The sequence below is a fragment of the Helianthus annuus genome, chromosome 17 (genome assembly GCF_002127325.2).
Source record: "Helianthus annuus cultivar XRQ/B chromosome 17, HanXRQr2.0-SUNRISE, whole genome shotgun sequence".
Taxonomy (NCBI): domain Eukaryota; kingdom Viridiplantae; phylum Streptophyta; class Magnoliopsida; order Asterales; family Asteraceae; genus Helianthus; species Helianthus annuus.
In genome coordinates this window covers 1,170,443-1,237,605 of record NC_035449.2, presented here as the reverse complement: position 1 = coordinate 1,237,605, position 67,163 = coordinate 1,170,443, and the positions used below count along the sequence as shown (strand labels likewise).

The 67,163-nt window shown below is 39.0% G+C and overlaps 6 protein-coding genes and 1 long non-coding RNA gene across 12 annotated transcripts; 3 read left to right on the top strand and 4 right to left on the bottom strand.

Annotated features, from left to right (window-relative positions):
- Positions 1–11,715: 11,715 nt before the first annotated feature.
- LOC110921994 (probable E3 ubiquitin-protein ligase RHB1A) lies at positions 11,716–14,600 on the top strand. 2 transcript variants are annotated; one of them, XM_022166330.2, is made up of 6 exons: positions 11,716–11,866; positions 12,400–12,505; positions 12,592–12,781; positions 12,863–12,985; positions 13,085–13,194; positions 14,109–14,600. In XM_022166330.2, exons 2-6 carry the CDS (start codon positions 12,461–12,463, stop codon positions 14,139–14,141), a joined length of 501 nt encoding a protein of 166 aa, XP_022022022.1. In that variant the 5' UTR covers positions 11,716–11,866; positions 12,400–12,460; the 3' UTR covers positions 14,142–14,600. The 2 variants fall into 2 exon arrangements, with proteins under 2 accessions (XP_022022022.1, XP_022022020.1); XM_022166328.2 differs by having other exon boundaries at positions 12,592–12,985.
- Positions 14,601–25,324: 10,724 nt separating this feature from the next.
- Positions 25,325–28,429, top strand: LOC110923079 (AT-rich interactive domain-containing protein 2). The gene is made up of 4 exons (XM_022167260.2): positions 25,325–25,351; positions 25,646–25,674; positions 26,040–26,903; positions 27,362–28,429. Exons 3-4 carry the CDS (start codon positions 26,142–26,144, stop codon positions 28,211–28,213), a joined length of 1,614 nt encoding a protein of 537 aa, XP_022022952.1. The 5' UTR covers positions 25,325–25,351; positions 25,646–25,674; positions 26,040–26,141; the 3' UTR covers positions 28,214–28,429.
- A 986-nt stretch (positions 28,430–29,415) lies between these two features.
- LOC110923081 (formimidoyltransferase-cyclodeaminase) lies at positions 29,416–31,556 on the bottom strand. The gene is made up of 2 exons (XM_022167263.2): positions 30,665–31,556; positions 29,416–30,042 (listed from the first exon to the last, which is right to left on the bottom strand). Exons 1-2 carry the CDS (start codon positions 31,038–31,040, stop codon positions 29,534–29,536), a joined length of 885 nt encoding a protein of 294 aa, XP_022022955.1. The 5' UTR covers positions 31,041–31,556; the 3' UTR covers positions 29,416–29,533.
- A 3,731-nt stretch (positions 31,557–35,287) lies between these two features.
- Positions 35,288–37,678, top strand: LOC110923083. 2 transcript variants are annotated; one of them, XR_002583711.2, is made up of 4 exons: positions 35,288–35,799; positions 36,051–36,226; positions 37,053–37,219; positions 37,327–37,678. It is a non-coding gene; the product is annotated as an uncharacterized LOC110923083 (long non-coding RNA). The 2 variants fall into 2 exon arrangements; XR_002583710.2 differs by having other exon boundaries at positions 35,288–35,837; positions 37,327–37,676.
- A 347-nt stretch (positions 37,679–38,025) lies between these two features.
- On the bottom strand, positions 38,026–40,061 carry LOC110923080 (formimidoyltransferase-cyclodeaminase). Of its 2 annotated transcripts, none has more exons than XM_035986593.1 (2): positions 39,508–40,061; positions 38,026–38,770 (listed from the first exon to the last, which is right to left on the bottom strand). In XM_035986593.1, the coding sequence occupies exons 1-2, from the start codon at positions 40,010–40,012 to the stop codon at positions 38,136–38,138; spliced, it is 1,140 nt and encodes a 379-aa protein (XP_035842486.1). In that variant the 5' UTR covers positions 40,013–40,061; the 3' UTR covers positions 38,026–38,135. The 2 variants fall into 2 exon arrangements, with proteins under 2 accessions (XP_035842486.1, XP_022022953.1); XM_022167261.2 differs by having other exon boundaries at positions 38,026–38,647; positions 39,508–40,050.
- A 5,387-nt stretch (positions 40,062–45,448) lies between these two features.
- Positions 45,449–48,001, bottom strand: LOC110925008 (formimidoyltransferase-cyclodeaminase-like). The gene is made up of 2 exons (XM_022168982.2): positions 47,566–48,001; positions 45,449–46,073 (listed from the first exon to the last, which is right to left on the bottom strand). Exons 1-2 carry the CDS (start codon positions 47,939–47,941, stop codon positions 45,565–45,567), a joined length of 885 nt encoding a protein of 294 aa, XP_022024674.1. The 5' UTR covers positions 47,942–48,001; the 3' UTR covers positions 45,449–45,564.
- A 2,953-nt stretch (positions 48,002–50,954) lies between these two features.
- On the bottom strand, positions 50,955–54,340 carry LOC110922915 (formimidoyltransferase-cyclodeaminase). 3 transcript variants are annotated; one of them, XM_035986592.1, is made up of 3 exons: positions 54,190–54,340; positions 52,437–52,818; positions 50,955–51,699 (listed from the first exon to the last, which is right to left on the bottom strand). In XM_035986592.1, the coding sequence occupies exons 1-3, from the start codon at positions 54,286–54,288 to the stop codon at positions 51,065–51,067; spliced, it is 1,116 nt and encodes a 371-aa protein (XP_035842485.1). In that variant the 5' UTR covers positions 54,289–54,340; the 3' UTR covers positions 50,955–51,064. The 3 variants fall into 3 exon arrangements, with proteins under 3 accessions (XP_035842485.1, XP_035842484.1, XP_022022798.1); XM_035986591.1 differs by lacking the exon at positions 54,190–54,340 and having other exon boundaries at positions 52,437–52,990; XM_022167106.2 differs by lacking the exon at positions 54,190–54,340 and having other exon boundaries at positions 50,955–51,576; positions 52,437–52,979.
- Positions 54,341–67,163: the final 12,823 nt, after the last annotated feature.

Here is a 67,163-nt window from a genome sequence, read left to right as displayed (position 1 = left end):
TCTTTGGTTTAACGTTTTTATGTTTCGTTCTAAATTTTGCGAGTTAACACGACGCAACGTATATGTGTGGGTGAACGTTTTTACATCGTCTATTTTTTCCCGTTTGAAAGGTTCAAAATAACATGCACGTCCTAAATCGACTTAGTTATAACTAAAGAATCCCCGCCGCATTGCGGCGGGTCGTAATTCTAGTTATTATATAATTTTTAATATATTAGATAATATTATCTCATATAAAATTTTGATAAATGGAACTAAATAACTTATATTATATTATAATGAAATTTATAATTATAAATATATGTATAGATAAATCAATAAATTCAAAAATAAGCGAGCTAAACCAGAATCGAACTCGAACTTAAAACATTAATTACGAATCGAGTTTGAGCTTTAAATTAGATCTTGAAACAAGTCGAGATTGAGATCGAGCTCTTATAAGTTAACGAGTCGAGTTTGAGCTTTAAATTAGATCCCGAAACAAGCCGAGATTGAGATCAACCTCCTATAAGTTAACAAGCCGAGCTTGAGACTAGGCCGGCTTGGATTATGCTCTGCTCGTTTACCAGGGCCGTCTCGGAAAATCACAAAAAAAAAAGCACTGTGCGAGATAAAAAATTTGGGCCCCATTCGTTAATCCATTATTTTTGTTTATTGATTTGGGCCAAGTCATACACTAAAATAATTGGGCTTCTGAATTTGATTGGCAAAAACAGTTGGGCTTTAACGTTTTTGATTCATAAATCTAGACCCATCTAGAGTCGTGTTTATTAATTTGGGCCAAGTCATATTATCAAACTGTTTGCCAAAGGTCTTGTGAATCGTTGTGCGTCTATTGAATTCAATTCAAGAGTCCTTGATTCTTTATTGTAGTTGATCTTTAGGTAACCATGCATAGTCAGGGTCGTCTCTAAGAATGCGGAGTCCCTTAAGGACCCTGTACGAGTAGGAAAAATTAGCCCATGTATTTTCAAGTAATTACGTGTTAATCTCAATAACAAATATTAAGAATTTACTTAAACAAACATTTTGATATAAATAAAACAATTCTTGTAATAATAAGATACATTAGTTTTAACAATAATAATGCACTCAACAACAAGAAGATGCTGAGCTCAATTGTTGTCGATGGCTTGCTAGTGCTCCTAGTTCATATTGATCGGTGATGAGGATATGTCCTTAGTCGGACCGAATCATCCTAAAGGCATAGAGCCGAGCCATAATGCACAAAGTCAGACCGATCCCAAGCCACCAAAGGAACGAACGAGTATGGTGGCATGCCCTAACAAACTGGGCCCCACAGGCATAACCGCCATGACAATGACTGGTCCGACCCTAACTAACTGCCCACGTCAGCACACCCAAAGACTATAAATACTTTACTCAAACCTCCAAAAAACGGTAACTGCTACTTTCTCACTCTAAATTCTCCTCTTTCTCCCTGACCTATTTCCTCCTCACAAATACTTATTCTCACGCCCGAGCTTGGTCACAGAGAGGCCCCCCTCCCTGTGACGAGGCTAACGGTGTGTTGTTTCTTTGTGGTCTTGCAGGTTTATTGCATGATCATCTGAAGCTCTACTCAAACCAAGTCGTATCAACTGGTTCTTGAGTCTTCAGTGGCGCCATCCCCTCGAATTCACGTAATTCATTTCCGTGTTCTCGTTTTTTAGAAGTCGTGGCAGAATTAACGACAGCAGTCTCCACCAGTACTTTCCCATCTTACAATGATCTATGGGAAGGAAACGCTAACTCCACAATTGCCCCAGCAGCAGTTGTCGCCTCAGCAGCCTCGATAGGCTCTGCGTCAGTTCCTCCAGCTGCAAATCCTGTAGGAGGAAGTTCTGTCACCATGCTGTCTGTTACTGCCCCAGTTGTCACGCCGTTACCTAGTTTCGACAACGCTTTTCTTTTGAGGAACGCCGATCTGTTGCATCAGTTACAGCAGCAGCAACAGCGAGATGAGATGTTGCAAAGTCTCCGAACGAACTTGTTTACCAATGCCTACTCAGGAGGAAACCCTGTCTCCATCGGACCTTTCATTTCCGGATCTCTGGTAAGTTCTATGATCTCTACTCCTATACCACACGTTACACAATTTTCCTCGGTAACAAGTGCTCCGATGAATAACGGTCTAAACGACCTGTTTCTCCAGGGATCTTTGGGTTTAAACCCCCAAGACCAAGAGTTACTCATGCCATACCATCCCACGTCTATGACTTCACAATCAAAGTTTACGTTACGGATTGTCAATGCCCCACTCCCAGCTAAGCTAAAGATGCCTCCCACATTAAAATTTTACGATGGTACGTCTGATCCGGACGACCACATGTTCGCGTTTGCCGGAGCGGCTAAGGTCGAGCAGTGGCCAATGCCGGCTTGGTGTCTTATGTTCGCCCAAACTCTCACCGGATCGGCTAGAGTTTGGTTTGATGGGTTGCCAGAGGGGTCGATCGATCACTTTGAGGATTTCCGACGTATATTCTTGCAAAACTTTTGTCAGCAGCGTCGCTGCAAAAAAGATATTACTGAGGTACACCATATAAAGCGCCGCGATGGAGAATCTGTGGAAGATTTCATAGACCGTTTCAACCGAGAAAGCATGCAGATAAGCGGAGCAGTTGATCAGCTCCGAGTCTCGGGATTCTGTCACGGGGTACGGAACAATCAGTTGGTGGAAAAACTTCATGAAGATCTCCCAAAAACCATGGAGACACTCATGGAAAGGGCTCGAGCTTTTGTTCGAGGGAAGAGTGCTTGCGGCCAACCGAATGAAACAACTGCCAGGAATTCCAAAGCACGAACCACATCATGGAGACGGAACGCATCACCACCAAAAGATAGGAACAATAACTGGAACAGAAGCCGTGGCCCGTATCAAAAGTCCGATCGAAGCAGTTTTCGGACAGGAAACGTACGATTCAACAGTTTCTCCGAGTTAACAAAGTCGCCGAGCGAAATGCTCAGCACGGAAACTACTCGTTTTCCCACGCCATCGAAGCAACGACCCACCTCGGATAAGCACTCCAAGAAATATTGCGAATATCACCGAGACAAGGGCCATACAACCGATGAATGTTGGGCTCTAAAGCAAGAAATCGAAAAGGCCGTTCGATCCGGTAAACTCTCACACCTTGTAAAAGAAGTAAAAGATGGAAAGAAGCCAGCAACAGAAGTTGATAATCCGAACACCGAGCCCGGAATCAATATGATCCGGTCAGCCGAACCAAGAGGGGTAAAGCGGCCGAACCAGCATATGGCGGCATGGATGCACCAACCAACGTATTTCCCTCCGGTCGATCCCGAAGATGCTCGGGACGGACCGATTACAATTTCAGCTGTTATCGTCGGACACCTGGTCCGACGCATTTACGTGGATGGAGGAAGCGCCTTTGAGATCATGTATATCCAGTGTTTCCAACAGCTGAACCCCCAAACAAAAAGGAAGTTGATCGAAGTATCTACCCCTTTGATAAGTTTCTCAGGAGAGGTAGTCCGTCCGATAGGACAGATTACTCTCCCGACCACATTCAAAGACGGTAACAAGAGCAGAACAGTACCACTAACTTTCCTGGTTGTTCGAACTCATTCTTCGCACAACATAATACTCGGGCGACCCGGATTACGAGCTCTTGGAGCAATCAGTTCGACAATACACGGAGCTATTAAATTCCCTACCGAAGCCGGTGTTGCCACTATCTGCTCAGAGTCGAATTCGTTTGTCGCCGAAGTGAGACATGCGGCAGAAACGAGCTCCAAAAAGTCCGAAGTACCTACGGAACTGTGGGCAATCAACCCGGATTTTCCCGAACAACAAGTAGCTATTGGTGCTCAGCTCCCAAAACGAATGAAGAAGCTTTTATGGGAATTGTTAAGCAACTCGATAGACGTCTTCGCGTGGAAGCACTCCGATATGCAGGGAGTCCCCAGATCTATGGCACAACATCACTTGAATATAAAAGAATCAATCAAACCAATAGCACAAAGAAAAAGGCACTTGGCGCCGGATCGAGCCAAAGCCATTGCAAAAGATGTTAAAAGCCTCTTAGACGCAGGAATCATTCGAGAGGTTCGGTATCAAACATGGGTGTCAAACCCCGTTATGGTACGGAAGAAGGATAATTCATGGAGAATGTGCATCGATTTCACCGATTTAAACAATGCGTGCCCGAAAGATTGTTTTCCTCTGCCGGAGATTGATGAGAAGATTGACTCCGTCGCTATGTTCAGGTTAAAGTGTTTTTTGGATGCTTACAAGGGATATCATCAAATACAAATGGCGGTCGAAAATGAGGATAAGACGGCCTTCGTCACCAATGAAGGAGTGTATTGCTTTACTAAAATGTCGTTCGGTTTGAAAAACGCCGGTGCTACGTACCAGCGTCTGATGAACAAAGCTTTTAAGGATCAGATCGAACGAAACGTAGAGGTATACGTTGATGACATCGTGATAAAAAGTCACGACGAGGTTGCCATGCTAAAAGACATACTCGAAACGTTTACCCGACTCCGAAGCATCAACATGAAGCTAAACCCAAAAAAATGCACGTTCGGGGTAGAGGAAGGTAAGTTTCTGGGAGTCATGGTCGGATCAAAAGGCTTACAAGCCAACCCCGATAAGATTGATGTTGTTCTCACAATGAAGCCTCCGACGTCGGTTAAAGAAATTCAGTCCTTAAACGGACGATTGGCTGCTCTCCATCGGTTCTTGTCAAAAGCAGCAGACCGGTCGCTCCCGTTCATGGATGTTCTCAGAAAAAGCTTTAGATCGGAGTTCAAATGGACAGAAGAGGCCGCACGAGCTTTCGAGGAGCTTAAAACTTGTTTGGGCACCTTGCCAACTCTCACCGTACCGGAAGCAGATGAGGTATTAACAGTATACTTAGCCGCATCGTTCGGAGCTATCAGTGCAGTGTTAGTCGATCACCGTATTGGAAAACAAATCCCCATTTATTACGTAAGCCGAACGTTAAAAGATTACGAAACAAGGTACTCAAACTTGGAAAAGTTAGCTCTAGCACTAGTCCACGTTTCAAGAAGACTTCGCCGATACTTTCAGGCCCATCCAATCGAGGTACGAACAGACCAGAGAATCCAACACGTTCTCCGACGACCTGAAGTTTCAGGTCGAATGGCAAAATGGGCGATTGAATTAGGAGCATTTAACATCACCTTCCGAACTAAGGGTCCCTTGAAAGGACAGGTAATAGCGGATTTCTTAATTGAAATTCCGGAAGATAAAGAAATGGAAGAAATCGAAAAATCTCCAAAAAAGTCGTGGTCCCTGTATACCGATGGAGCTTCTAGCGCCGAAGGGGCAGGAGCAGGTTTAATCCTCACCGATCCAGAGGGCACGGATATGACATACGCGCTCCGATTGGAATTCAAGAGCTCCAATAATGAAGCCGAGTACGAGGCTCTACTAGCAGGTCTGCGATTGGCGGTAAAGGTTGGTGCAAGAGACGTCGTAGCCCGTGTAGACTCACTGCTCGTAGCAAACCAGGTGAATGGAGAATACGAAGCAAGGGAAGCTAACATGATCGAGTATCTTGAACAGGTAAAGCAAGTCATGGCGTTGTTTAATTCTTGTAAAGTGGAGCACGTCCCTCGCAGCAAAAACAAGAAGGCCGATGCACTGAGCAAATTAGCATCCGTATCGTTTAGTCACCTAGCCAAAGAAGTAAGAGTCGAGGTACTGACTGCACCATCAATTGCTGCTCCTCACGTTATGCAAATAGAAGCTCCGGAATAGACATGGATGACGCCTTTGATTAACTACTTGGTACACGATGTTTTGCCAATCGACAAGGCCGAAGCGAGAAAAATCCAGATTAATTCTCTCCAGTATCAAATGCAGGAGGGAGGCTTATACCGAAAGACTTTTCTCGGACCACTGCTAAAGTGTCTAGACCCGGAGCAAGCTAGTTACATTATCAGAGAAATACACTACGGCATCTGTGGTATCCATGCCGGACCTAAGATGATTGTTACGAAAGTCAAGAACGCAGGATATTACTGGCCGGGGATGCATGAAAGCACCGTAAAAGAGCTCCAACAGTGCGACGAATGCCAAAAGCACGCACCAATCAGCCTCCGAGCCAAGAATGAAATGATACCGGTTACTGCTGCATGGCCCTTCCAAAAGTGGGGCGTCGATATCGTCGGACCATTTCCAAGATCAAGCGGTGGCGCTCAATACTTACTAGTTGTGGTGGATTATTTCACCAAGTGGGTGGAAGCTCGACCATTCACGGTCATCTCCGGCTACAACGTAACACGTTTCTTCTGGGAGCAAATAGTATGCCGATTCGGTCTCCCGCTCTACATCATAAGCGACAATGCAAAGCAGTTTGCAGAGAACCCATTCAAACGCTGGTGTGAAAATCTGAAAATTAACCAAATCTTTTCCTCGGTTGCTCACCCTCAGGGTAACGGGCAGGTCGAACAGATAAATCGACGAATCGTCGATGGGATAAAGAGGAGGCTCGGTTACGAGGGAAAAGGCTGGGCGGACGAGTTACCGAACGTTTTATGGGCGCACCGGACACTGCACAAGACCAGCAACGGGGAAACACCATTTAGCCTTACATACGGTACCGAAGCAGTGATTCCCGCTGAGATCGGACTTCCGAATCAGAGGCACAAAAATTGGGAAGAAAACGAGCAAGAACTCCGGACCAATCTGGATTTTCTAGAAGAACGCCGGAACATTGCGGCGATCAAGGAAGCCCGGTACAAGAAGAAGATTGAAAAATACTATAACGCCCGGGCTAAAATCTACAAGTTCAAAGTCCGAGACTACGTACTCCGAAACAATGATGCAAGCCGCGTCGAAGCTCCCGGCAAGCTAGCCCCAAAATGGGAAGGACCATACCGAGTCAAAGAGGCTAGTGAAAAGGGCTCGTATGTATTGGAAAAGCTTGACGGAACTCCAGTACCCCGGACGTGGAACGGGGTGCACTTAAAAAAGTGTTTCATGTGAACAGCCTGCTACGGCTAAAAAAGATCGCTAATTTATGTTTATTATTTCCAAGTTTCCGTATGTAATTCGGGAGGGTAGTGCCCCGATAACTTTCTATTTCCTTTGTAACTGGGATGTTTTTTCCCCGGACCAATGACTAGCAAAGCAATAAATAAAGCGATCTGTACTTTTACAAGTATAAAAATAGCGTATGTATAAGTTCGAACAATTCCCTAAACGTGCACAAACGGGCCTTGACCCATGCCTCGCGCCGATCGAGAAGGCTTAAATAGTTCCAAAAAACATAAAAATCTATTAAGCAGGCGAAGCACCCCCATTCGGTGCGACCGCTAAACTGAGAAACAAATCCCGAAGCGAACAGTAAAAAGTTTGGACGCAAACTAAAATACTAAGTAGCCAAGGTTAAATACCTGATTTAACAAGAATTACAATATCATGCGTAATGTGTTACCATAATATTCTGAACAAACATGTCACTGAGCAATAAAAGGTTGTACGATTACAAAGTGAAAACTTCAAATCTGAACAATATTATCATCATCTCCAACAATGGGAAGTTTGCTCCTTTGTTGAATGACTGATAAAGGTTTGTCTATCAAATCTGCCACCTTGTCAAGAACGGAGATTTGAAGTTCATCAAAAGCTTTCACTGCAGCGTCCAAGGCGTCCTGAGCTCCGGCATCATAACCCGGAATTTCTTCCGCAGAACCAACCGAGTCATGCGCAGCCTTAAAACCCTGCTTTATTCCTTCATTTGCTCCTACCGCATTAACACTGTTGACTAAATCAGCAACAACCTTCTCCAGCTCAGGGCTTCGCTGAACCAACTTTACGACCCAAGCAACCCCCTCCGTAAGGAACCATTGCTTCATAAGCATCAGCTCCGACGTTTGGGCGTAAAGTTCAACCATCTCAGAATCCCAACGAGATAGCATACCTTTTGCTTCATCGATCAACGCGTTTTGGGACTCGACAGCCTTGTCACGAGCCCTTTCGAGTTCACCTTTTGCTGAAGAAAAGTAAAAGTCAATAAGATAAAGAAAAATATGCACACAAATAATAAGCAAAAAGACGTACCAGTTATCATACGGTGATAATCGGCCAAGAGTTGGTCGTACGACTTCTGCATCTCCTTTAATTCCGCCGCATGCCTTTCCTCTAAGCTAATTTGTTTTTTCTCCAGGACGGCAAATTTTTCCTTAAAAACCTCCAAGTCCTGGAGAGCCTTGTCACGAGCTTCGTGGGCCGCTGCGGCCGAAGCCTGAGAAGACTTTGTGACTTCCTTGGCTTCCGACACTTGTCCCTTCAATCGATCAACTTGGGACCGCAGGGATACCAGCTCTTGTTTCGTTTTCGATCGGACATCACCTTCGTTCTTCAAGTTAGCAATCTCGCGTTTAAGCTTATGGCATGATGACTCTGATTCGACCCAGCGCTTGTACGTCTCCACCACCAGAGAGTTCGACTGAGCTTGATTCAGCATCAGGGCATTCCCAAGCTCCGGTCCACTCATCTTGCGATAATGAGAATGTTCAGCAGGGGTACCTAGATGAAACAAAGACATCTTAGCCGAAAGAGCATCCACGATCCTGTCTTTGTTCACCAGCGACCATTCCGGCACATACTTCTCCAAAGCATGAGCTGCATCCATATCTTCAAAACCGCCCAAACCTAACTCCCGGGACAAGAACACAGCTTCAGTGTCATACCATAGGGGAGAAGAAGAGGCATTATCCCCACCATCAAGCGGCGAAGAGCTCGGCCTAGACACATTAGATGCGACCCCCGTAGTAAACTTACCCGAAGGAGAAGGCTCAGTTTTCTTGGGGTCGGATGTACGCAAGTCCGTAACAACTTTAACACCGCCTCCACCAAAGGACAGCGGGCTTAGCGGAGTTTTTAGCGAATGATCCCGTGGAGTGCGGCCCCCATGGAGATGGGCATCCAAATTTTCCAGTATACCTCCGGCGGTAGAGAACTCAGTAACCTGATCATCGTCGTCGAGTGTAATTGTCTTGAAGTCCGCCTTCTTCCTTTTCAGCTGTTTAAGCTTCGGGTCAACTTTGGTTGGATCAGCCCGTTTTCTTTTTAGGCTAATCTGGGGTTGCTCTCCTTCATCTCCTTCATCTCCTTTATCATCCCCGTCTTCGTTCCGACCATCACCTCCTTTTTCACCACTAGCACGCGTCTCGGTATCCCCGACAGAAAGATGGATCCCTTCATCCTCAATAATAATCTTAGAACCAGAACCTTTCGTCATTGACGAACCAGTTTTTCGACCCCCAGCGTCATCAGCGGTAACTATCGCTTGAAACGGAGCGACAGGCAACGCTACAGGGGCAGAACCCGAACCACCTTGACCACCAGGAGCCTCCGGCTCGCGAATCGGATAAAGATTCTGATGCACAAGTTGTAAATACGGGGTATCACCTTTCGGAGTCTTGGTGGCCCGAATGTCTAGCTCCTTGGAGTCGAAGGACTTCAACCGTAGTGCCTCCTTTAAACCCATAACTGCACAGAAAGACAGATGATAAGTAATATCTATCAACCGAACAGTAGCACCAAACAAAAAACGAATAAATAAATGAATAAATAATACATAAAAATACAGGGAACACCGCATAACTGACCCTCTTTGTTCCACCGAAGGGTAGGATACCACTCCGGTTCGGCCCACATCGTGCTGATTCGACCCATGACGAGGATGTGTTCCGGATATTTCTGTATACGTCCGGCTTCCTTTATCAAATCAGCATATAGTTTTTTATTGAATGAAAAATCTTCAGGAAGAGGAGGCGGGAGTTTCGACTTTTTTAGCCTCCACGTCATAAACTCCGGAACGCACCGATCGTCAACTAGAAAAAAGTGGTCTTTCCAGTCCTTTATACTCGTGGTAATCCATGTGTAGCGGCAAGAGTTCTTATCCCTAACCTCAAAAGTATACCAATTACCGGACCGGTTCAACTTGTAAAAGGCCTGGAACACATCCAAGTCCGGTTCGGATCCTAAGCCGCGACAAGCCAACTCGAAGTGGCATATTTTGGCAAGGCCAAAAGGGTTCACCTGAGTCAAGTGTAACTCGTGAAACAGCAAAACCCCAACCAAGAATTTCGTCAAAGGAAGACGACAGTTACAATAGTCGAAAAAACGAGTATAAACCCCTATCTTTCCCGGAACAAAGGGATAGATAGGCGTGTCCTTTTTCGGAAGGATAGGGTGTAGCGATTTGGGAATCGCATAGCTTTCCACATACCAGTCCAACCCCTTCTGGGTCAAGACATTAAAACAACCAGAAAGATTACTTTTATTCGCCATAACAGGAAAAGGAGTTTACTAACCTGAACAAACGAGTCGATTCTCACCAATAAGGAGTAAAGAAGATGAAAGTGGAAGATGAAGAAGGAGAAAGGTAAAAAGTGAAAAGTGAAATCAGAGGACTATTTTCTCCCCCTTTATAGGGATATGGAACCGCCTTAAAACCCCTCAATCAAACGATGACACGTCATGACAGCTGATGCGCACCAACCGTCACATCGGGCGGGAAACTTAAAATGACTGTCAGTCACCAATCTCAGGTCACCGCCCAATTTCAAACTTTGAAATCAACAAACAACCGCCAAATAAAAAACCGTGGACCTCAAAATACTCCGACAAATAGTTCGAAATTTTTGCTAAACAAACACTACGAACTAGGGGGACTTGATGAGGATATGTCCTTAGTCGGACCGAATCATCCTAAAGGCATAGAGCCGAGCCATAATGCACAAAGTCGGACCGATCCCAAGCCACCAAAGGAACGAACGAGTATGGTGGCACGCCCTAACAAACTGGGCCCCACAGGCATAACCGCCATGACAATGACTGGTCCGACCCTAACTAACTGCCCACGTCAGCACACCCAAAGACTATAAATACTTTACTCAAACCTCCAAAAAACAGTAACTGCTACTTTCTCACTCTAAATTCTCCTCTCTCTCCCTGACCTATTTCCTCCTCACAAATACTTATTCTCACGCCCGAGCTTGGTCACAGAGAGCCCCCCCCCTGTGACGAGGCTAACGGTGTGTTGTTTCTTTGTGGTCTTGCAGGTTTATTGCATGATCATCTGAAGCTCTACTCAAACCAGGTCGTATCAACTGGTTCTTGAGTCTTCAATCGGTGGATTGTTCTTTCTGTCCGCAAGTTACTACAAATGGGCAACAGTAAGGGGGACGGGGCGCCCCGTGATAAGCCCCCATCACTCGTGAAATTATAACGCACACCGCCGCCACCATACTCCATCACGCGTGATAACTTGAAAAAATTATTGAATGTTAGAGTGAATGTGAGGGAAAATTATTGGGTGTGGTGAGTGATCAGCATTTCCACTAAAATCCACCGCTAGTGATGGAATAAAGCTAGATTTTTTTTGAACGGTTTTTTTTTTTTTTTTTTTTTTTTTTTGAACGGGAATAAAGCTAGATGACATGACAAAATTGATTGGATGTTGTGAGTGATGAGTGAGTGGTGAATGATGGACGCCCTACCCCTAACTTGGCTATCGTTGTTGTCCGGTTCGTATTGAAGGCACAAAACAAAATACTCTTTTCGAATTCACATAAATGAAGAATATGGGAAGTGAAATTATTGGATATGGGGTGGGCCCAGAGAAGCGCGTGAGCAATAAGGTTGTTAAAAGTCAGTAACCCAACGCAAAGCAGCTTTGATTATTCAACCAATTTCACACGCGTCATCTCCTCATAAGCTTATGAGCCTCCATTCATTCATTCATTTTTATTTTTATTTAATTTGAAATTCTTTCGTCACACGGCACCATTCGCCTCAACCTGCACAACTCCAATCCAATCCAATCCCCTCAAGCAACACACTATCCTTTCATTTCAGGTACTATTTCATTGCTTTTCACTCTCCATTTACGAGGTTTTCATTCTTCTTTTTGTTCACGATTCATGTGTATGAACTCTGGTAATCGTGCTTTTTGAATTGTCATTTCTGAAGATGAGTATCGATAGGTGATATATCGATATATATGTTAAGTTCGATGCTTTATACTGTCGAATCTTCATCTTCAGATGCTGCTGAATTCGATTCACTAAAACTGTTTGAATGATCGTGATCTGAATGATACCTGTGTTTTCTGTTCATTTTTCGATTCACTAAATTTGTTTATTTTATTAGTATGTTGAGTTATTTTAGGAATTAGAGTTGGCATATGAACGAATATATGATGCAAGTTGTTTAGGGTTTATGATGTGTTTATTAATATGAATATATTAGGAATTAGAGTGTTTTTTTGCTTTAGTTTTGGTAACTGTTATGATCTAAATGATCAAAATTGTTTCTATTAATCATCTGTTGGAATAAGTTTTCGGTGCCGTACTTGCCTAAGGAAGGTTTTTCTTTTGATTTGGGAACAGAAACCAATGAAATAATTATCAATAGCTGCTACAGTTGAGTAAGATACACAAATCAGTAAAAATGGGCTGCTGCTGCTCTTCACCGCGAGTGGAATGGAACCATCATGTTAGTGAAGTCCTTTTGTCTTTCAATTTGGTGATTGTATCTAAGTTTAGCCATTTCGATTCTAAAACCTTAACTCCCTTATGCAGCATCCAGTAGTACCTGAAGACCGCCAACTGTTAACAGCACGCAGTAGTGCAGCTGCTGTTATTCCAACAGGACTTTTAGTTGATACAAATCTGGATACGTCTATACCCGACACTTACAGGCTGCCACCGCCACCTGTACCATATGATGCAAACCCTCAAGGTTCACCAAACAATCGAGAAGACTCTGTTAGTAAGAATCATTCACCTGTGCAAACAAATAATTCCGAGCCCATTGGAGAAACGAAAGTTAGTAATAGTGGCGAAAATGTAGCTAAGGAAGCGATGGAATCTGTTGCAACAGAAGAATTTGATGATGCGCTGGAGAAGTCTGATGAACTAAAAAAGTCAAACACGCCTTTTGTTCCCCCAGAGGAGTGTCCTACATGTCTTGAAGGTAATTAAGTGTTAGTTAAGCTCCTTTTTGATCCATTTCTAGTTATCAAATTTAGTGATTTGAGACGTTGGAAGAGCTTAAGTTTTTTCTATTGTGCAGAATACGATGAAGAAAATCCAAAAATAATCACCAAATGCGAGCATCATTTTCATTTGTCGTGCATTCTTGAATGGATGGAAAGAAGCGACACTTGCCCCGTCTGTGATCAGGTTGGCTTTTATTTCACTTTAAACAATTCTATATGCATAATGTGAAATTTGCAACTTTGAACTTAGGGAATAGTTTAAGAATATTGCTTGACCATATGACATATATCTAAATTAGTAATACCCTTATGCAAATACCAAATAAGGGAATTTTTCATTACGATTTTTTTTTTTTGAATTATGCAAATTTCAAGCCTTCAAGGAACGTCCAAAAAGGAAACTCTTACGGTTTGGTGACACTAAGGGTTTTGTTCCCCTTCTTCAGACGACGCATTTCCTTGGGGTTTTGTTTCCCCTTGTCGTTCTTCTTAGTAAGAGGTTGAAGTTTCGACCCGTTCACTTTTTGACGGATTAGTTCGATGTTAAAAGGAAATGAGTCTAGTGTTTTGAAAAGAGTTAATTACTGTTTTCGTCCCTATGGTTTATCAAAAATCACTATTTCAGTCCATTAGTTTAAAAATTGCGATTTCAGTCCCTGTGGTTTCACTTTCGTAACCATTTCAGTCTCTGTGGTTTCACTTTTGTAACCATTTCAATCCATTTATTTTGTTAGTACAAGGACTGAAATGGTTACGAGGTGGACTAATATGGTTACGAAAGTGAAACCATAGGGACTAAAATCGCAATTTTTAAACTAATGGACTGAAATAGTGATTTTTGACAAACCATAGGGACGAAAACAGTAATTAACTCGTTTTGAAAATCACCCAAACGTATATTAATGCATAAATGATAATTTTGTAACTTTATATATTTAGATAAGAGTTAAAAATCAGGACAAGAAGTGTTATATGTCAACCAAACAGAAGCTATCTGTTTTGGCACTTCTAGTATAACTGAAAGGGGTGGACAGTGAAGTATGTGAACAGAAACTTTTGATTTTTACTACTGCTAATTTCGGATTATATGCGGTTCAGGTAATGGAAGTCAGCTCCCTGATCGATAACTAGCTGTGGAACTATCGAATGGAACGGCTGCTACTTTTAATATCAAGCATAGTTAGGTCTCCTATTCTTTTTTCTTTCTTATTTGATTGCATAGTTTCTTTTACACACCAAATTTGAAATACAAAATACAAAGCTTGAAAGGAAAACACACCACACGGCAATTAGAAACCGAAGCTTGACATTTTTATCGTTTGGATAATTGGCATGCCTCGCCTTCAAAATCAACTTTGGGTTCAAAAGGAAGTTGTGGATGGTTAGAAATGGTCCTTTTTGGTACAGGGTTCTTGATTTTAGCCTCTTTACACTATTTTGTAGTTACTTGATGGATTGATTCATTTGTAGGATTATAGATTGTAAAAAGATATATATGAAAACATATAGGAGATGTGATGGGTGGCAACATTTGACATTTCAAACTTTGAACAAGAGCAGACATCATATGATTCCATTGTCTTTTTGGTCTATGGTTTTGACTTTTGAAATAGGTTTTTCGTCTACTAAATCAACATAACAGAAGATTTGAATATGTTTTAAAGTTTATTTTTAATCTCAAACATCATTGCCAGTTTTTTTTGTTGTGATGAAGTAAACGAGTAACATACATGTATACTTGATAGTGTTGTACCCATGACCAAATTGTCTAGTGATACGGTGTCTGGCCCACATAAAAGTGGTGTGGTGTAGGTTCAAATCCTTACAAGTGCAAGGTTGAATGGTATTTAGGTGTAACTTAAAAAAACATGGATAGTTTTGTGGGAAGTAAAAGTTTCACAACCGCAACCGTTGTGTTTAGTTGCTTAAGTAAATCATCGCCTGGTTGCTAGGATACAATGAGCAAGTTGTGACTCACCATTGGTGTCATTGTTTCCGGGTTCATTTTTCATGGGATTCACGATTGTATTCGTTGTCACTGAAAATTTAACAAATTTCTGTAATTTCAATACATGATCATGAAGGGGACAAATGGGTAAACTAATTAAAAACAGTGGGTTACCACCTCCATTCCGTGGCGGCCAACGGCTTCGAAACGTAGACAAAAATAAACAAATTGCAATGGGATATTGTACGTTACGATATAAAGAACCACGTCGCGGCGATATACTTACGGAAAACTTATAGGTTCGGTTTGTTACGGTAATGACACTCGTTATAACCATAAAAAACGACTACATGCGGCTGGTTCGGAACATAAATAAAATAATATATAAGTAGTTTAGTAAAAAAAAATTGCGTTGAGAAAAGACAAAAGAAACAATAAAAAAATAAGTAAAAGGAAAAGGAAAAGAACTAAAAGTTAAGGGTCTAAATAATAATTACAACAAAATGTAAAGAGAAAAAAACTAAAAGTTAAGGGTCTAAATAGTAGAAATTAAAAATAAAAGTTTTATTAAAGTTAGGGGCTAAACATGTGATTACCAAAGTTAAGGGGCCAAATATAGAAAATAGCCTTTTAATATATAATAATAAAATAATAATAATAAACAAATATATATTATATATTTTTAAAAGATCTCGTGTATTTATTTTTTATATACATCAGACCAAAACCAAATTTTAGTTAAATCTTTACATACAATCTTATTTCTTTGGCTAAAGTTTGAGCTTAAGCTTGTTTAAACTTGGTTATACTCAAAATTTTAGCGAACCAAGCCATCAACAAGTATCGCTTTATAAATTTTCATAATCCCTGTATTAATCCATCACTAGACAATTTACCGTCTTAATAGGATCGTGTACACGAGGAGGCAGAATCATATACAAAACAACTCTACAATAAAAACATATTTTTCACTTTAATATGTGTATATTGACATATTTTTTATTAAAAAATAGTTTTTTTTTTTTTTTTTGTGAATTGATTTCTTTTTTTATTAAAAATATAGTTTTTTTAAAAGTGTAATACGCTTCGAATAACTGTCTATTGTACTATTTTACACGGTGTTGTTATGTGCGCATGTTTATTTACGAATACATATTTCTAGCGTCATAACAACATCATGTAAAATGGGAGAACAATACCCTCCATATCATTATTTGAATATCATTCCGGACATGAGCACATAACAACACTGTATAATTATTATATTTTATTGAATAACTAGTTAAACACCTCAATTGATTATTTGGTAATAATTAGTACTCGTTATTTTTTTTAAATTAGTTAACACAGGTTGTCTCGTTTTTTACAAGCATTTTGGTATTAAATTTATTGAAATCCGACTTGGTTTCAAAATAAGGTATTTTGGGTATCGTAAGCGATAATTGACACACACTTGTATTGGTAACTTTGATGGAACAAATTTACGCAGTTCAACTACTTAACAACGTTTACGTAATTCTAAATTTGGAAATGGTGATTTCAACTAGCCAAAGACGAACGCCAAGCGGCCTGTGAGTGCAACAAAAATATTTTTTTAATCATTTTTATTATTTAAGAGATATTAGGAATAACACCCTCATCATTTTTTTAACGGCCAATGAAAATATTATTAAAAAACCGCCAAGCAAGACGCTAGGCTGGGATTCACATCCACCAAATTACAATCTCACAGACCCGGAACAATATACCAAGAACGACTAAAAAACATTAAAAGATCTCCAACGGTTCCAGGTTAACGACGTCTCTTTCGAACGATACTTTACCCATATGTATCCCATCCATCGATACGCCTGGTAATGAATTTTTTAATCGAAGCAAATCATCCCATAATGCCCTTGGTGACTGGGCATCGTTGGGCGCGTATATGTTCACCACATTCATTATTATATCTGACTGAATTAACATACCTGAGACCAGTAAGAATCGCCAGTTTTTTATGATATTTTGTTTAGAGAGAACAGTAGGATTCCATATGCTAATCAGCCCGCCCGATCTCCCGATTGCGTCTACCATGGTTGCTTCGTATATTGACCTCCCCCATAGGCTACTTAGCAGAAACTCAGCAGAATTGCTCAGCTTGGACTCCTGTACCGCGAGAAAATGTACACCACGGCTTATTTTCAAACCTTTTATCCAGTTGGCTTTCCTAAGATCCCCAACCCCTCTCAGATTGATCGATAGATAATTCATTGGTCAATGTTGATTTCACCTTCCTCCACTATTAAGTTCCTCACATCTTCGTCGAATCCAGAAAGATTAATTCCGACCGTGACCACCACATCTTTTGTTGCGGTAGTCTCGTTAGGCAGATTAGTGTCATTGGTAGAACTGTCATTGCTGGAAGTTGTGGGGTTTTGAACAGCTTTCTCACGATTTGTGTTTCTTTCATCCTGTACCGGATCGCTTTGAACCTGTGAATCGTTGTTGATGCAAGTCTGAATTGGAGTGTTTGGGTAGAAAGATGCACCTCCTGCGTCTGCTCCTTTATTAAAAGCCCTCACGGGTGGGCCCTGTGTAAATCCTGCTGATGGTGGGCTCCTAAATTGTCTGGTTCTCTTACCCAAGACGACAGAAGCATTTGGGCTAGATAACTCCACTGGTTCCTTTTGCATTGGCTGGCCCAAATTTGGAGAAACAAAAATATTATGATCATGGGCTTCCATAGTGGGTCCACCACCAGAATTAGGTTTATAAAAAACCTTAGGTGTTGATTGACTTTCACCTGACACCCCATGTGCCGTATCTTCAGATTCTATTGCATGCGCCTGACAACCCTGTGTCCCATTTAAACTTTTCACCATATCCCCATGCGTTGACTGTTCCCCATGCAATACTTGACCTTCGGCTAACCCCAACTGTTCGGCTTCCGACATAACGCCGCCTGGAGCAGGCCCCTGGCGGTGCAAATTTTCTGACCGGATTTCACCATCTTCCAATTCGTCTTTTTCCATGAACACCAACTCCAAAGAATCTTCATGTGATTTCCTGACCGTTGACGATAGTTCTTCAGAGATTACGTTGATTCTGTTGTTAGGCTCTTCGGTGACCCATATCTTATACTTCTTCCCGTCACGGCTTATCTCCATCTCCTCGTCAATTCTCTTGCCAGATGATGTTAGGATGCAGCAGGTACCACTTGAGTTATCAGTGGAGGCCCAGGAGAACTGTGAATCTTCCACTAACTTTCCAAAATACTCACTGACCCTATCATACGACTTGTTGTCAAGTCAGAAATGAGAGGGGAGAGCAGCCATGGACAGAGGTCCGTTATCAGAAAAAGAACTAGAAAAGAAACAACGACAATCGTCCGGTGACTACTTTCTACGTCTCGAATCTACCAGGAGGCATCTCCAACACGCTGCTCTGGAAAGCATTTCAACCCCACGGCGTGGTCAAAGATGCTTACGTAGCCAAAAAGCGAGACTCTAGAGGAAATTTCTTTGGTTTTGTTCGATACGTGGGAGTTACTGATGTCTACAAAGTTCCAGAAGACATGAATACCGTGAAGATCTACGAAGCAAAACTAAGCGTTTCCATAGCCATCAGTTATGTTCCTACCCGATAGGAATGCTGTTTGTTCCACCGAAATCAGTTTCCCAATTACCATTTTCAAACGATTCACCAATACTTTCGAAACCACCTTATTTATGCACCCGATTAAACTTATAGGACGAAAGTCGGACGGAGACAACGGGTCTTTAACTTTGGGGATCAATGCAATAAAGGATGAAGTACAAGTCTTGTTTAGAGAACCAGTTTCGTAGAACTCGTCAAAAAGTTTAACAAAATCAGCCTCCAAACCTGCCCAACATCTTTTAATAAACTTAAAATTGAACCCGTCCGGCCCCGGTGCACGGTCACCATCACATTCCCAAACCGCATTCTTAATTTCAATCAAGGAAAACGGTTGTATCAGTGCATCAACTTCCCTACCTGAGATAAAAGCCCTCACGTACCGGATCGCTTTGAACCTGTGAAAATCGTTGTTGCTGCAGGTCTGAATTGGAGTGTTTAGGTCGAAAGATGCACCTCCTGCGTCTGCTCCTTTATTAAAAACCCTCACGGATGGGCCCTGTGTAAATCCTGCTGATTGTGGGCTCCTAAATTGTCTGGTTCTCTTACCCAAGACGATAGAAGCATTTGGGCTAGATAACTCCACTGGTTCCTTTTGCATTGGCTGGCCCAAATTTGGAGAAACAAAAATATTATGTTCATGGGCTTCCATAGTGGGTCCACCACCAGAATTAGGTTTATAAAAAACCTTAGGTGTTGAGACTTTCACCTGACACCCCATGTGCCATATCTTCAGATTCTATTGCATGCGCCTGACAACCCTGTGTCCCATTTAAACTTTTCACGATATCCCCATGCGTTGACTGTTCCCCATGCAATACTTGACCTTCGGCTAACCCCAACTGTTCGGCTTCCGACATAACGCCGCCTACAGCAGGCCCCTGGCGGTGCAAATTTTCTGACCGTATTTCACCATCTTCCACTTCGTCTTTTTCCATGAACACCAACTCCAAAGAATCTTCATGTGATTTCCTGACCGTTGACGATAGTTCTTCAGAGATTACGTTGATTCTATTGTTAGGCTCTTCGGTGACCAATATCTTATACTTCTTCCCGTCACGGCTTATCTCCATCTCCTCGTCAATTCTCTTACCAGATGATGTTAGGATGCAGCAGGTACCACTTGAGTTATCAGTGGAGGCCCAGGAGAACTGTGAATCTTCCACTACCTTTCCAAAATACTCACTGACCCTATCATACGACTTGTTGTCAAGTCAGAAATGAGAGGGGAGAGCAGCCATGGACAGAGGTCCGTTATCAGAAAAAGAACTGGAAAAGAAACAACGACAATCGTCTGGTGACTACTTTCTACGTCTCGAATCTACCAGGAGGCATCTCCAACACACTGCTCTGTAAAGCATTTCAATCCCACGGCGTGGTCAAAGATGCTTACGTAGCCAAAAAGCGAGACTCTAGAGGAAATTTCTTTAGTTTTGTTCGATACGTGGGAGTTACTGATGTCTACAAAGTTCTAGAAGACATGAATACCGTGAAGATCTACGATGCAAAACTAAGCGTTTCCATAGCCATCAGTTATGTTCCTATCCGATAGGAATGCCGTTTGTTCCACCGAAATCAGTTTCCCAATTACCCTTTTCAAACGATTCACCAATACTTTCGAAACCACCTTATTTATGCACCCAATTAAACTTATAGGACGAAAGTCGGACGGAGACAACGGGTCCTTAACTTTGGGGATCAATGCAATAAAGGATGAAGTACAAGTCTTGTTTAGAGAACCAGTTTCGTAGAACTCGTCAAAAAGTTTTACAAAATCAGCCTCCAAACCTGCCCAACATCTTTTAATAAACTTAAAATTGAACCCGTCAGGCCCCGGTGCACGGTCACCATCACATTCCCAAACCGCATTCTTAATTTCAATCAAGGAAAACGGTCGTATCAGTGCATCAGCTTCCCTACCTGAGATAAAAGCCCTCAAGTACCGGATCTCTTTGAACCTGTGAAAATCGTTGTTGCTGCAGGTCTGAATTGGAGTGTTTAGGTCGAAAGATGCACCTCCTGCGTCTGCTCCTTTATTAAAAGCCCTCACGGATGGGCCCTGTGTAAATCCTGCTGATGGTGGGCTCCGAAATTGTCTGGTTCTCTTACCCAAGACGACAGAAGCATTTGGGCTAGATAACTCCACTGGTTCCTTTTGCATTGGCTGGCCCAAATTTGGAGAAACAAAAATATTATGTTCATGGGCTTCCATAGTGGGTCCACCACCAGAATTAGGTTTATAAAAAACCTTAGGTGTTGATTGACTTTCACCTGACACCCCATGTGCGATATCTTCAGATTCTATTGCATGCGCCTGACAACCCTGTGTCCCATTTAAACTTTTCACGATATCCCCATGCGTTGACTGTTCCCCATGCAATACTTGACCTTCGGCTAACCCCAATTGTTCGGCTTCCGACATAACGCCGCCTGCAGCAGGCCCCTGGCAGTGCAGATTTTCTGACCGGATTTCACCATCTTCCACTTCGTCTTTTTCCATGAACACCAATTCCAAAGAATTTTCATGTGATTTCCTGACCGTTGACGATAGTTCTTCAGAGATTACGTTGATTCTGTTGTTAGGCTCTTCGGTGACCCATATCTTATACTTCTTCCTGTCACGGCTTATCTCCATCTCCTCGTCAATTCTCTTGCCAGATGATGTTAGGATGCAGCAGGTACCACTTGAGTTATCAGTGGAGGCCCAGGAGAACTGTGAATCTTCCACTACCTTTCCAAAATACTCACTGACCCTATCATACGACTTGTTGTCAAGTCAGAAATGTGAGGGGAGAGCAGCCATGGACAGAGGTCCGTTATCAGAAAAAGAACTGGAAAAGAAACAACGACAATCGTCCGGTGACTACTTTCTACGTCTCGAATCTACCAGGAGGCATCTCCAACACGCTGCTCTAGAAAGCATTTCAACCCCACGGCGTGGTCAAAGATGCTTACGTAGCCAAAAAGCGTGACTCTAGAGGAAATTTCTTTGGTTTTGTTCGATACGTGGGAGTTACTGATGTTTACAAAGTTCTAGAAGACATGAATACCGTGAAGATCTACGAAGCAAAAATAAGCGTTTCCATAGCCATCAGTTATGTTCCTACCCGATAGGAATGCTGTTTGTTCCACCGAAATCAGTTTCCCAATTACCCTTTTCAAACGATTCACCAATACTTTCGAAACCACCTTATTTATGCACCCGATTAAACTTATAGGACGAAAGTCGGACGGAGACAACGGGTCTTTAACTTTGGGGATCAATGCAATAAAGGATGAAGTACAAGTCTTGTTTAGAGAACCAGTTTCGTAGAACTCGTCAAAAAGTTTAACAAAATCAGCCTCCAAACCTGCCCAACATCTTTTAATAAACTTAAAATTGAACCCGTCCGGCCCCGGTGCACGGTCACCATCACATTCCCAAACCGCATTCTTAATTTCAGTCAAGGAAAAGGGTTGTATCAGTGCATCAGCTTCCCTACCTGAGATAAAAGCCCTCACGTACCGGATCGCTTTGAACATGTGAATCGTTGTTGTTGCAGGTCTGAATTGGAGTGTTTAGGTCGAAAGATGCACCTCCTGCGTCTGCTCCTTTATTAAAAGCCCTCACGGGTGGGCCCTGTGTAAATCCTGCTGATGGTGGGCTCCTAAATTGTCTGGTTCTCTTACCCAAGACGACAGAAGCATTTGGGCCAGATAACTCCACTTGTTCCTTTTGCATTGGCTGGCCCAAATTTGGAGAAACAAAAATATTATGTTCATGGGCTTCCATAGTGGGTCCACCACCAGAATGAGGTTTATAAAAAACCTTAGGTGTTGATTGACTTTCACCTGACACCCCATGTGCCATATCTTCAGATTCTATTGCATGCGCCTGACAACCCTGTGTCCCATTTAAACTTTTCACCATATCCCCATGCGTTGAGTGTTCCCCATGCAATACTTGACCTTCGGCTAACCCCAACTGTTCGGCTTCCGACATAACGCCGCCTGCAGCAGGCCCCTGGCGGTGCAAATTTTCTGACCGGATTTCACCGTCTTCCACTTCGTCTTTTTCCATGAACACCAACTCCAAAGAATCTTCATGTGATTTCCTGACCGTTGACGATAGTTCTTCAGAGATTACGTTGATTCTGTTGTTAGGCTCTTCGGTGACCCATATCTTATACTTCTTCCCGTCACGGCTTATCTCCATCTCCTCGTCAATTCTCTTGCCAGATGATGTTAGGATGCAGCAGGTACCACTTGAGTTATCAGTGGAGGCCCATGAGAACTGTGAATCTTCCACTACCTTTCCAAAATACTCACTGACCCTATCATACGACTTGTTGTCAAGTCAGAAATGAGAGGGGGGGGGGGAGAGCAACCATGGACAGAGGTCCGTTATCAGAAAAAGAACTGGAAAAGAAACAACGACAATCGTCCGATGACTACTTTCTACGTCTCAAATCTACGAGGAGGCATCTCCAACACGCTGCTCTGGAAAGCATTTCAACCCCACGGCGTGGTCAAAGATGCTTACGTAGCCAAAAAGCGAGACTCTAGAGGAAATTTCTTTGGTTTTGTTCGATACGTGGGAGTTACTGATGTCAACAAAGTTCTAGAAGACATGAATACCGTGAAGATCTACGAAGCAAAACTAAGCGTTTCCATAACCAGATAATACAAAGGTCATAAAAAATTCAAACAACCCTCTCATGGGTCCTTCACTCATAACATGCCTAGGCAATCAAGCACCCTTCCAAACAAGTTTCATGTGCCGGTTAACAACCCTAAGGCCAGTTCGTATATGGAGGCGGTGACTGGAAACGTAGGTAAAGAGACGGAACCACAGAAGGTTTTGGTTATGGATGAAAAAATTGCGGCGTGCCCCGACCATTGTATGTGGCGGTCAGTCATAGGAGAGGCAAAAAACATGAAAGCATTCGCTAATATCCGCTCTGTTATGAACTCCGGAGGTTACACGGAGAACCCGATTAGCTATGTAGGTGGCATGAAGATTATGATGGTATTTAAAGATAAAAGTTTGGCAATGGATTTTATGGAGAACAAGACACACTTGTGGGAACCATGGTTGTCATCAGTGGTGTTATGGAAGGGTCAAGAGTTGTTTCTTTTCCAGTTCTTTTTCTGATAATGGACCTCTGTCCAATTCATCATTTATTCGAGTTATTATAATCTGAAACAAAAGAATATAATTTATGTTGAAAAATATAAAAATGATATGGCGCTTTCTCATATGCAACATGTGAAAACAAATTCTATCATAGATGTGAAAACTCATGTGACACTGAAGTTGTAAAATTTTCACATATCTCAAAGCACGCATAATGTTTACCAAACGAGATTTCTTGTTTTTATTCGTTCATTAAGGAATAAACGTGTTCATGAAGATGAATAATGAACTTAAACAAATGTTTATGAACATAAATGAACACAAACATCGTTTATGAACACAAATGAATACACGGTAATATACATTAATTTTAATATAAAATCTACATTTTTCATCACAAAGATTAAGAATGATCCATTAAAAAATAAATAACCATTTAACATAATTATCCCAACATGCTTGACATAATTATCATAAGAAATATGAATAACACAAAATTAAATTTAAATAGTTAATAAGAGATGTTGGGGGGATACATAAAGTATAACTAATTTTTAAAAACTAAAAACAATAATACAAAGATACTACATATAAAAACTTTTAAATAAATGAACACAAATGAACATAAACAAGTAAATATATATGAACATATTACCGAACGTTTACGAACATAAACGAACAAACGCAACCTTTGTTCGTGTTTTTTCGTTTAACTTAATAAACAAAATTTCTTGTTCATGTTCATTTATTTATTAAACAGACAAACATAAACGAACTTCACGTCTAAATGTTCGTTGAATGGTCGATTCATTTACACCAAAATGAATAATGATAAAAAATTCTGCATATTAAAGAAACATACCAAACACCCTCTTATTAAATATCTATATTCAAAGATGAATGATGAAATATTGAAGGACCGGATGAGCTTAAAGTATAGACTTGATTCTGACCACCAAAAAAGTTGCTTATTCGTAGTTCCACCTTTTTCTATCTTTTTTTATTTTTAAAATGTTTTCCAATAAATAAACAAAAAGAATAACTAAATTACGTAGTTAACTTTAAATATAATACTTTAAAAAACACATAATTCGTTTGTAAGCATCGTCTAACAAATATAATAAGTTACAAAAAAGGGCAAAACAATTATACAAATGATATGTATCACGTTCGAAGCAAATAATACTAGTATTTATTCAACGTTTATTTAAACGTATAATCAGCTAAATCTTTTTACAGAAAATTACTAAAATAAACAAATTTGACTAAAAAAAATATCCAAAATAAACCAAAGGGGGTTGAGCCAGCGCTTTCACCAAAAAACTTCGATTGGGTACTACCCGTCTCAACCGACAAAACTTATTTGACGTAATCCGATTGGTTTAAATAGTTTTGGAAAGACTAAAAAGTAACTTGTATTAAAAAAATTATTTAGTAATTTTCCATCTTTTTATGATAAATTATAAAAAACTAAATTACCTTTACATTAGTTTTTGTATAAAGTAAAATAAAAAGTAGTTTAAACGTGGGATTATTTGGTACACCCACATCATCACAAATGTGTATGTATCCCTCTTTCTTCGCATAACTCTCCCTCATTAAGGTTCCTTTTTTTTTTCTCTCTCTCACAAATTTACATAAATGGTGAGTTTCTAATTACTTTACTAGTTAACTAAAGTAATTCTTTATTAAAGTTTCTAAAATAATTCCCAAATTTATTATTTCTTTGTTGACAGATTTCATTCCTCTTTTTCATATTTTCCAAGAATGTTTACCTGGCTATTTCTTATTCTGGCACTTGTCTACCCCTCTTCTTTTCATATTTAATTTAGAAATAATAATGATAATGATTTCCCCACAAAATGCATCCATCTGACTGACCCCTAATTTTGCAAAATCCACTCACCTCACTTTCATTTCTTGTTGACTCTTTTGTAGGAAATAAAAGAGTGTTGGGGCAACAAAAGGTAAAATCTTTTCATACACAGAGCTCATGAGCTGTTGTATTATATTGTGTTTGTTGCTTGTACCAATGCAAGATTCAATTTTGATTACCTAATTTATAAGGGTTTGTACTATTTTCCATATTTTGTATAAAAAAAGATTAAAAAAGGAGGAATCTTGACGGTATAACATGGCCCATTTTTCTGAATTTAAAGATAAATCAGATGGTAGTAAGGTTAATGATAGATTGAGATCTTTGTTTGATCAAGTTTTGGATTATTTCTTGAAAGGGGTGTGTATAAATAAAGATGTAATTTGGGGGTTTCCACCTAAGCTTAGTGATGGTGTGGAGCCTGATTTGTTCACTTTGTTTTGGGTTGTGAGGAAGATAGGGGATTATGAGTTGGTTTCCAAGAATGAATTGTGGGAGTTTGTTGCTGAGGAATGTGGGTTAGATACAACACACGTGGCGTCTTTGAAGCTCATATATATGAATTATTTGAAAGAGTTGGATCAATGGTTGACCCATGGAGGAGGTTTCAAAGATATGAAGTTGGATAATCCGGATCTTCGTGTTCTCGAGAAGTTGGATTACGAGTTGAAAGGGTGTAAATTTTCTTTACCACGTGACGGATTTGAAACTGATACGAAAGGGAAGTGTGTTGTTGCAGAGTCTAGTCATAATGGGGGGACTGAGGAATTTAAGGGAACGTTGGATCTTAATATCGCGATTAATGTATGTGAAAATGATGGTTTGGATTTTGATTTGGTTAAAACTGAAATGGGGGTCTCGAGAATCAACGATGTTGTTGAAAACGATGAAAAATTAGGTGGTTTGGATGAGAAAAAATCAGAGTTCACGAAAATAGATGTTTCGATGATCAAAGACGATGATAACAAAAGAGACGTGTCATGTCGTACGAATGTACTTAGTGTTCAATCCAAGTTTAACGAGCACATTGATACAAGTGACAATAAAAATAACGGTGTTATTTTTACCAAGACTATTGACGATAATGTAATTTGTTCTCAGAAGAGGAGAAAGGCGGAATCTTTATCGTTGAAAAAAATGCTAGATTGGGTAGCAAATGCTGCAAGAAATCCACATGGTATTATGATAGGAAGCATACCGAGTAGTTCCAAGTGGAAGAAATACAAGGAAAACGAAGTATGGAAGCAGGTTTTGTCGGTCAAAGAGACACTTTTTGCAAAGCGAAATGTTGATTCGGGCTATAAAGTGTATGGATCGCAGGTATAACGTTCTTTTGGTTTGTCTTTTGTCATGCATACATGTCAATGCAAGTACTTAGTCATTTGCGGTTTAAATCTTTACTTAAGTGAAAGAGAATTATATTAGTTTTAGTGTCATGTTATTTCATATCCTTTTATGTGGTATGCCATATCATAAGCCAGTGGCGGAACCAGAACGATTTAGTTAGGGGGTCATCATAAGCTTATATTCTATACTGGTTCAAATTAGGGGGTCCATCTCTAAGTTTGTTCTTCAAAAACTCAAAATTTATAAATAAAAATTCAAAAAGTTCCGGTGACCGGAGGGTCAACGGACCCTCTTGACCCCCCTCTGGTTCCGCCTCTGTCATAAGCTAACATAAGTTTGTCTTGTTCATAGTATCTCAGCATATCATCGTCATTTTGAGTTTTATAATTCAATACATTCATGGAACAAATTTGGTGTTTTGAAATATGCAGAAGAAAAGACACATGATGCATCCTTCAATGTATGAAGATGATAAAATTCCCATTCACCTATCTTCAAAAAGAATAAGATGCAGCCAGAGGGTCAGTTCCGTAAAAGCATGCTCGTGTCCAGGCTGTACATCTTGTTCATCTTCTCGGAACAAACGGGTCAAAAAGACGCCTCAAATCTTGGAGACTATTCAGATACAAGATGACGCGTGTGAAGATCAAGAAACAGAAAGTGTTAACGTAGGAGCAGAAGTACCTGAATGGGCAGGTTTTGTTTCCGAGAGTGATCCTAAGTGGCTCGGTACTCGGATGTGGCCCCCACCAGAGGACAAAAACGGAGAACATGAAGCAGATCCTGGAGTTATTGGGAAAGGAAGACAAAGTTCGTGTACGTGTATGAATCCTGCGTCTGCTGACTGTGTGAGGTTTCATATTGCAGAGAATAGGAAGAAAGTCGAGCGCGCTCTTGGTCAACTTTTCTATAAATGGAAGTTTGACCATATGGGTGAAGAAGCTGCTCTTTCTTCATGGAGTCTTGAAGAGGAAAGCGAATTCAAAAGTTTGGTGATCAAAGCAAGACAAGAACTGGCTGATAAAAGTAAGTCAAGACACGAAATCATGAACAATTTCTGGAGAAGAGCTTCTGAGTCAATCCCTACAAAGACAAAAGGTGATTTAGTGAGCTATTACTTCAATGTTTTTGTTCTTAGACGAAGAAGTTACCAAAATCGCATTATGCCCGAGAATATAGATAGTGATGATGACGAACAGGACATGGGGCACGAAAAGATCGATGCTTTATCTATCAAGAATACACACTGCATGAATCTTGATGGGATCGATTCCGTGCACTAATAAACTACAACGACGATGAACATGATGTCTAGGTCGGTTGGAAACGTGTTTGGGTATGAAAAGATCCATGCTTTATCAAGGCATTGATCTTAGAACCTTAGAATCTTGAATGTGTGCAAAACCAATGTTAACCAATTTTGTTGTGTAGAATCGTAATTTTGACGATGTTAGTAAAAGGCCGTGGTTATGGCGTTTCTTTGCCGAAACCTATGCTTATTAAGGTGTTTGTTTTTCGTTGTATGAAAATTTCATTCCTTTCCTATAATCATGTTTAAAGTTTGGTTAAATAATGTCAAACTAAAGGGTCGAGGTTGGGTCCAATTGGCAAAGCCATTGGAGTTAAGGTGTTGCTCCTGTTGAGGTCAAGGGTTTGAGTGCCATCGAAGGCGGATTTGGTGTAATTTAAGCCGTTCATTTTTTTTTCAGACTAAACAAATTTCTCTCTTTTATAAGTCAACCTCAAAAATTGAGTCTAATCACAACTACACAACACATTAGGTGAATTGGCGTCGTTGCCTTCTTCACGCTTATGTTTCTGTTGGGCAATACTTGTGTGGATATTAGGGCTGTTAAAATAGTTTGTAACTCGAAGCTTGCTCGAAACTTGCGCGAAACTTGCTCGAAAAAGGCATGCTTGAAATCAGTCAATTTGAAACTCAGCCGAGCTTAAGTCAAGGTCAGCTTTGAAAATGAGCCGAGCTTAAGTCAAGGTCAGCTTGCTCGTTAGCTCAAGTAACTAGTCTAAATAACTTACTTTATTTTAAGTATATTAGGAGGTTCCATGTTCAAAAAATGAGCTGAGTTCGAACCTAAGGCTGCATCTCAGTTGAAAAGTTTGAGTTAAACTGTCTCGTCTAAACTTAGAGTCGAGCTCGAGCTGGCCCTGCTTCGGCTCGTTAACAACCCTAGTGGATATAGGTTTTAGATAATCTATATAAATTAAATACATATCTACACATTGTTTTTTCACCGGTCCTTTCTTTCGACATTTTATTTTGATATGTATAGTTTTCAAAGCAAATGTGCACAGATATCAACTCGACGTCAAAATTTTTGGATAGAGTAGGGTCACGTAATAAAACACGTTAATAAAAACATATAACACAATACATTGTCACTAGAAGATTAATAAAGAATGAAATCCATGTTCTTCAATTTGTAAAGGAGGACAAAAAAGGCATCTGTTAGATTTCACATGTATGTATTATGAATATAATGCTTTTTGTTTAAATTTACAGTGTAAATAAACTGGTTATACATTTATGTCCATAAATGTGAAGATTCAAGAATGAAGAAACCATATAAGTGACATGAAACTGGTCAAGAAGAAGTCAACTTGAAGTAAGCTTGAATTATGTCATCCTGAGATAGATCAGTGAAATACCCTTTCCCAACGCTCACACCCGCCTCGGTTCCTAGTTGTTCAACCAAACCCTGAACTTGCTCACCACCAACCGCACTTGGTTCAAGCAGATTACAAGCCACCTCAATAACATTATTATCATGAACCAGAGCCATTGACTGAACAGATGCAAGTCCACCACCTCTTCCACTTACCCTCTTTGCAATTCTGCGAACCGTACTAATGTCGGTGCAGAACACAGGGACGTTGTAGTTATCGACCCATTTGGTTGCTCCTATGACAGCTACACCCTTGGCTTTGACCGCTTGGACTGGACCTTCATCTGGTTCAAGTGGTAGAACTGCTGACTGTAGTCCACCTGACCATTGATGTCCAGTTGCATTTGGCTTGAAGTAGCCGAGTTCCCTCCTGATGGCATCCAGTGATCTTTGTTCTTTATGAGCCGCTCCGTATGTGTAGGTAGGAACTGCAGTCCATGTTTATGAACATTAACATGAGATTTATAGATAAACTTAAAAGTAAGGCGTTAAAAGAGTCATGTTTGAAAATTGTGCGAACATTGGATGTAACAAAAAGGCGCCTAAGTGTGCGATGCAAGGTTTTGCGCTTCTGACTGCTTGAGGCGACAACAGGCGCACCTCTTGTAAATAGACAAGTTTTGTGCATCAGGAGGTGGTACGTATAGCGTATATAGAGGTTATTTATATATTAAATAAGAATTAGACGTTTTTTATACCTAAATTTTGGGTATGTAATGATGGAACCTATGAGATATACATAGAAAAGTTATATACAAATACATTGCGTCAGCTCCTAGGACCCCGTTGTCTTTTGGTGCGCCTAGCACTAATTAATGACACGAACACAACCCGTTTAACCTAAAATTTTATTTTTACATATACCAACAAAAATACAAATATACATAAAAGAATTAAGATTAAACTACAAAACTTGATATTGTATCTCTTTTATCTTTCAAATTTTGACATAAACTACCCGACTAGTTTAAGTAAAACGGTTAAACAGGTCAACCCAAACTGGCAAATTTTGTGTTAGGTTGTAGTATTAGAATTTTGAAATGAACAAACCTTGAAGTATGGAACCAACGTCCTTAGCAAGAGCTTTGGCAGTGATGGCAACTTGGTCTAGAGATGTTGAACCCAGAGGGTGGAAGCAGATATGGTCAACAACACCCAGGCGAGGATGACTTCCACTATGCAGGTCAAAATCAATGGATTCATAAGCTGCTTTGACCATTGAGAAAACTGCTGCATTCTTCGAAGAAGAATCTGAGGATTTGGAGACGAGTGTGTATCCTACTCTGTTGTAAGTGTGGTCTTCAAACTTGTTGACAATGGGGGCATCGGGAAATAGCTTGGCAGCTCGTTCGATGGACTCCAGAGCAGACTTGTTCCGTGTCTCGGATATGTAAACTTTACAACAAGTTAGCGCCGATTTGAGCATAATTGTGAAGTTGAGTGAGTTGTTGTTTGGTAGATTTGGATTAGCAGCAAGCAATTGTGACCGATGATGATGGATTTGCTTGCTTTTGTGGCCCAGAACGAACGAGACTTCACCTTACAAATTACTCTGTATAACAACAACAAAGGGCACTTTAGGTATTTCGTATGTAGAATAGAAAGGGGTTGGTTTCTGCTATTTCTCTTTGTTAAACCCTCAGGCTGCCAATAGTCACCAAGGTACCACCGACATTAAGTCGACTTTACTGGAAAAAGTTCTAGATCACCGGATGTTTCTTCGCCACCGGTGACTGTCAACGCCAACATCACCACGTCACTGTTCTCCTCGCTTACCGCCGTGGGATGCCGGCGTCATGACTGTTCCGCCCGCCAGGTTTGCAACAACGCCCTACAATGCTGATACCACCACCGCTGCTGACTTGACGGAAAGTTAGGGGAAACAGAGCGATGCTCGGTGTACCGCTATACCTGCGGTTAGTGGCGAAGCTTGACCCGAATGACGGGGGGTCGAAAACGTATGTACCAAAAAATTTCTATAGAACCGGGGTCGAAAACATATACACCCAAAAATTTCTATACGAAAACTACATATATAACACCACTGAGCGAAAAGTTCGGGGGACGCCCCCTACCTGCGGTGACAATGGAGGCGTTAGGGTGTCTTGCCGGAATATAGAGAGAGAGAGGCGTTGGAGTAAATATCAAGTATTTAGTTTACGGGTTCGGTTATGGTGATTATAGTTAATTGGTTTTGTTGGTTATAACGATCGGTTATGGGTCAGTTAGCCGTAAATTTACGACTAGCTAAAAATAACTCAAAAAACTTTTTGACCATGAAAAGAATTGTTATTACACTTATGTATATATTAATATATTTCACAATATTAAAAAAATACTATAATCTGTAATATTAATACCGAATATTCAAACAAAAAAATATAATATAAACAGTAAATCCTATCCAGACAACAACAATTCAATTAGATGAAACATAAACCAACAAACAAATTATAGACTAAAAAGTTCATTAGTTTTAACGTTTCAACAAAAATAAATCTTTTAAACGAAATACCACAACTGAATATATCAATAACTAAATGGGTTAAAGATTCAATCACAAAAACCTAGGTTAAACAATTTTCTAAAGTAACAATTAAAATCCTATACCTGAAGGAGATCACAGGTGAGGTTAGTCGCTCATATGATTTAATCTTTAAAAGTAATGAGGAATCGATGTTTTGGTGATTGGAACTTGATTGAATGGTTTGGGATCGTGGAAGAAGCCTCAAAATTGCTCCAATTGTTGTTGGAATGGCCAATTGCCATCTACGATGAAAAACGGTAGCAAAATCCTAATTTTTGGCTGTTTAATTAGTTTCCGTCTGACACCCAACGTAAGCTACGTCGCCGGTGTAGCTTACATTCAGCAGTTTATGTTTGCTTACATTTGGTGGCTAGCGTAAGCTACTCTGGTGGGCGTAGCTTACTCAGGTGAGTTTCTGTTTCATTTGATTTTTCTCTTTTTTCTTGTGTTCCAAGCCTCTTGAACCTTCCCAATAGCTCCCAATGTTCATGTTTAGCCTTCTAATCCTATGATCTTCTATTCCTTTCATATCCAACTCCTTTATGCTTCCACAAACGCGTCCAATCCTCATGTTTAACCTACAAAATAACAATCTCGCATAGTTACTTTATTCCACGCAATTAAACACTCAAGCCACGTAAAACCTAACATTTAACACATCTAAATTACATCCCAAAACCTATCAATCAAGCGTTATCAAGCTCTTTCATGCCCCTGTAATGCCCACTGCGCATGGCCTAAAATGTGTTGGCTTGAATTTACTAGAACTACATAATTGTTAAAATGGAGTCACTCATATAAAACTTACAAACTTAAAACATAGACCAAAACCGCCCATTGACATCGTATGTCACCACCATATACTGTTCATCGCTCACCATCACAGACGTTGCCTACACCGTCGCTACTGAATATACTCCACCACCTACTTCACCGCTTAGACACCACCTACAATGTTATCGTTGTTGCCACAGTCACCATCTTTGCCGCCAATTCCACCCTTCTTGTCTCTGTTGTCACCTCCACCTTTCGTTAATAGCCAACAGAAAGAAATATAGTGGGTGAACTAATTATGATATTTTTTTCTATACTGGATCAATTCTATGTTGATGAGAACCAATTATATATTCATGTGTATGACCATTTATTGGTTTCGGTAGGCGACAATGAAGTCACATAAGGGGAATCGCTTAGAGGGCCTAGTTTCAGAATAATCAACTATATAATTAAATTTATGTGTTAGGTAAAGCGGTACAATGATTTTTTTGCATAAATTTAAAAGAATTGTCATTGTTAGAGAAAAGATTAAATGTGTTAATGTAGAATAAACAATGAGGACCATATATATTATTTTTGACAAGAAAGATCAAAGTAAAACAAAATTCTAGCTTGTGGTTATGGCTTTTCTTCAGTGATTTTGTCTTAGTTGTCTAGGTCGCTACTATGTTTATACCTGAACCCTCCTCTTGACTCCTTTCCGTCGAAACAAAGAAATGCTAAACACCATTATGGTCATCAATACTACACTATTTATGCCAATGCACAAATGCTAAGAACGCCATTATTGCCATCATCACTACACCATTTATGCTAATCACTACAATACTTGTGCTAATGCACATTTGTATATAAGTGATAAACATCAAGTGACTCCTTGTCGTGTCACTTGGACAATACTCATGTACACGCTATAGAAAGTATGTTCACTTTTTGTTAAAAAAAATAATAAAAAATAAAAACAATACCCTCGTTATTCGTAAGAAACGACTAGTAAAATAAGGCTTACAAAACTAAATAAACAAAGAATATATAGTACAAATTTATATATCCAACTGATTCAAGCCAATGTCTTTGGAGAACTTCAATCGTACCCCTTATTGCACGAACCTCCGCTACTAGAATAAATAATTAGTCATTGATGGTTATGGTTGAGGATGATGTTTGAGACGCGTCCCTTAAAACAGACTTCGCGTCTCTTCTTAGACGGAGGCGTCTATCTCCTAGGTACAACAACCAGAACAATATATGTACTACCGGAAATGGCACACATGCCCGAGGTTACACCGGGTTAAGGTGTTTTCGGTATATGTGTAAAAATAAAAATATAAAGTTGGTGATGGTAAAAAAAATTAGAAAGTACTCCCCTTTAAATTGTATATAACGTTTTGACAAAATAATTATCAATATAACTCATAAATACAATTGTTTGTTGTAAAAAAATCATGAAATACAATTATCTACAACTCAACTTCGAGCATCGATATCCCATTCATCTCAACTTCGATTTCAACGTGGTTTACTTCGCTTGTGAAACTTTCACATCAATTATCTATATAACTCATATAAATACAATTAGAGTAAATTGCGGTTTTGGTCCTTGTGGTTTAATATTGCTATGTTTTACACAAACGTCTTGCAATTTACATACCAAGGTTTCTATTTTATTGTAGTTTTGGTCCACCACACTAATTCCATCCAACTTATAGTTAATTCGTGGACACATGAGAGACATGTGTTGGGTATTACCAATGTGGTGGACCAAAACTGCAATAACATTTGGATTTTCTTTAAATATAGCAATAACGACTAAACTACGTGGACCAAAACCGTAATTTACTCTTATTAGTTTTATTTACTTTAAACATCCAATTTCATTTATCTATTTAAAAAAAGATAGATAATAAGAGTAAATTGCGGTTTTGATCCATGTGGTTTAGTGGTTATTACTATATTTTACAAAATTCAAATGTTATTGCGGTTTTGGTCCACGACGTTTATAATACCCAGCACATTCCTCTCATGTGACCATGAATTAACTATAAGTTGGATGGAGTTAGTGTAGTAGACTAAAACCGCAATAAAATAAAAACTTTAGTATGTAAATTTCAAAACATTTAGATTTTGTAAAATATAATAATAACCACTAAACCACAACGAATCAAAACCACAACTTATTCATATAATCATATATTTATATAATCTTAAACATAAAGGTGGGTGACCCAACCAAATGACATGCCTACCCCTCATTTGTCTTATTTACCTTTACCTTTACCAAATGACATAGCTTCTCCTCTTTTCACAAATCTCTAGACACACACAGTTCTTCTTTGTTTCCTCACATTTGCACGCCATGGATCTTCAAGATGCTCTCTTCTTTGCGAGTTTTCATAAATGAGAGATGGATCGGAAGAAGCAACAGAGATCGAGATCTCATGCCGGACCAGTTGAAGATCAACGGTTTTGCGCCACGAATCCTACCTGCCACCCTAATTTTTCATCAATTCACTTCTCTAAATCCATATATACAAGTATCATATGTGTGTTTCTACATCTTTTTATCCCTAATTTGAACCCTATCGTCAACGAATTGTGTTCTTAAAAATGGGTCAGGTGTCAGTCATCGTAGCTCTGATCGTCGTCTGTGCCGTCGGCGAATCTTCGAGAGGGATCGGATCCATCTTTGCCGTCATGTTTGAGAAAGTTGTTGGTGATCACAATTGCTATCTTAATACTTGATATTTTTCTTATCTTTGTAGGAAGGGTTTGAGTCAACTGAGAGTGGAATTGATGTCTTCTTCTGCAACTATTATTATATATCGAGTTATGCTCGATTCCTCACATCCGACACATCAATGGCTTCCCGCGACTCCGCTGGGTAATTGATAAATTGTGCACTGCAGATGGCATATAGAGGTTTTATAAACTTTTAATTTAACTATATTCATTACATATTGTTATGCACAGCTTTAGAATCATGAATTCCGAGATTAATTAGGTTAATGCTGGAGAATGTTTTGGTCTTTTGTTGGTAGTAGAAACCCTATTTTTGAACATTGATTGTTAAGATATCCAGTTGAAATTGTTGGCTGTAAAAATCTATCTTAAAATAGAGTGTGTGGGTTACAGATCTGTGAGCGGATGAAGGTGATGTGTGTTGTTCGTGGAAGTGACGGTAGTGATGGTGCATGGTAGTGTGACGGTACGGCGGTATATTTTGCCCTTCCTGATTCACCCTGATGTTGGCATCGTTTCCACTAAACTGTTTCACCAAAGGATAGAATTACAAACAGCTGGTGATTAAGGTAAATACCATAACTTTTAATATAGGTTTTTTATATAATTAATCTATGCACTTAATGCGGTAAAATATCAGATATTGGTCAAGGACTGATATTTGAGATATAGGTTATCTCGGTGAGATGTCGGTGGGATATCGGTAATTATAATATAATGCAGAATTTATATATATAGCAATTTAACACTAATAATTCAATGATATGTCGGTGATATATCGGTCAAAAATCGGTGATATATCGTTTAGATCGGTCAAATATCGGTTATGTCGGTCAATATCGCCGATAATACCGGTACCGATATTCTGACCGATATTTTACACCGATATGACCAATGTATCACCGAGATTAACTGCATAGTAACTAATCCACCCAAGAGTCGAGAATCGATAATTTGGTTTGCTTCTGTAATGTTTGAATTAGTTTTGCTTTGCCTTGCCTTCAACATTCACATTGTGCCAACACCATGTTGCACTATGAGTACTTGATCATCTGGTTTGAATTGTAGTGTTTGTTATGTATTTGGCTGTTATTGGTTGAGGCCATTACTTCATAAGAGGAACTTAACAATATTAAGTTTGTGGCTTTACCTATACCAAGTTCAATTAGCAAATAGCAGTTGCTCACACGGGTTCATGTCCTAATGATAGGATTTCTGTCTTGACAAATACGTTTGAGTATACAAAGCTAAGTTTTAGAGATCCTAATTTAGCTTTTAACTGATACATTTGAGACAGAGCTAAGTTTTAGAGATCCTAATTTAGCTTCTTTATTTAGGAACAAATATCTATTTTTAATCTGTAATGATATCAAATTTCTTTTTCACTTTGTTTAGATAATTGAAATACCAAGGTGCTCATATGAAGTGACATTATAACTTTTCGAATCCTACATGTTTTCCTTTTTTTCGTAATCTTTCACAACTCTCAACACGATTGTGAGCCTAATGAAACTGATCTGGACATGTGAACTTACAGAGAATGTTACCCAACTATTCATCAAGTAAGTCCTACGATTATTTGCCGATTTGTGTGATTCGATAGTGTGTGTTGATGTTTTAGATCTGGTTTAATAACATTTTTTTGTCTTTTGCATGATCACAATAACAGATAACCCAGTCGGGATATGGAACTTTTCTTCTGTGTACGGTCTTGATATGTTCGAGGCAAAAGTTCGTGGTGAATTCGGCATCGGATTGAATATTCAGATTTTGGATGATGTTAAGTTGGATGTCTTTATCTTACATGAATTTGGACAAGATAGAGATAGTTAACGTTCCACCACATTTGGTGTATGCGTGTTCGAAAGCGAGTCGGATCGACAAATATAATACATTTTTTTTGATGGCGACGTAATTTTTTTTTTTCAAAAATGAGTCGTGTCAAATATAGCGTATGATTCCGAGTTACTATAACTTTTGACGCCGCCGCAACGCGCGGCGGGTCAAAATCCTAGTTGTAAAATTAGTGAAAAGCTTATTTTCAATAATATATATATTTTCAACACAGTACACGGAGGATTTTGCTTTTGCATTAGGAAATACACATGTGACATGTGCATATAATTTTCTCCATGATTTTGTAACATTTTATTTTGATACGTGTAGCTTTTAATCTTTAATACACGTGTGAATGTAGTGGTTTTGGCTTTGAATATCCCACGAACATGCATATGATGTTTTTTGTTTACATAAACTAGTCCTACGCTTCATACACTTGCGCATATCATCGTGTTTAGGTTTTATATTTTAAAGTTGATGTATATTACATGCATACATATTTGTGGATTTAACACTTCAACCGAAAATATCAACTAAAAATTTGAGGGGGCATTAATTAATAAGACTTTATTATCCAGCCGAAAACATGTTCAATTCAACAATTAATTACCCACTTATCCGATTTGATAAGTTTATATATCAAGAGGAAGAAGTCAACTTAAAGTAGGTTCGAACAATGGCATCAGGAGATAGATCAGTGAAATACCCTTTCCCAACTTTCACACAAGCCTGTGCTCCTAGCTGTTCAATCAAACCCTGAACTTGCTCACCACCAACCTCACTTGGTTCAAGCATTTTACAAGCCACCTCAATAACATTATTATCATGAACCAGAGCCAGTGACTGAACAGATGCAAGCCCACCGCCTCTTCCACTTACCCTCCTTGCAATTCTGCCAACCGTACAAATGTCGGTGCAGAACACAGGCACGTTGTAGTTATCCACCCATTTGGTTGCTCCTATCACTACTACACCCTTGGCTTTCACCACTTGGGCTGGACCTTCATCTGGTTCAAGTGGTAGAACTGCTGCCTGTAGCCCACCTGACCATTGTTGGCCACTTGCATTCGGCTTGTAGTAGCCGAGTTCCCTCCTGACTGCATCCAGTGATCTTTGGTCTTTACGAGCCGCTCCATATGTGTAGCAAGGGACTGCAGCCCAGCCCAGCCCATGGTTACAAACATTCATTGGCGGAGCAACACTAGTACACAAACACCCCTTAACATGGGGCTGGGGCGGGAGTGGTTTGAAAGTAATGTTAACTTGCCATGTCACTTTAACACCAGTAAAGTTAGAAGGATACAATTCAAATCCCTTATCTTCAATTCAAATATGGGATTTCTTATTAATTTTAAAGGCATAAAACTTTAATTTTATCAAATATATTGATGTTATATTTAGTTTTTATATAACTTAGTTATGTTTTAATTGATTATATGTTGTTATATGCAGTTAAAAATCGAATTATTCTAGTTTCTTCCATTCTTCGTTTAGTCACCACTTAAAGGTACAATTTTACTTTTTTTACATTTTCCTAGATATATTCTATTGTTATTTGATTGTTTATGTATTAGGAATCTAACTACTATGTGGAACCCTTCAAACCTTTGTCGTTTTAGAGTTTTAGTTAAAGATATAATAAAGAATTAAAAGTTAATTTAAAAAGTTTAATTTCAGAATTAATCTCCATTGATCCCTTATATAATTTTTTTTATATAGTAAAACATATATATAATTTTTCCAACAAACCAATGGGCAATGGGGTAAAAAGTTTTCATAAATATTATCGTAAATATAGGATTTTCCTATGTTATAACTTAGAGTTAAATACATACTTAGTCCATGTGGTTTACATAAAGTCACAGAATACTAATAGTTTAAAATCACCTTTTAGGGTATTAATTTTTGATTTTTTAACAAACGATCAGCTCCTCCGCCAACAACGCAAACATTAGCATGCAATTTACATATATATAACCTTAAAAGTAGGTAAGAAAGTAATGAAGCAAACCTTTAAGCTTGGAGCCAACTTCCTTAGCTATAGCTCTAGCAATAGTGGCAACTTGTTCAAGAGATGTTGCAGCCAAAGGATGGAAACAAATATGGTCAACTACGCCAAGGCGAGGATGACTTCCAGTATGCAAGTCAAGATCAATGACTTCATAAGCTGCTTTCGCCATTGAGAAAACCGCATTCTTCAAAGAATCTGATGATAAGGAGACAAGGGTGTATCCAACCCTATTGTAGGTCTCGTCTTTAAACTCGTTCACAATGGGGGCATCGGGAAATTGTTTGGCGGCTCGTTCAATCGACTCCAGAGCCAACTTGTTTCGTGCCTCAGATATGTAAAGTTTACCGCAACAAAACGTGGATGTAGACATTAATTTCCAATCCTTTTTCGAACAAAAATAAGTTGAGTGAGTATTTAGGGAAAGATGAGCATTGAGCAATACTTGAACCGAATAGTACGTCCAATGTTTTTGAACAATTGAATATACTGGGTGGATTTGGTACATATGTACACATAGGCCACTCAACTTATTAATAAAAAAAAGTTATTATTTTCTGTATAGTAAAGCAAACAAACGAAAAGTTGGATAAAAAATTATTTGGCATCCACAACCCAACACGTGATACTTGTTATTGTAAACATGCATACCTAATAAGTTGCAATAATTATAACAAACAAAAACATCAACATCATTTTTTTGTAAGTTTATACACGGTTTGCATGAAAACGTACCCCATCTACTATGTCACACTCAAACAAACACTTCATGTTAATTACCGATGGAGTTTCATTTTTATTTTATTTTTTGTAACTGTGAGACCCATATTGGACTCCATTTTAAGGTTAGAGGATGGCAAAAGACCTCTTTTATTAAAGTGTAAATTACTTTTAACTTTATTTGTTCTATAAAATTATTATAGGAGTAAAAAATCTGAGATAAAGGAAAGAAAAAGAATATAAACTTCTGCATGAGAAAAAAAACTACCAACGGAAAAGATAAAGAACTAGGTTCTTTTAAAACTTTTAATTTTATATAGTGAATATTTTATGGGCTCTTTTTTCTTCTTTTTTAATGGGTAACCTTTCTTCGCAAGCCACACAGTAATAACATGTATCATCAAATACAATCCACAAACAAAACGCATTATACATTGTGGCGTGACAAATAGCCGGTCCATCCCTTTTGGTGAAGACGTTTAAGTTGGTGGGTGTGGAGGTGGTCAATCACTTGGTGATGGTCTCGTCACGCAAGTGGCCACATCACCTCACCCACCAGCCTTATGAGCTTGCAAGCTTCGTTTTAATACATTTTTCATGATTAAAAAAGGAAAAAAAAAGAAAGAAACCATGTCATATTGCCATAAACCTTTTGACACAAGTTTAGACAGAGAAAGATAGTGTGTACTTGGAGTGTCGAAGTGATAAATTCAACGCCGATGATGAATTCAGATATGCCAACCCTTGAATCTCCGATTAATGCCACCTTGAGCAGAAAATTGAACATAGAAAAAAAGAGTTGCCACCAAAATTGAATGATGGAGATTGTGAACTTGGTTTTGAACTTGTGGGGTTGTCAACTTATAAAGGAAAGTGGTTATGATGAGAACATGGTTTTATAAGGTTATTGTACACGAAAAGTAATTCATAAGAAGACAACTAGTGTATTACAAAATTGTTTTTTTAGGTTATTTTTATTTTGTTACTAACGCATTTGAGTGTTTGTTTGTAACCTACCCAATTGAGGAAAATGGTATTTAGAACTAAAATTTGTTTGTAACCTACCCAATTGAGAAAAATGGTATTTAGAATTAAAATTAGAGTGAACTATTCAAGGATTTTCTTTATTCAATCCTCAACTTTTTTTCCTTCTTTGATAGGAAAAAGTTAAAAAGCAATCGATGATAAAGTTTAAAATAAGCATCATATTTTGAAATTTCAGTAAAACATAATAACAATTCAAATCTTGATGGGAATGGTATTGGAACCGACCTGAACGATCGGACATTTCCGTTACTAAGCCAACTAGTTTTACCCAAAAACCGAATCGAACCGTACACACCCCTAGATATACGAAAGGCGTCACAAAACTGCAATACCACAAACTAACGCTAAAAATAATGACAACAAAAAACAATACGCCTAATGTTTAAATCCGATTGTGATACGTGTATATAGGCAATGATGTTTTATATTTGGGTCGAGACAACTGAGAAGGCTTGGAACAAGCAACCAGTTGTACCCAAATTTATAAGCCTCCCAAGTGAAATTTGCTACTTGGTCATTGCACGTTTATATTGCGATTAAATGGTATGTCGTTTTTTTAGTTTTGTGGTACTATTTATATTCAAGTTTCCAAGCTCATTGGCGATGTCGAATGAGCTGTTATTAGGCTGGAGGGTGTGGTTGGAGTCCCCTAGGGGCTTTATCAGGCCACGTCAGCGCCACCTAGGATCCACCTCAGCCATAGAGCCCCCTTTAATTTGCACGGTGTGGATGAAGCCCTCTATTAAACAAAATTAAAAAAATAAAAGATTTTATTGGTTTAAATCAAGTGGGCCCCACCTGATAAAACCCTTCTCCCTCGTTACTATGATGGAGCCCCTCCTATAGCCCCCCCACCCCTTTAAATCCGAGGGTGTGGAGGTATAGCGCCCCAGGGCGCTATAGATGATGAGTTGGCGGGGGTGGCGCCCCCACACCCTCCGACCTTACAGCTATTATTACCTCATGGTCTAGATACGAGTGGTTTATAAAATATAATAATAATAAAGGGTGGAGATACAATAGGAAGTTTATTTGGCTAGGAAGGCTAGGAAGTGATCTTGACCATCCATTAAGTTAATCAAGGGCTAAGATTAAATCAGGGAAATTGAAAGGAAAAAAAGATGCGCGTGAGTTTGTTCAAGGGCATTCTAGTCAATCCAAGCCAATAGTTTCTCTCTCCTCCAATTCCCCCCCATTTTTTAAACGTTAATAACTCTTTCATACGACATTATTTTTTTATAAAAATTGCACCAAAAAAACGAGCGTTTTTTAATCTTTAAAACGAGTATACTATTGCTATATTTAAAAAAAAAAATTTAAAACCCAGTTGCGTAAAACGCAATAGAAAAACCACCAGCAGTTTAATTTTTCTGATGCGTTTTTAGTACAGCAGTTTAATCGAAAAAAAAATTTTCCGAGCTGCCCAGCCAGGGGCTCTGCCCCTTGGACCCCGCCAGGGCTGCCGCCCGCGGACCCCCGCAAAGATCGTAAAACGCAATGACTGAATCAAAAACCCAGATCGTGAAAATGAAATTAAAGAATTTCTTACATGGATCGAAGCTGTCACACCCCGATTTCCACGTGTCTCACCGGTGGGCCCGGTGGGGGATTACCGTGACGATGTTGGCAACAATATAGTCAAACCACACAATTATATAATGCACAGCGGAAGCATAAGATAAATATATAAATTTCAACCTCTGATTGTAATATCAAAATGTATTACAGGGGTTGGATATATCCACAGTGGATCGTAAATAAACATAAAGTATTGTTCCATCAGATACTGCAATCAAGCTTGCGAGGCTTATCCCGACGCTAGGGAGCTAATACCAGCCAATTACGTTTAGGTACCTGCACTTAATCTTTTTGGGGAAAATACGTCAGTTTACACTGGTAAATACATTCAACTGACACATTTGAAAATGTTTATTAAAATTGATTTGAATGCACAAGGCACAAACTCTTTTATAACTTGGGAAAATTCATAATGATCTTGTGAACGTTTTACATGTTCTTTTATGCGTTCAGTAGCCCGGGTCGTGCCGGGTTAAAGATTTATAGACACACCACGTTTGCGTAAAACCGTAGTATAAAAACCAACGGCTACGTCTTTTAATTTTAATGTCGACACTTTATACCGGGTGTACGCCTACACCGGGATGTCGATGGTCGTGGCCATTTCGTAAAATGATGCCAAGGATATCCGGGACAACGGTCATTAAACCCCCCAAAGGCTTATAAGCAACAAAACTGTTTAAATGAGCCAATCATATTTAATCAATTAACCACCTAAGCGATGGAATTATATAATGCTCAATTAAGCGGTATTAACATACCGTAACCCAAGCCCATATAGGGGAAATAAGTTAAAGTATTTACCTTTGCAAGTATTAATCCTTAATTTAGATCAAGTCACCGATAGCTTTTACTGGGGCTCCTAATCTGGAACGAAGGTTTTAATTAACCTCTTAGAATCCTAACGGTCCTTATATTAGCCGTAGCTTAAACCGGTTGATTTCGATACATAGATATGGTTAATTCGCACGAAAAGGCGAAAACCAAGAATGGAGTATGATTTGGACCCAACAAGTTCAGTGACTTGTTTTATATGGGTTTATAGTTTATACTCTGGATTTTGGGGTTCAAATAATATAATTTGACCATATGGGTGAAGAAGCTGCTCTTTGTTCATGGAGTCTTGAAGAGGAAAGCGAATTCAAAAGTTTGGTGATCAAAGCAAGACAAGAACTGGCGGATAAAAGTAAGTCAAGACACGAAATCATGAACAATTTCTGGAGAAGAGCTTCTGAGTCAATCCCTACAAAAACAAAAGGTGATTTAGTGAGCTATTACTTCAATGTTTTTGTTCTTAGACGAAGAAGTTACCAAAATCGCATTATGCCCGAGAATATAGATAGTGATGATGACGAACAGGACATGGGGCACGAAAAGATCGATGCTTTATCTATCAAGAATACACACTGCATGAATCTTGATGGGATCGATTCCGTGCACTAATAAAGTACAACGACGATGAACATGATGTCTAGGTCGTTTTGAAACGTGTTTGGGTATGAAAAGATCCATGCTTTATCAAGGCATTGATCTTAGAACCTTAGAATCTTGAATCTTGAATGTGTGCAAAACCAATGTTAACCAATTTTGTTGTGTAGAATCGTAATTTTGACAATGTTAGTAAAAGGCCGTGGTTATGGCGTTTCTTTGCCGAAACCTATGCTTATTAAGGTGTTTGTTTTTAGTTGTATGAAAATTTCATTCCTTTCCTATAATCATGTTTAAAGTCGGGTTAAATAATGTCAAACTAAAGGGTCGGGGTTGGGTCCAATTGGCAAAGCCATTGGAGTTAAGGTGTTGCTCCCCTTGAGGTCAAGGGTTTGAGTGCCATCGAAGGCGGATTTGATGCAATTTGAGCCGTTCAATTTTTTTTTTTGTCAAACTAAGCAAATTTCTCTCTTTTATAAGTCAACCTCAAAAACTGAGTCGAATCACAACTACACAACACATTAGGTGAATTGGCGTCGTTGCCTTCTTCACGCTTATGTTTCTGTTGGGCAATACTTGTGTGGATATTAGGGCTGTTAAAATAGTTTGCAACTCGAAACTTGCTAGAAAAAGGCATGCTTGAAATCAGTCAATTTGAAACTGAGCCGAGCTTAAGTCAAGGCCAGCTTTGAAAATGAGCCGAGCTTAAGTCAAGGTCAGCTTGCTCGTTAGCTCAAGTAACTAGTCTAAATAACTTACTTTATTTCAAGTATATTAGGAGGTTCCATGTTCAAAAAATGAGCTGAGTTCGAACCTAAGGCTGCATCTCAGTTGAAAAGTTTGAGTTAAACTGTCTCGTCTAAACTTAGAGTCGAGCTCGAGCTGGCCCTGCTTCGGCTCGTTAACAACCCTAGCGGATATAGGTTTTAGATAATCTATGTAAATTATTTCGACATTTTATTTTGATATGCATAGTTTTCAATGCAAATGTGCACAGATATCAACTCGACGTCAAAATTTTTGGATAGAGTAGGGTCACGTAATAAAACACGTTAATATAAAAAATATAACACAATACATTGTCACTAGAAGATTAATAAGAATGAATTCCATGTTCTTCAATTCGTAAAGAAGGACAAAAAAGGCATCTGTTAGATTTCACATGTATGTATTATGAATATAATGCTTTTTGTTTAAATTTACAGTGTAAATAAACTGGTTATACATTTATGTCCATAAATGTGAAGATTCAAGAATGAAGAAACCATATAAGTGACATGAAAATGGTCAAGAAGAAGTCAACTTGAGGTAAGTTTGAATTATGTGATCCTGAGAAAGATCAGTGAAATACCCTTTCCCAACGCTCACACCCGCCTCGGTTCCTAGTTGTTCAACCAAACCCTGAACTTGCTCACCACCAACCACACTTGGTTCAAGCAGATTACAAGCCACCTCAATAACATTATTATCATGAACCAGAGCCATTGACTGAACAGATGCAAGTCCACCACCTCTTCCACTTACCCTCTTTGCAATTCTGCGAACCGTACCAATGTCGGTGCAGAACACAGGGATGTTGTAGTTATCAACCCATCTGGTTGCTCCTATGACAGCTACACCCTTGGCTTTGACCGCTTGGGTTGGACCTTCATCTGGTTCAAGTGGTAGAACTGCTGACTGTAGTCCACCTGACCATTGATGGCCAGTTGCATTTGGCTTGAAGTAGCCGAGATCCCTCCTGATGGCATCCAGTGATCTTTGTTCTTTATGAGCCGCTCCGTATGTGTAGGTAGGAACTGCAGTCCATGTTTATGAACATTAACATGAGATTTATAGATAAACTTAAAAGTAAGACATTAAAAGAGTCATGTTTGAAAATTGTGCGAACATTGGATGTAACAAAAAGGCGCCTAAGTGTGCGATGCAAGGTTTTGCGCTTTTGCATCAGGAGGTCGTACGTATAGCGTATATAGAGGTTATTTATATATTAAACAAGATATAGACATTTTTATACCTAAATTTTGGTTATGTAATGATGGAACCTATGAGATATACAAAGAAAAGTTATATACAAATACATTGCGTCAGCTCTTAGGACCCGTTGTCTCTCGGTGCGCCTAGCGCTCATTAATGACACGAACACAACCCCTTTAACCTAAAATTTTATTTTTACATATACCAACAAAACTACAAATATACATAAAAGCAATGTTTTCAGAACCGGACCGGAGGTCGACCCGGTCGCCTTTTGGGGTCAAAGGTCGGACCGGTCCGACCGGTTCGACCGGATTTAAGAACCGGATTACGTCATAAATTATATAAAAATGTATAGAAAATATAGAGGTCACTTAGCATTTGTTGCTTCAAACGGTTCATTATTATTATTATTATTATTATTATTATTATTATTATTATTATTATTATTATTATTATTATTATTATTATTATTACAAAACCGTAATTTCGGTTAGACATTTATATTTTTTACCTATATTTCAAAAAACTTAGTTTATATTTTTCTAAAAGCTAATAAAAAATTATGAAATAATCTATCTTGAATAAATAAAAATACTAAAGTAAATAATTTACACTCGTAAGTTGTAGAAAAGATTAAGTAATAAAAATTATTTATTATGTAACTTTAATAGTGGAAGTGTGTTGTCTTGTCATGTCAAATCTATGCATGTCTTCTTTTCACTAAAAAGAAAAAAAACTAATATAAAATGGGTTAATTTTCAAATAGGTCCCTATTTATCTAGATGGAGTTACTTTGAATATTTAACTTGTCTTCTTCATTTTACTGTGTTTTTCTTCGTCTTCATCATAGCCTGAACGACATGTGAGTCACCGGCGAGAAACAACAAGATGCTTTTCTATTTTCATCATTTCTCTCCTATTTACATCTTACAGGTTAATGCTTGAGCATCAAGTTCTCGACGTTTGCCGGAAGTCGGTTCAACGTTTGCCGGAAGCCGGTCCGACCCACAGCGCTGTGAACCGCCGGCCCGACCGCCCGGCTACCGGCCCAACTACGGGCCCTTTGCTGAAACGGCCCAAAATAGATAACCGGCCCGCTGCAGTCTCCGGTTCCCGGCCGGACCGGTCCGACCGGCCGGCCCGGTCCGGTTTTAAAAACGTTGCATAAAAGAATTACGATTAAACTACAAAACTTGATATTGTATCTCTTTTATCTTTCAAATTTTGACATAATAGTTTAAGTTATAACATTAGAAAAATTAAGCATAAAATAAAACGGTTAAACAGGTCCCGCATAAATGAACTTCAAACCTTGGAGTATGGAACCAACGTCCTTAGCAAGATCTTTGGCAGTGATGGCAACTTGGTCTAGAGATGTTGAAGCTAAGGGATGGAAGCAGATATGGTCAACAACACCCAGGCGAGGATGACTTCCACTATGCAGGTCAAAATCAATGGATTGATAAGCTGCTTTGACCATTGAGAAAACTGCTGCATTCTTGGAAGAAGAATCTGAGGATTTGGAGACGAGTGTGTATCCTACTCTGTTGTAAGTGTGATCTTCAAACTTGTTAACAATGGGGGCATCGGGAAATAGTTTGGCAGCTCGTTCGATGGACTCCAGAGCAGACTTGTTCCGTGTCTCGGATATGTACACTTTACAACAAGATAGCGCCGATTTGAGCATTCTGTGGAGCAACACAATTGGTTTGTGATTGGGTGAATAAATATAAATATTGAAGTTAAGTTGTTGTTTGGTGGATTTGTGACCGATGGTTAAGCATTTGCTTTTGTGGGTGGGATGGGATCCATACCCTATCCCCACAACAAGACTTCACCTTACAAACATTTTAGATGCATAAAATTAAGTAAAACACAATTTCATTAATTTAAATTACAATAAACTAAAGATTAAAAATAACAAACAAACTTGAAACTTAAAAAAAAACCTAAAAGATTAAAAATAAAAAAAAAACCCTAAAAGATTAAAAAAAAAAAAAAAAACCTAAAGTTGAAGGGCCAATTCCACTTTCTATAAAGTTTACGTCTATGTTTTAGTAGAATTGACAACTATAGTTCTTCAACATTTACATGCGACTCCAATATAAGTTTCAAATCACGGTTTTTTCTTCTTCCAGCAAGTGGTTAATATACATCTCATCTCTTTTTATTATGGATTCCCTCTTACGCATCACTTTGTCCTCTACTTGCACCATTTTTCTCGTCTTGTAAACGTAGATGGCATCAGCCAAACAATGTTCCTTTCCTTTGCTTGATGTCGAGAATGTTGCTTGATGAACCATTCATTGAGCTTGTGTAATTTCCCGATTATGGTGTTTTTGTTCTTTTTTGGGAACGTCTCCTCGTTGGGCCTTGAATATCCATCGACGGAATTGGCACCGATTTCAAATTGGATCTCAAAATCTCCCACGGGCCGGTAATTGAGGGAAAGTTTTCTTGTTAAACTTTTTTTGTGTAGTCTTTTAGGGCAGCCCTGATGACAACACTCGCATCACCTCCACTTGGCCAATTGCAGGTTTATAATGTAAATTCATGAGTAACTTAAATTTCAATAAAAACGCAACAACTTGAAATACAAATAAAAAAAAATACCTTTCGAATGTAGCATTCATCTGACTCATTTTTTTGTTTAAATCCATCCACTTCAAAGTGAGTTGATCAATAGTTCAGTTGGTTCCACCAAGCAACTTTCCAAAATGCTCAAAATTCTGATGCCAATATATAGTTTTACTTTGCTGATCTTCAACCCTACGATCTTCAAAAATTTGTAAGAAAGACTTGCATAAGGCTATCTCCTACTCCTCTGTCCAACTTTGTCAAGTTGACCTATTCGAGAACTTTTAGTCCGTTAAGTTGTTATCGATCTTGTCTTAGTTGTCTACGTCGCTACCATGTTTATACCTGAACCGTCATGTTGACTCCTTTCCATCAAAACAAAGAAATACTGAACACCATTATGGTCATCAAAACTACACTATTTATGCCAATGCACAAATGCTAAGAAGGCCATTATTGCCATCATCACTACACTATTCATGCTAATCACTACAATATTTATGCTAATGCACATTTGTATATAAGTGATAAACATCAAGTGACGTCCTTGTCGTGTCACTTGAACAATACAAGCTATAGGGAGTATGTTCACTTTTTGTTCAAAAATAATAAAAAATAATAAAGATACCTATACCCAATTGATTCAAGCCAATGCCTTTCTAGAACTTGAACCGCACCCCTTATTGCACGAACCTCCGCTGCTAGAATAACTAATTAATCATTGACCGTTGTGGTTGAAGATCGTGTTTAACACGCGTCCCTTAAAACAGATTGCGCGTCTCTTCTTAGACGAAGGCGTCATCTCCCGGGTACAACAACCAGAGCAATATATGTACTATCGGAAATGGCACACACACCCGAGGTTACACCGGGTTAAGGTGTTTTCGGTATATGTGTAAAAATAAAAATATAAAGTTGGTGATTGTAAAAGAATTAGAAAGCACTCCCCTCTAAATTGTGTAAAACGTTTTGACAAAATAGTTATCTATATAACTCATAAATACAATTGTCTATTGTAAAAAATCATGAAATACAATTATCAACAACTCAACTTCGAGCATCGATATCCCATTCATCTCAACTTCGATTTCGACGTGGTTTAGTTCGCTTGTAAAACTTTCACATCAATTATCTATATAACTCATATAAATACAATTAGAGTAAATTGCGGTTTTGGTCATTGTGGTTTAGTATTGCTATATTTTACAAAATCCAAATGTCTTGCAATTTACATACCATGGTTTCTATTTTATTGTAGTTTTGGTCCACCACACTAATTCCATCCAAATTATAGTTAATTCTTGGACACATGAGAGACATGTGTTGGGTATTACCAATGTGGTGGACCAAAACCACAATAACTTTTGGATTTTAGCAATAACCACTAAACTATACATGGACCAAAACCGTAATTTACTCTTGTTAGTTTTATTTACTTTAAACATCCAATTTCATTTATCTATTTAAAAAAAAAGAGATAGCTAATAAGAGTAAGTTGTGGTTTTGATCCATGTGATTTAGTAGTTATTGCTATATTTTACAAAATTCAAATGTTATTGCGGTTTTGGTCCACCACGTTGATAATACCCAACACATTCCTCTCATGTGACCATGAATTAACTATAAGTTGGATGGAGTTAGTGTGGTGGATCAAAACCACAATAAAATAAAAATTTTGGTATGTAGATTTCAAGACATTTAGATTTTGTAAAATATAGCAATAACCACTAAATCATAGGGATCAAAACCGCAACTTATTCATACAATTATATATTGTAAAAATTAGCGAAAAGTTTATTTCCAATAATATATTTTCAACACAGTACACTGAGGATTTTGCTTTTGCATTAGGAAATACACATGTGACATGTGCATATAATTTTCTCCATGATTTTGTAACATTTTATTTTGATACGTGTAGCTTTTAATCTTTAATACACGTGTGAATGTAGTGGTTTTGGCTTTGAATATCCCACGAACATGCATATGATGTTTTTTGTTTACATAAACTAGTCCTACGCTTCATACACTTGCGCATATCATCGTGTTTAGGTTTTATATTTTAAAGTTGATGTATATTACATGCATACATATTTGTGGATTTAACACTTCAACCGAAAATATCAACTAAAAATTTGAGGGGGCATTAATTAATAAGACTTTATTATCCAGCCGAAAACATGTTCAATTCAACAATTAATTACCCACTTATCCGATTTGATAAGTTTATATATCAAGAGGAAGAAGTCAACTTAAAGTAGGTTCGAACAATGGCATCAGGAGATAGATCAGTGAAATACCCTTTCCCAACTTTCACACAAGCCTGTGCTCCTAGCTGTTCAATCAAACCCTGAACTTGCTCACCACCAACCTCACTTGGTTCAAGCATTTTACAAGCCACCTCAATAACATTATTATCATGAACCAGAGCCAGTGACTGAACAGATGCAAGCCCACCGCCTCTTCCACTTACCCTCCTTGCAATTCTGCCAACCGTACAAATGTCGGTGCAGAACACAGGCACGTTGTAGTTATCCACCCATTTGGTTGCTCCTATCACTACTACACCCTTGGCTTTCACCACTTGGGCTGGACCTTCATCTGGTTCAAGTGGTAGAACTGCTGCCTGTAGCCCACCTGACCATTGTTGGCCACTTGCATTCGGCTTGTAGTAGCCGAGTTCCCTCCTGACTGCATCCAGTGATCTTTGGTCTTTACGAGCCGCTCCATATGTGTAGCAAGGGACTGCAGCCCAGCCCAGCCCATGGTTACAAACATTCATTGGCGGAGCAACACTAGTACACAAACACCCCTTAACATGGGGCTGGGGCGGGAGTGGTTTGAAAGTAATGTTAACTTGCCATGTCACTTTAACACCAGTAAAGTTAGAAGGATACAATTCAAATCCCTTATCTTCAATTCAAATATGGGATTTCTTATTAATTTTAAAGGCATAAAACTTTAATTTTATCAAATATATTGATGTTATATTTAGTTTTTATATAACTTAGTTATGTTTTAATTGATTATATGTTGTTATATGCAGTTAAAAATCGAATTATTCTAGTTTCTTCCATTCTTCGTTTAGTCACCACTTAAAGGTACAATTTTACTTTTTTTACATTTTCCTAGATATATTCTATTGTTATTTGATTGTTTATGTATTAGGAATCTAACTACTATGTGGAACCCTTCAAACCTTTGTCGTTTTAGAGTTTTAGTTAAAGATATAATAAAGAATTAAAAGTTAATTTAAAAAGTTTAATTTCAGAATTAATCTCCATTGATCCCTTATATAATTTTTTTTATATAGTAAAACATATATATAATTTTTCCAACAAACCAATGGGCAATGGGGTAAAAAGTTTTCATAAATATTATCGTAAATATAGGATTTTCCTATGTTATAACTTAGAGTTAAATACATACTTAGTCCATGTGGTTTACACAAAGTCACAGAATACTAATAGTTTAAAATCACCTTTTAGGGTATTAATTTTTGATTTTTTAACAAACGATCAGCTCCTCCGCCAACAACGCAAACATTAGCATGCAATTTACATATATATAACCTTAAAAGTAGGTAAGAAAGTAATGAAGCAAACCTTTAAGCTTGGAGCCAACTTCCTTAGCTATAGCTCTAGCAATAGTGGCAACTTGTTCAAGAGATGTTGCAGCCAAAGGATGGAAACAAATATGGTCAACTACGCCAAGGCGAGGATGACTTCCAGTATGCAAGTCAAGATCAATGACTTCATAAGCTGCTTTCGCCATTGAGAAAACCGCATTCTTCAAAGAATCTGATGATAAGGAGACAAGGGTGTATCCAACCCTATTGTAGGTCTCGTCTTTAAACTCGTTCACAATGGGGGCATCGGGAAATTGTTTGGCGGCTCGTTCAATCGACTCCAGAGCCAACTTGTTTCGTGCCTCAGATATGTAAAGTTTACCGCAACAAAACGTGGATGTAGACATTAATTTCCAATCCTTTTTCGAACAAAAATAAGTTGAGTGAGTATTTAGGGAAAGATGAGCATTGAGCAATACTTGAACCGAATAGTACGTCCAATGTTTTTGAACAATTGAATATACTGGGTGGATTTGGTACATATGTACACATAGGCCACTCAACTTATTAATAAAAAAAAGTTATTATTTTCTGTATAGTAAAGCAAACAAACGAAAAGTTGGATAAAAAATTATTTGGCATCCACAACCCAACACGTGATACTTGTTATTGTAAACATGCATACCTAATAAGTTGCAATAATTATAACAAACAAAAACATCAACATCATTTTTTTGTAAGTTTATACACGGTTTGCATGAAAACGTACCCCATCTACTATGTCACACTCAAACAAACACTTCATGTTAATTACCGATGGAGTTTCATTTTTATTTTATTTTATTTTAGAGTGAATTTCAAGTTTTGTCCTTTATCTTTAGGTCACTTTGCAAGTTTTGTCCTTTATGTTTAAATTTGACGAGTTTTGTCCTTTATGTTTAAAAATCAAGCACGTTTTGTCCTTTATGCTTGATTTTTAAGGACAAAACGTGCTTGATTTTTTAAACATAAAGGACAAAACGTGTTTGATTTTTAAACATAAAGGGTAAAACGTGCTTGATTTTTAAACATAAAGGACAAAACTCGTCAAATTTAAACATAAAGGACAAAACTTGCAAAGTGGCCTAAAGATAAAGGACAAAACTTGAAATTCACTCTTTATTTTATTTTATTGTAACTGTGAGACCCGTATTGGACTCCATTTTAAGGTCAGAGGATGGTAAAACTCGAGACCTCTTTTATTAAAGTGTAAATTACTTTTAAATTTATTGATTCTATAAAATTATTATAGGAGTAAAAAATCTGAGATAAAGGAAAGAAAAAGAATATAGACTTCTGCATGAGAAAAAAAAAAAAACTACCAACGGAAAAGATAAAGAACTCGGTTCCTTTAAAACTTTTAGTTTTATATAGTGAATATTTTATGGGCTCTTTTTTTTTTCTTCTTTTTAATGAGTAACCTTTCTTCGCAAGCCACACACTAATAACATGTATCATCAAATACAAATCCACAAACAAAACGCATTATACATTGTGGCGTGATAGATAGCCGGTCCATCCCTTTTGGTAAAGACTTTTAAGCTGGTGGGTGTGGGGGTGGTCCATCACTTGGTGATGGTCCGTCATGTAAGTGGCCACATCATCGAGGGGCCATCACCTCACCCACCAGCCTAATGGGCTTGCAAGCTTCGTTTTAATACATTTTTCATGATTAAAAAAGGAAAAAAAAAAGAAAGAAACATGCCATAAACTTTTTGACACAAGTTTAGACAGAGAAAGATAGTGTGTACTTGGAGTGTCGAAGTGACAAATTCAACGCTGATGATGAATTCAGATATGCCAACCCTTGAATCTCCGATTAATACCACCTTGAGAAGAAAATTGAACATAAAAAAAAAGAGTTGCCACCAAAATTGAATGATGGAGATTGTGAACTTGGTTTTGAACTTGTGGGGTTGTGAACTTATAAAGGAAAGTGGTTATGATGAGAACATGGTTTTATAAGGTTATTCTACACGAAAAGTAATTCATAAGAAGACAATTAGTGTATTACAAAATTGTTTTTTAGGTTATTTTTATTTTGTTACTAACGCATTTGAGTGTTTGTTTGTAACCTACCCAATTGAGGAAAATGGTATTTAGAATTAAAACTAGAGTGAACTATTCAAGGATTTTCTTTATTCAATCCTTAATTTTTATTCCCTCTTTGATAGGAAAAAGTTAAAAAGCAATTGATGATAAAGTTTAAAATATGCATCATATTTTGAAATTTCAATAAAACATAATAACAATTCAAATCTTGATGGGGTATGATATTGGACCTGACCCGAACGGTCGGACATTTCCGTTAGTTATAGTCTTTTTATATTAATATTTATTATTATGCTTACTAACTCAACCGCAAGGCCAAATATGATGTAGTTTACACTAGATTGGGCTGAGGACTTATATAGATAACCTCTAACTGGGTCTGGCCCATTGAGGTTATCTTAATTTAGTATTTAAAGTTTACACTATTGATTATGAATGTTGGTGTTGTACATGTTGATTATGTTGTGGGTGATTATACTTTTCAGCAGTGTTGTAAAAGTCGCTAGGCGGTCCCTAGTCGGCCGACTGGGGAGTTGGGAGTAATCGGAGTACTCGGAGAGTACTCGGGGAGTACGCGGACATGGTAAATATAAATAAAATTAATTGTTATATATTATTTATGTGTTAAAATAAGCATAATTCATGTCAACTGGGTATAATTTAAAATGAAACATGTTTAAAGTTCAAATATTCTGAATACAAGTCCGACTAGTCCGAGTACAAGGCCGAGTAGGCCGATTTTGACCGAGTTTGACCGATTAAAAGTCAACAAACCACGTTGACCGCCTAGACCGACTAGGCCGACTAGGCCGACTAAGCTCCGACTAGGCCGATTAGGCGCCGACTAGGACCGAGTACTCCCGAGGCCGACTAGTTGAGACCGCCTAGGAGGAAGTCGCCAAGGTGGAGGTCCGAGGACCGAGTACTCGCCGAGTACTCGGCCGAGGAATCCGACTTTTGCAACACTGCTTTTCAGCTATGTGATGAGTATCAATTATTGTCGGAAAGTGAATGACGTGTCGTAGTGTAGGGGCTAAATATGTAACTTGGTGTTCTATATAAACACCATTTCTTTGTAACCCTAGTTCTAATATAATACAATCTCAATACAATCTCAATACAATTCAAACCATTACAAAGATTAGTCTCTATACCCGTTAACATGGTATTAGAGCAGAGTCTTTGATCCTTGAACACTTGTTCATCATCTACAATCCCAGCCAATCCAATCCCAAATCCTAATTAAAAAAAAAACCAAAACCAAAAAAAAACAGAAAAAATTGTTCAACAAACCGTTCAACAAAACCAGGAAAATCGTTCAAAAACATCAACCGCGGCCCGTTTTCTGTGATCGAACGCTCCTTCTCAGCCATTATTGATTTGTTTTCGTTCCAGTTCTGAGTTGTTCGTCGTTTTTTTTTTTTTGGTGTTTTTCGGGTCGGATTTGTGATCGGAAACAGTAGATGATCATTCATAATAGATGATCGGCGACGGATTTGTATGATTCGTAAGGGGCAAAACCCTATTTTTTTTTATTTCTCTATTCCCCTTCACTCCACTTCTCAATCCAAACAACCGCCGTTTTTTTTTTCCTTTGCAAACCCTAATCCAATAAGTGATATTGGAAGTTTCCTTTTTTATTATTTTGATAAATACAAGCCTCCTTTGATAAATACGCTAGTGGACCGAATTTATTATGTTGGGGTGTTTTTTTTAAATCTTGAACGCGAGTTCAAGTTGCCCGGCGAATTTGATAAATACGCCGGTAAGATAACGTCTTCCTCGGGCGTTGTTATTCTGGCGGATTTGAGTGGTCCAGCATATTTGCTTCCGGCGTAATTGATAAATCTTGAACGCAAGTTCAAGTGTCCAGCATATTTATTGAATACGCTGGTTTGTTGTCTTATCCGTAGTGACAGCTTATTTACAAAAAAAAAAAAGAAAAGAAAAGAAAAAAATGGAAATCAATCACGGGAAAAACAGTTCGTGGATATTCGATTCTGGTGCCAATGACACCATGACATTTGAACGATTGGACATACAGTCAATGTCTAATCCTCAAAAAACTCAAATCCATACCGCGAACAATGGAATGATGCAAGTAAAAGGAGGAGGGACTATTGAAATTTCACCAACTATGAAATTATCAAATTGTCTCTATGTTCCATCATTATCACACAAACTGCTCTCCATTAGCCATATTACCAAAGAGCTGAATTGCACGGTACTAATGCATCCTACTTTTTGTCTTCTACAGGATATCAGGACGGGTGTGATTATTGGACGTAGTACTGAGCGCCAAGGATTGTACTATGTGGATGAAGTGGCTCAACAGGGTACTGTGATGTTGGCACATGGAACCGAAAACCGGGAAGCCTGGCTATGGCATAGACGTTTGGGACACCCATCTGTTGGCTATTCGCACCTTTTGTTTCCAAAACTCTTCCCCTCAAATGGGAAAATAGATTGTGAAACCTGCTTTCGTGCTAAAAGCCATCGACAACCTTTCAAACCTAGCAATACGAAAGTTGCTTCACCCTTTTCACTAATCCACTCTGATGTGTGGGGTCCTGCTCCTGTGATGGGGGGGCAGGGTCTCCGGTACTTTATACTATTCGTGGATGATTGCACTCGCATGACATGGGTATATTTTTTAAAAAACAAAGCCGAAGTTTACGAGAAATTTATCACGTTTTATGCTATGATTCAAACTCAATTCCAAACTCAAATTCAAATCCTTCGATCCGATAATGGGGGGGGGGGGGGAATTTGTCAATACATCCATGAAACAATTCTTTAAAACCAAAGGATTAATTCATCAAACCTCTTGTGCTCATACCCCCGAACAAAACGGTGTTTCCGAACGGAAAAACCGCATTATTCTTGAAATGACTCGAGCTCTTTTAATTGAATCTCAGGTACCTAAATCGTTCTGGCCGGAGGCGGTTGCAACCTCTGTGTATCTCCTAAATCGGCTCCCCACAAAAGCTCTTAAATTTACGACTCCCTTAGATTGTCTATCTAAGTCTGCAAGTATTCCCCATCCTCTTACACTTGAACCTCGAATCTTCGGGTGTACAGCATTTGTTCACATACCCAAAACCAACCGAAACAAGCTTGGTCCATGTGCTGAGAAATGTGTATTTGTCGGTTATGGGATCGATCAAATAGGTTACCGGTGTTATAATCCAAAAACTCATCAAATGTTCACCACAATGAATGTTGACTTTCTTGAAACAAAATACTTTTATAACACCCAACTCAATGGTGAGGGGGAGAATGAATGCATAGACACTCTGAGTTGGCTAACCCAATTCCCATCATCCGAAGAAGTAACAACAGAAAACCATCACAGTACTCCGAGTCAGTCACCATCAAACACAGCTACACAATCTGCGGAGCGCAGTACCACTGAAGATAGTCCATCCAACATGATACCTGAGGTAAGAAATAATGAGAACTCTGAATGTACTACGTATGTTGAACCAAAAGTTGAACATGTTGAACCAGCCGTTGAACAGGTTGAACCAGTTGCTGAAGAGGTGGAACCAGTTACTGAACATGTTGAACCAGTTACTGAACATGTTGAACCAGTTACTGAACATGTTGAACCAGCAGAGACAACCGGGAGATATTCTCTCCCCCCAAGAGAAAATAGAGGAGTTCCTCCTAAGAGATACTCTCCAGAAAAGGTGGCTCCAAGGTCTAGGTACCCTGTGACAAACATTGCCACTGGCAACTTGTCTAAGGAAGCTAAAGCTTTTGCTGCTGCCTTGTGCTCTGAACAAATGCCATCTACTACACAGGAAGCCTTGAAATCTGAAGAATGGAAAAAGGCCATGGAGACCGAAATGGAAGCTCTCAAGAAGAATAACACGTGGGAGAAATGCACCCTTCCACCAGGAAAGAAACCGGTGGGATGTCGGTGGGTGTTTTCAGTTAAACATAGACCTGATGGCACGATAGAAAGATACAAAGCACGGCTGGTCGCAAAGGGTTATACTCAGACGTATGGAATTGACTACTCTGAAACCTTCTCCCCAGTAGCCAAAATCGACACAATCCGAGTTCTTTTTTCAATAGCTGCCAATAAAGGTTGGCCTCTTCATCAATTTGATGTAAAAAATGCCTTCCTTCACGGTGAACTGAACGAGGAAGTCTATATGGATGCTCCACCAGGATTCAATGAGAATTTCAAGGCTGGAGAAACGTGTCGGTTGAAGAAATCACTGTATGGGCTTAAGCAATCTCCTAGAGCTTGGTTTGGAAGATTTACCCTTGCTATGAAGAAATATGGCTTCAAACAAAGCAACTCTGATCATACCCTATTTCTGAAACGTAGGGGCAGTCTTGTGACCTGCTTAATTATCTACGTTGATGACATGATACTGACAGGAAACGATGAGGAGGAAATGTTAATGTTAAGAGATAAGCTTTTTTCGGAATTCGAGATGAAAGATCTGGGAAGATTGAAGTACTTTCTTGGAATTGAAGTTCTGAGATCTAAACAAGGGATTTTTATCTGTCAGAAGAAATATATCCTTGATCTGCTGGACGAAACCGGAATGATTGAGTGCAGACCGGCAAATACCCCAATGGTGGTGAATCACGGCCTACACATGGAAGATGGAGCAAAACTAGCAGATAAGGAGAGATATCAACGAATGGTGGGAAAACTGATATACCTCTCCCACACTCGTCCAGATATAGCTTATGCTGTAGGAGTGGTGAGTCAGTTTATGCACCAGCCCCAAGCGAGCCACATGGAAGCAGTATTAAGAATCATCAGGTATCTCAAGGGAACAGCAGGTCATGGTATACTGTTTAAATCAAATGGGCACTTAGAAATCCAAGCTTATACAGACGCCGACTGGGCAGGGGATAAAGGAACGAGAAGGTCAACCTCATGATACTTCACCATGGTCGGAGGAAATCTAGTTACCTAGAGAAGTAAAAAACAAAAGGTAGTCGCCCTATCTAGTGCTGAAGCCGAATTCCGAGGGGTTGCACGTGGCCTAGCAGAGATTCTGTGGATTCGCAAACTCCTAACAGAAATTGGCTTTCTTCCTACTACAGCAACCAAAATCATGTGCGACAATAAAGCTGCTATATAGATCTCAGAAAATCCTGTCCAACATGATCGAACAAAACATGTGAAGGTAGATCGACACTTCATCAAGGAGAAATTGGAGGAAGGTATCATAGAGCTCCCATATGTACAGTCAAAAGATCAACTCGCAGATATTCTCACAAAAGCTGTCAACGGGAACGTTTTTAGTAGCTGCTTGAGCAAGTTAAGTATTGGTGATCCCACTACTCAACTTGAGGGGGAGTGTCAGAAAGTGAATGACGTGTCGTAGTGTAGGGGCTAAATATGTAACTTGGTGTTCTATATAAACACCATTTCTTTGTAACCCTAGTTCTAATATAATACAATCTCAATACAATTCAAACCATTACAAAGATTAGTCTCTATACCCGTTAACAATTATTAGATGGATTGTTTTTGGTTGTCATTATTTTTTAGCGTTAGTTTGTGGCATTGCAGTTTGGTTAGCTTACCTAAGGTGTTACATGTATATTAGTATGTTATTTTTTTCATTAACTATGCAATTGTGATACATGTATATAGGCAATGATGTTTTATATTTTGGTAGAGACAACCGAGAAGGCTTGGAACAAGCAACTAGTTGTACCCAAATTTATAAGCCTCTCAAGTGAAATTTGCTACTTGGTCATTGCACGTTTATGTTGCGATTAAATAGTATATTAGTATGTTATTTTTTAGTTTTGTGGTTTGCGATTTATATTCAAGTTTCCAAGCTCATTGGCGAAGTCGAATGAGCTGTTTTACAGCTATTATTACCAGCGCGACTTCAAAAAAGCAACTAGTTATACTATACTGATGTCTACGAGCCTTCTTATTGTAATTCGATAAAGAGTTTGCACTTTTTTTCAATCGTTACTATTTAATTGAGCTACATTTTAATTAAGATTAATATTTTACGTTCAGAAAAACTGAAAGTCTAATTTAAACGAAGATGTGCAAGTTTTTAAACGACCAAGAAAGATAGCAGAAAAATGTTGTGATATCACTAGGAAATTGAATGGGTTAACAGAAAGAGTGAGTATTATTCGTCGGAAGCAGACAGAATTGCAAGTTGCAATTGACGCGCTTAACGCACGTTACGAAAAGCCGCATTGAAAAAAATAGAATATGGTTAAATATATTACGTCTTTAGTACGTTGATTGTAAATTTTGTAATGTATTTGTATAAAATCAATATTATAATCTATCGTTTATGATTCACTTTTTTTTTCTTTTGTTATGCATTTACGGTGTATAACACTACTTAGGGCTGTAAACGAACCAAACGAACACGAACAAGGCCTTGTTCGTGTTCGTTCGTTAAGGAAATAAATGTGTTCACGAAGGGTTCATGAACACTTACCGAACGAGATTTTATGTTCGTGTTCGTTTATTAAGGAAATGAGCGTGTTCGCGAACGGTTCATGAACACAAATAAATTTGGCGAACGCGACGAAGGATAAAGATAGATGGCCCAGAGAGTAGCACTCGAACTTGAATCCCTTATTGTGGAACGGAGGTCGATCGTATTCGCTGATGTAAATAATGAGAAATGAAAGGGAAATGATGCATAAAAAAGGTGAAAGTGGGTTTCGTAGTTTAATTGTTAGGGTAATTGATGTGCGTGAAGTGTGTTATATTTTTAGATATATATTTAAGCCCTTTTTACACTTTTAGCCAAGTTTTAAATTTATAAAACACGATATTCACTAACACTAAACACACATATGGGCAAGTGCACCCATCGTGGACGTAGTATAGTGTTGGTAAGATACCGAGGTCGTCCAAGGACACAAGAGCTTTTAGTACCGGTTTATCCTCAACGTCTAATCAAATCAAAAAGGTTAGAAAAATGTTTTAAACTAAGAAAAGTAAAAACTAACTAAATGCTGAAAATAAAAATAAAATAAAAACAGATAGACAAGATGAATCACTTGGATCCGACACGTGTATTAGTATAACCTTTGATTATTTTCGCACGTTTGCACTTGTTTAAGAGATTATCTTAGTTATTGTAGTAGGCCCCTCTTTTGAAGGCGACGTTACCCTCAACCCAGTAGTTTGAGTCAGCAAGGATACAATCCTAAAGGGTCGGATTATTGAAAGATAATGAATTAAGTTATTAATGCGAATTGTGGTAGGCCCCGCTTTTGGCGGTGACGTTACCCTCGGCTAAGTAGTCTGAGTCAGCAGGGATACAGTCCTAAATAGCCGGGTTATAGTATTAATAGTAGTTAACTTATGAGGGGGTCAAAGAGTTTGGATCCCCGCCATCCAATACCTATGGGCATTGAAGGAGATCCTACTAAATTTGACCCAGGTCCCAAGCAGGACCTCTAAACGCTGAACAAGGGCAAGACCCTTACCAAACCGTTCCCTTAACCCCCGACCAGGTAGCCAACATACCTCCATATAGACCGTGGAGATATGAATGGTGAAAATCTTTTATTTTATATAGACAGTAAAATAATGCCAAGACACCACGGACAAACGATAAGGAAAGATCACCTTCAACATAAGTAACTAGTTATTAAAGTCATTAATACAAAACCAAATAAAAAGTGCAAAAGATTAAAAATAAAAAGTATTATACTAAACACTTGTCTTCACCAAGTGATGTAAGAGACTTAGGCAAACATGGCCTTGATTGTCAAGAACTCTTACGATCAATCTTGGATCTCGAGACGACTCACACACTCTACGATGGACAATGGATGATGGTGGTGGATGATGGTGTTATGGTGGTGGTGGGTGGTGGATGAGGTGTGAGAGAGGTGGTGTGCCAAGGGATGAGAGAGAATGAAGCCAAGCTCCTCTATTTATAGGCTGAACAGAAGGCTGGACACGGCCCCGTGCCCGTCTGACATTCTCTCTCTTCATTAATTGTAATTGCGAATTACAATTAATGCGCCTGCTGTACTTTCACCACGCCCCCGTGCCCGCTGGACACGGCCCCGTGGTGGGCAATGGAAGCTTCTACTGGTTTGTCTTTTCTGCTGCTTCCTGGGCACGCCCCCGTGTTCGCTGGACACGGGGCGTGTTCAGACTCTGTTTCTTCTCCTTTGCCTTGGGAGGTGCCGTTGAGGGTCCGGGCAGTCTACTTTTGTTCCTTTTCTTGTATTTATGGTAGAATTAGTTGTCTTTTTGCTTCTTTTGTGATTTTGAGCTCATTTCATCCTGAAAATACAAAAGGAAGACAAAAACACTCTTTTTCCAACATTAGTACTCAAAAAGGGTTAGTTTTATGCCTTAATTGATGTGATTTATATGTTGCATTTTACACACATCAAATACCCCCACACTTGAACTTTTGCTTGTCCTCAAGCAAAACTCTTTAAATGTGGCTTACACTCCCAAATGGAATAGGTAGAAGAGAAGTTTTTAGCTTGTCCTAGAGTGTCGGGGATCCAAGGTTTTTATAGGTTTTATTTTTATTTATTTACAATCCTATTCGTTATGATTTATTTTGAACGTTTCATAAGATAAATTACTTATTTGGGCATAGCATGCCTTATTAAAATTCCATTTATATACAAGTTCACATACCTCACGGGAGATCACTCAACACTCGGCCGAAGGTGTATATTTTTAGTGAATCACTCGAGAGCGGCATGGAACTTACGCCTTCCATAGGCTTGCCAAGCAATCAATCCTCCTCCTTTTTAACTTTTTACCTTTGTAAATATCAAGAGGACTTTTGGGGTGAAGGGTTAGGCTTGGGTTAAAGGTGGGTCGTTGGTTAGTGGTTAGTAAAAAGGGCGAAAATCGTAACAAGCGTCGGTTTTCGTGAAATACCTTGTTTTTAGTGACTTTTTATTTTTGAAGTATTTCTCCAAACAAGCTTTTATATAGCTTTTGTTTGTTTTTGACTTCATCATAAATTATATATATATATATATATATTTTTTGATCGTCACATAAAAAGGTGAGTTTACGAAAAAGCGAGCTTGTTACTAAAATAAAGGGTGAAAAATAAAAAGGTTTTTGGTGGGTAAAAAGGGTTTTGGGATAATGAAATGAAAGGTTTAGGCTCAAAGGGGCTATCTAGGGGGATTTTTGGGTAGGTGATAAAAAAAAATGAAAAATAATGGTTTTGAAAGAAAAATGGTTAGTCCTAATGCCTCCATCATTTACTTACTTGGGTTTAAGTTGGTAAGGACCGGGAATGTATCGTCGTGGCAAGTTCTAGATTTGTAAGAACCGAGCGGCTATTCACACAAGAAACGAAAAATGAGCATTTAATCTAAATATGTATATTTTATGCTCAATAAAGGCTCAAAACTCACTTTTGTGGGAATGGGTTTTTATGTGATCAAGTATATATAATCGAATTTTTAACTAAGCTTGTCATGTCGTTTCATAATTTTCTTGTGTTGGTTCTTTTTATCACGACGCTATCGGTTGTAAACTTGTAAAAATATAACCTTTTTAGAACTTGTTATTCCCAACTTAAACTAGGACAAGTGAATAAAAAATAAAAAAAAATGAAAAAGTTTTTGAAAAAATTTGGGGTGTTTAGCGGTTCCAATAGAGTTTTGTGTAAGGCTTGTGTTTAGGATTTTGCAAAATTTCAAGGTTTTAACATCCCCCCCACACTTAAATTACACATTGTCCTCAATGTGTTCAAAAATAAAGTTTTTGGTTGATTAGAATGTGTAAAAGTGGGTTAAAAAGCAAAGATTTATGTTACTGGCAGTCTGGACACGGCCCCGTGTCCATTGGACACGGCCCCGTGGTGAACTGCCAGTAATCGAAAACTTACAGAAGGTGAACACGGGGGCGTGTCGGCTGGACACGGCCTCGTGTCTGGCAAAAAATTGCAGGTCAGTAGCCAAACAGCAGATCTGGGAGATGAACACGGGGGCGTGTCGGCTGGACACGTCCCCGTGTGGACAGTCTGTTAGCCTGAAAAATAGGTTTTTTTTCTCCCGGTTTCTCCATCATAGGGCTGCAAGTGCTAATGTTTAGCACTCTAACCCTCTCATTGCACCTGTTTAAACACTAAATACCAACCAAACAAGCACAAACCATCCTAAATTACCATCGTCAAGCACCATCCAAACATAAAGTAAAAATAAAACAAAGATAAAAAGTAGTTAGAGAAAGTAAATTGTTCGACAAATGGCACGCAGGCCATGAATTGTTTGATAGATAGAAGGGCACTTAAACCTGTGGGCTCATCACCAACCAGCCCCTTGTTCCTCCAAGCCTCCTACTCCATGTCTTCATCACTACCATCACCTCCGCCCCCATGCCTCACCATGTACTCCCGGATGCTACCGATATCATCTTGTATATCGTTAACGTTGCGCTCGATAGCTCCAACCCGGTGGTATGTGTTGTTGGCGAGATTGTAGGTGTTCCTGGTGCACATAAGGTTTTCCTGCAAAAGATCATGTAAACTTTGAAAGTTAGGAAAACCGCCTCCTTGAGAGGAGGATTGACCCGGATCGCCTTGGGGTGGGTACTGAAAATGGGGAGGTGGTGCGTGAAGAACTAGAGCCTCCTGCGGGTTCCATGCATAGCCTTGCGTCCTCTGAAAGCTCACCGTCCCATCCTCCGCTTCATAAAGCAAGTTCATGGCTTGGCAAATGTGGTAATCGACCCGTCCCGACCATGGACTCCTTTCGAAGGACCTTGGGATATTCGTGAAGTGCTTGAAAAGACGGTACACCCATCCTCCGAAGAAGATCGGTGTAGGAGCATGAGCAAGGCGGTTTAGGTGCATGTTTCGCAGTAGGAGGTACGGAACATCGAGAGGCTTCTGGTTGTGGATGCAGTGAAGGACAACCAAATCTTTCAACCCAACAACGCCACGACTGTCGTGGCGTTGGTTCAGCGAGTACGTGAGGAGCCTGTGGATGTAGCGGTATAACGGGTCCCTCAGTTTGGTGCTTTTGGTGCTGCTCGGGTTGTAGATTCCTTCACCTATTTGAGCCCATGCGGCTTGGCGTTCAGTTGTATCCAAGTCTCGTAATCCCCCAGTATTCTCTTCATTCCCCGCTTCTTCATCACTGTATAGCCCAATGATAGATCCAAACTGTGCCATGGAGGTTCTGAACGTGGTCCCTCCACACTGAAATTCGACCGCCTCATGGTCAAACGGTTCGCGTCTCGAGTTGAAAATGAAGGTGCTGTAGAACTCCATCGTGCATTGATGTACCGACCGTAGTCGGGTGGTCAATGCGACATGCAGTGGACCCCTCACAATGTTGTTGAAGCGGTCAAGTTGATTCACCATGGTTAGCAAATCCGTACACGCCCGCCTTGGGTACTCTTCCGGTCTTGTTTGTAGAACCTCATACCGTGCCCTAGCGTCTAGTTCATTTGCGTTAAACCTCGTGAATTTCGACATCTGAAAAGAATACATAAAAAGTTAGCACGAAACAAGAAAAACCAGAGCGAAACTGCAAACAGTGGGCTGGACACGGCCCCGTGTTCAGCGGACACGGCCCCGTGTCCAGGCGTCTGTAACCCAAAAATTCCATTTTTCGTCCCGGTTTCGAAAACCTGAAAATTTTTAGCCCAATAGTAGCGGTTTCCCCCGAAAATGAAACCATAAGTGTCATTTTTCCCAAAACAAACCGTTTACCCTTTCAATTTCGTGTTTTCGGTTTAAGAACAAGGGTTTGGGTTTTTTCGTTGGAAATCGAACGAATCTGTCAACAATATTTGTCTATTTACTTTCTACTACTCTAATCTAAACTACTACTAACAAATTTCATCAAAAATTTTGAGTTCGATCCGGATGAACATGAAGAACCCTAGATTTTTCCCCAATTTTTGATGTTTTAACTACATGCAAGTAATTAATCTAACTACTAAGAAGGATAGAGTCATACCTTGACGTTGTTAGATTCGGTGGTGACGTTGAAAAACTGCAGAAAATCGCCTCAAACCAGAGAGTTTTCGGCTAAACGGGGCGTGTGGAATGGTGTAACTGATAGGAAAAGAGGGTTTTATCCCGACAGTCGCCTCGACACGGCCCCGTGTCCAGCGGACACGGCCCCGTGTCCAGCGGACACGGCCCCGTGCCGGGCAAAGTTTTTGAAAAATACTTTTTTTTATGTGCTCGTGTGCATGCCCCTTATTTCCGAAAAAAATGGTTAGAAGATTTACCGGCTTTTAAACGTACACTTACCTGTAACATGTCTGGTATGAGTTTATTCGTTAACCGTTTGAAGTGAGATCTCCTCTTCCTCATCCTCAATGGATCCTTGGTAGAGTTTCAGCCGTTGGCCATTGACTTTAAATGGTGTCCCATTTCGAGTTTTAATTTCTACTGCACCGTGTGGAAAAACATGGGTGACTGAAAAAGGTCCTGACCACCTAGATTTTAGCTTACCAGGAAATAACCGAAGTCGTGAATTAAACAATAGAACTTGATCTCCAACCCGAAATTCATTAGATTTAACATATTTATCATGTAAATTTTTCATTCTTTCTTTATAAATTTCGGAGTTAGAATATGCATAATTCCTTAGCTCGTCTAATTCATTTATTTGACAAAATCGATTTTTACCTGCATTTTCTAAATCTAAGTTTACGTTTTTTATTGCCCAGTAGGCCTTGTGAGCTATTTCT

What these genes read in the sequence shown, in the direction of transcription:
- LOC110923081 (XM_022167263.2), bottom strand. Translation starts at nt 31,040, where the DNA reads ATGCTCAAATCGGCGCTAACTTGTTGTAAAGTTTACATATCCGAGACA. An exon ending in CGTTGGTTCCATACTTCAAG is followed by an intron (nt 30,043 to 30,664) that starts GTTTGTTCATTT and finishes CATGGACTGCAG; the next exon opens with TTCCTACCTACACATACGGA.
- LOC110923080 (XM_035986593.1), bottom strand. Translation starts at nt 40,012, where the DNA reads ATGTACCAAATCCACCCAGTATATTCAATTGTTCAAAAACATTGGACG. An exon ending in AGTTGGCTCCAAGCTTAAAG is followed by an intron (nt 38,771 to 39,507) that starts GTTTGCTTCATT and finishes CTGGTGTTAAAG; the next exon opens with TGACATGGCAAGTTAACATT.
- LOC110922915 (XM_035986591.1), bottom strand. Translation starts at nt 52,941, where the DNA reads ATGTACCAAATCCACCCAGTATATTCAATTGTTCAAAAACATTGGACG. An exon ending in AGTTGGCTCCAAGCTTAAAG is followed by an intron (nt 51,700 to 52,436) that starts GTTTGCTTCATT and finishes CTGGTGTTAAAG; the next exon opens with TGACATGGCAAGTTAACATT.
- LOC110921994 (XM_022166328.2), top strand. Translation starts at nt 12,461, where the DNA reads ATGGGCTGCTGCTGCTCTTCACCGCGAGTGGAATGGAACCATCAT. An exon ending in GTGTCCTACATGTCTTGAAG is followed by an intron (nt 12,986 to 13,084) that starts GTAATTAAGTGT and finishes TCTATTGTGCAG; the next exon opens with AATACGATGAAGAAAATCCA. An exon ending in CTTGCCCCGTCTGTGATCAG is followed by an intron (nt 13,195 to 14,108) that starts GTTGGCTTTTAT and finishes TATGCGGTTCAG; the next exon opens with GTAATGGAAGTCAGCTCCCT.
- LOC110923079 (XM_022167260.2), top strand. Translation starts at nt 26,142, where the DNA reads ATGAATTATTTGAAAGAGTTGGATCAATGGTTGACCCATGGAGGAGGT. An exon ending in ATAAAGTGTATGGATCGCAG is followed by an intron (nt 26,904 to 27,361) that starts GTATAACGTTCT and finishes TGAAATATGCAG; the next exon opens with AAGAAAAGACACATGATGCA.
- LOC110925008 (XM_022168982.2), bottom strand. Translation starts at nt 47,941, where the DNA reads ATGCTCAAATCGGCGCTATCTTGTTGTAAAGTGTACATATCCGAGACA. An exon ending in CGTTGGTTCCATACTCCAAG is followed by an intron (nt 46,074 to 47,565) that starts GTTTGAAGTTCA and finishes CATGGACTGCAG; the next exon opens with TTCCTACCTACACATACGGA.